General features: G+C 34.4%; 6 protein-coding genes across 15 annotated transcripts; 5 read left to right on the forward strand and 1 right to left on the reverse strand.

The window, feature by feature from the left end:
* Positions 1 to 775: 775 nt before the first annotated feature.
* LOC105769840 (sterol 3-beta-glucosyltransferase UGT80B1) lies at positions 776 to 9,048 on the forward strand. 3 transcript variants are annotated; one of them, XM_012590753.2, is made up of 16 exons: positions 776 to 935; positions 1,453 to 1,998; positions 2,514 to 2,659; positions 2,929 to 2,952; positions 3,055 to 3,300; positions 3,663 to 3,774; positions 4,659 to 4,829; positions 4,972 to 5,035; positions 5,242 to 5,299; positions 5,403 to 5,580; positions 6,023 to 6,153; positions 6,706 to 6,808; positions 7,256 to 7,332; positions 7,575 to 7,622; positions 7,841 to 7,990; positions 8,505 to 9,048. In XM_012590753.2, the coding sequence occupies exons 2-16, from the start codon at positions 1,734 to 1,736 to the stop codon at positions 8,712 to 8,714; spliced, it is 1,983 nt and encodes a 660-aa protein (XP_012446207.1). In that variant the 5' UTR covers positions 776 to 935; positions 1,453 to 1,733; the 3' UTR covers positions 8,715 to 9,048. The 3 variants fall into 3 exon arrangements, with proteins under 3 accessions (XP_012446207.1, XP_012446202.1, XP_012446208.1); XM_012590748.2 differs by lacking the exon at positions 776 to 935 and having other exon boundaries at positions 963 to 1,998; XM_012590754.2 differs by lacking the exons at positions 776 to 935; positions 2,929 to 2,952 and having other exon boundaries at positions 963 to 1,998.
* A 3,117-nt stretch (positions 9,049 to 12,165) lies between these two features.
* On the forward strand, positions 12,166 to 14,056 carry LOC105769841 (thioredoxin Y1, chloroplastic). 3 transcript variants are annotated; one of them, XM_012590756.2, is made up of 5 exons: positions 12,166 to 12,488; positions 12,766 to 12,854; positions 13,017 to 13,194; positions 13,677 to 13,768; positions 13,867 to 14,056. In XM_012590756.2, the coding sequence occupies exons 1-4, from the start codon at positions 12,318 to 12,320 to the stop codon at positions 13,740 to 13,742; spliced, it is 504 nt and encodes a 167-aa protein (XP_012446210.1). In that variant the 5' UTR covers positions 12,166 to 12,317; the 3' UTR covers positions 13,743 to 13,768; positions 13,867 to 14,056. The 3 variants fall into 3 exon arrangements, with proteins under 3 accessions (XP_012446210.1, XP_012446211.1, XP_012446209.1); XM_012590757.2 differs by having other exon boundaries at positions 13,677 to 13,747; XM_012590755.2 differs by having other exon boundaries at positions 12,167 to 12,488; positions 13,677 to 14,056.
* A 2,055-nt stretch (positions 14,057 to 16,111) lies between these two features.
* On the forward strand, positions 16,112 to 16,414 carry LOC105766864 (blue copper protein). The gene has a single exon (XM_012586414.1). The coding sequence runs from the start codon at positions 16,112 to 16,114 to the stop codon at positions 16,412 to 16,414; it is 303 nt and encodes a 100-aa protein (XP_012441868.1).
* A 14,703-nt stretch (positions 16,415 to 31,117) lies between these two features.
* Positions 31,118 to 37,360, forward strand: LOC105769839 (cellulose synthase A catalytic subunit 5 [UDP-forming]). Its single transcript, XM_012590747.2, has 14 exons — positions 31,118 to 31,393; positions 31,829 to 32,024; positions 32,130 to 32,365; positions 32,449 to 32,551; positions 32,698 to 32,866; positions 33,415 to 33,681; positions 33,839 to 34,184; positions 34,328 to 34,465; positions 34,577 to 34,702; positions 34,838 to 35,050; positions 35,152 to 35,419; positions 35,576 to 35,772; positions 35,885 to 36,235; positions 36,344 to 37,360. The coding sequence occupies exons 1-14, from the start codon at positions 31,313 to 31,315 to the stop codon at positions 36,923 to 36,925; spliced, it is 3,273 nt and encodes a 1,090-aa protein (XP_012446201.1). The 5' UTR covers positions 31,118 to 31,312; the 3' UTR covers positions 36,926 to 37,360.
* Positions 37,361 to 37,499: 139 nt separating this feature from the next.
* On the reverse strand, positions 37,500 to 48,754 carry LOC105769837 (uncharacterized). 6 transcript variants are annotated; one of them, XM_012590739.2, is made up of 17 exons: positions 48,501 to 48,754; positions 45,256 to 47,941; positions 44,878 to 45,176; positions 44,748 to 44,808; positions 44,294 to 44,641; positions 43,743 to 44,204; positions 43,359 to 43,637; positions 42,894 to 43,283; positions 42,470 to 42,775; positions 41,175 to 42,146; positions 40,914 to 40,988; positions 40,442 to 40,828; positions 39,996 to 40,334; positions 39,371 to 39,709; positions 38,746 to 39,033; positions 38,155 to 38,478; positions 37,500 to 37,981 (listed from the first exon to the last, which is right to left on the reverse strand). In XM_012590739.2, exons 1-17 carry the CDS (start codon positions 48,612 to 48,614, stop codon positions 37,707 to 37,709), a joined length of 7,944 nt encoding a protein of 2,647 aa, XP_012446193.1. In that variant the 5' UTR covers positions 48,615 to 48,754; the 3' UTR covers positions 37,500 to 37,706. The 6 variants fall into 6 exon arrangements, with proteins under 6 accessions (XP_012446193.1, XP_052487233.1, XP_052487234.1 ...); XM_052631273.1 differs by having other exon boundaries at positions 44,748 to 44,811; XM_052631274.1 differs by having other exon boundaries at positions 44,748 to 45,176; positions 45,256 to 46,435; positions 46,637 to 47,941; positions 48,501 to 48,753.
* A 13,398-nt stretch (positions 48,755 to 62,152) lies between these two features.
* On the forward strand, positions 62,153 to 64,476 carry LOC105769843 (60S ribosomal protein L3). Its single transcript, XM_012590758.2, has 6 exons — positions 62,153 to 62,224; positions 62,491 to 62,585; positions 62,748 to 62,858; positions 63,054 to 63,358; positions 63,494 to 63,903; positions 64,025 to 64,476. The coding sequence occupies exons 2-6, from the start codon at positions 62,501 to 62,503 to the stop codon at positions 64,281 to 64,283; spliced, it is 1,170 nt and encodes a 389-aa protein (XP_012446212.1). The 5' UTR covers positions 62,153 to 62,224; positions 62,491 to 62,500; the 3' UTR covers positions 64,284 to 64,476.
* The last annotated feature ends 5,814 nt before the right edge of the window (positions 64,477 to 70,290 follow it).

Consider the following 70,290-nt stretch of genomic DNA (forward strand, 5'->3'; position numbering starts at 1 on the left):
ATATTTGCCAAAAGATTTTTGGCTGTCAAATTTTATCATTTTAGTTATTTATTTAATTTATTTCTATTTTTGTCAAATTATTTTAAAATAGATGAAAAAGTTAAGGTTTGTTAATTTTATTGATATGACATGAATTGTCACGTAGATGATGTGTTAGCATTTAATTAATATTTTTAAAATTTTAAAAATTAATTAAATGATGATATGTCATCCACGTGTATGCCACATCAATAAAGTTAACAAATGTTAATTTTTTGAAACAAACAAATGTTAATTTTATTTATTTATTTTGAGGTGATTTGATAAAAAATACAAATAAGGATTAAAAGAGAAGAAAAATTAAATGAATGATTAAGATAATATTTTTATAACGATAAAGGGTCAAATAAGTTATTATGTTTCGATGTTTAAAGTAATTTACATAAATTTGAGGAAGGAATTCTAAATTAGTCATTTTATTAGAATGATAAATTGTAAAATTGAAAGTATAAATTCGTTTTAATAAAATTCAAACAATAATACATAAGCAATAATTATTTTCAAAACTAATTTTATCCTCATATTTTGTAAAAAAAGCAAAAAATATTTAATGTTTAAAATATAGTTAGTAAATAAAAATATAAGTGATTAGTGTGTTTTTGTTGAAATATACAAATTTTCTTCAAATATTAAAAATTGGATAAGTAAGGAAAAAAGCGAAAAGGCAGTGGTTAATTAGTCAGATTCGATTATTTTAAACCTTAATCCAAGTCAATTTAGCAGATTAGGGACCAGACAGTGAAGTTTCTTCTTCTTACACGACACAGTCTCTGCCTTCAATATGATCATCACTTTAAACCCCGAAGCCCCCACAACTTCGAATTCTGTCATTTTCTAAGATTAATTATCAAATATATATTTGATTTTGAGAATATGAACAGATATTTCCATTGGAGGTGAGTACTGATTACCCAGTAGTGCTTCGCTTGTTCTTCATTTAATGCAAAGATTCCTACCTTCCTCATATAACTAGTATCATTCGTTTTTATTTTCCCATTGAATTATTTCACACGGTGCTAGGAAACGTGAAATTCTCCTTAATTTTTGTTGTTAAAAAATACATTGGTTTGCTGGAAAGCGGTCTTTGATTCTTTTTCACCTAACGTTCTATGGTTTTGTTAATTTGACTGGTTGATGCTTTGTTCTTTCCTCTCTTTTTTCTCATTTCGGTGGTCGATTGAATTTGTTAAGTATATATCAGCCAAGACCCAAGACCCTGATTTCTTTTATATATTCTCTCTGGATTTTGACGTCTACTACTAGTACTAGTTATTCTTTTCTTATATGAACTGGTCATTTTGGTCTATACAAGGTTCTGGATCTAATGAGATGTTTCGAGAGGATTTTGTAGTTCAGGATTTTTTCCCTTTTTGTGATTTTTCTGAGTTTTTTTTTCTTTCTTTCTTTTTACAGCATGAAGGTTTGGAAATTTTGAGGACTTTTATATTTGGGAACTGTTGTTCGCAGATTTTTACTGTTTTTGGGTCAACTTGGATTTCCTTAGTGATTAAGGTTTTAGTCATTCAGCTAAATTTGAATCTTTGAAGTTGTAGGCATAGTGGGGTTTTAGTTTTGAATTTGGTTCTTTCACATTTGAGGCATTTGTTTTCTGAATTATTGTATTTGGACATTGAGAACTAAATTTTAGAGGGTTTTGTTTGGGGTTTAAGACTTGAAGCTTTTTATTGGATACAATGGGGAGTAATGGCATTGAATGTTCAAGGAAAGATTTACAAGAGGAAAGTGTTAGCAATAACAGAAGTAAGGGAGTACTTAAGGACAGTGAACAGACAGATGAAGTAGACGAATCAGCAATGGAATATAGGTCTTCTGATGATCAATCCTTTTCAAGTTGTTATGAGAAAGAAGAGAATCAGAAGTCAAGTTCAGAGCAGAAGTCATCGGTTATAGAGGTTTCCGAGACGAAACAATCGAGTGTTTCATCTACTCCCAAAAGAGGTTAGTATTTGCCATCTCCTGGTTTCTATTTCTCATTGATCTGAATTGTACCTTGCCAATATGCTAGGAAAATTGTGACTATTATTGATCTTCAACTTCAAGAAAAAACTTCAATGAACCCATGTTCCAAGGTGTCATGATGGTCACGTTATTCTCATGTTCCCATGGGACTTGCATTTTATTATGTCTGATTTGGTGACATAGGTAACAACTAAAGGGTGGATCCTTCCGCCTTCCTTTTATTGTGGAATATCTATATAACAGGTTAAATGTTGATAAAGTAACCTGTTAAAATCACTATGCAGTACTCCTATTTTGGGGAAAATAAACAATAAAATAAACTTTTGTCAAATGTTGCCAAATTTCCCAGAGACAGACATGGATTATAATAAAAGGGTCACTGTGAGTGTGATTTAAATGTAATTCTAGGTTAGTTGATCCGAAAGAGTAATGATTGTTTTATTGTTTCACATTGTAAAGTTTATGGTCTGATGGCAAATTATATTCTCTTGAAGGTCTGGATCATTGTACCAGTGCACCACTTGCTGCCCAAGGAAACCAGTTAATTGATGACAATGAGATTGCATTCTCTAGGTCAATGACGGAGAAGAAAAACTCAAGGCATGATCTAAAAATAGATAGACTCTCAGAGCGTGAAAAGGTAGATAACTGAGTTACATTTTCTTTCTTGCTTATACATGAATTGGCATCATTCAAATGGAAACATACGTATTTGGGATTTCATGTAAATGTTTGTTAGATTCCATACCCTAGTTTACATTTATCTTTCTTTGCTATGTGGTCAGAAGATAGCAGCTAGGTTAATTTTGGCAGGGGATATTTTGTCAAGAAATCTTAAAACCATTAATTATTTTATAAACACATTATGCTTCGCAATTTGGCTTGTTGATGAAGTGATCTTTCTTTCAGGTGATTGAGAGACTTACTCGATGGGTTTGTCTTTTTTGCCTTTCCCTTTATGTTCTTTCAGTGACTTGTGACGCTTTTTCATTTTTTTATTCACAATTCCCTCCCTTTTTGGTGTTCATTTTGCAGAAAAATCTGATTGTTAACCTTATCAAGATCCAAAATGATGGGACAGTAGAAGTTGATCTACCTAAAAATTCACCTGTAGCTTCAGAATTGTTAGAACTTTCCTCTATTGAAGGGCCATCATTTGATCTTGATGATACTTTGTTCTATGAGACTACTAAATCTATCCCAAGGTTGAATATTGCCATCCTTGTGGTTGGAACAAGAGGAGATGTACAACCTTTTCTGGCTATGGCAAAGAGACTTCAGGTATGCTTAACATTATTTATTTATTCACCTTGTTGCACTTATTTGTTATGTAATCCCTTTTAATATGTATTCATAATTTTCAAATTGGCTCTATGTATACAGTTAGAAAGAATTAACTTCCTTCACAGCTAACATACAGAATATGCACGTGAGCCTTAGAGCTTGAACTTAGACCCTGCTTATGAAACCCAATGGTCTTATGGCCTAATAATTCCTACATGCAAAACCTGAACAGTTGATCCATAATTCCGTATCATAATTTCATGCATAGACACCTGATCAGATCACACATTCTTAATTTTAGCTCTACTTAGTCATAGAATTCATTTATTTTATTTTGAAGATTATTTACTCTCTTTCAGGAGTTTGGTCATCGTGTTAGGTTGGCAACTCATGCTAACTTCCGCAACTTTGTAAAGTTGGCTGACATTGATTTTTATCCTCTGGGTGGTGATCCTCGAGTCTTGGCTGGATGTAAGAAGTTCCTGATGTGGAAACTTTTTCACTTTATCATATTGATGTTGGTATTTATGTTGGTAATAGCTTTTAAACATAAATCCCATATTGCTGTTAGTTGTCAAACTAATTTGGAAGATTTGCCTGAAACACTGCATCTTGTTTGCTTGCTTAGTTAATTGATAAGAGACTATGTTCGGTAACTATAGGAGGAAGAGACAGAGAGGAAAACAGGGGGAAGGAGAGGGTTATGCATCCCCTTGTTCATATTGCTAAAAAGAAGTGAAAAGGGAAAGGAAGGGGTATTTTATCTACTTTGCTTGGCTAAGGAGTAGAAATGAAAAGAAATGATAACTTATCATCTTCTTTTGCAAATGTGTCATATATCAAGATGAAATGTCTAAATAAGGGTATTTTTTTTTTCTTTGTTGTAAAATAATAATAATTTCATGTCTCCCTGTATCCCTCCATTCTAGGGGGTTTAAGAAGGTTTGGAGACTTTTGAGGGGTACATGTGCTCCTCCAAATCCTTCCTTTCTAGTAAAGCATTTTTCAACAAGAGAATGTGTAGCACTCCCTCTCCCTTTGCTTCCCTTCCGTCCCTTCCCCCCAATCCAAACAAGCATTCAAGAACTAAGCATAGTTTTCTTATATATTCATTCAAAGCAGGTGCTAGCTTGTTATTTACTTTGGGATCATATAAAAATCTAATATCCTGGAACCGTCATTGTTTTTGTGTACTTGGCATGATCATTACATTTCTGAATGTGTTTCATTTATGAAGTTGATGTGTTCATTATAGTTTCTCTTTCTTTTCTTTTTCTATTCATTTTCAACTTTTGTTTACTATTTCTTAAGTTGTTTGTATAGTATTAATACATTTGAATGATTCTGTATGGTAGATATGGCCAGAAATAAAGGTTTGATTCCGTCTGGACCTGGGGAAATATCGATACAGAGAAAGCAACTGAAGTCCATTATTGAGTCTCTTCTTCCTGCATGCACAGAGCCTGATATAGAAACAGGCATGCCATTCAGAGCACAAGCAATCATTGCAAACCCTCCAGCCTATGGTAAGTCCTTATGGTATTTTCTTTCAATACCTAACAATGTTAATGATTTTATTCAAAATTTGATATCACCTTATTTTGTAAGGTGCAAATTCTCATCTTTAAGGTCTTTTCTGCATAAATATGTATGTACTTCTGGATGCAGGACATTCTCATGTTGCAGAGGCTCTTGGTGTTCCCCTTCACATATTCTTCACCATGCCTTGGACGTAAGTTGGCTTTTCCCTTTTGATTTGTCTTATATATCCTTTCAATATAATATAATATAATATAATATAATATTATATAATTGAATTCTATCATTTTTAAGCGAGGGGGAGGGTACTTTCTTATATACATTGATTATTCAAAATTGTGTAAAAATTAAAGGAAAATATGTTAGGTTATTCTACTCACTTCTATTTTGAATAGGCAGGCCAACATCTGAATTTCCTCATCCATTGGCCCGTGTTCCTCAGAGTGCTGGATACTGGGTTAGTCTTTGGTGTTGGGCTTACTTTTCTTTTCCTTTTCTTGATATGAACTGTTGAACAACTTTCAATGACTAACCTGTCCATTCCACCTTGTTGAGTCCAGCTTTCCTATATAGTTGTGGACTTACTGATATGGTGGGGCATAAGAGGATATATTAATGACTTCAGGAAAAAGAAGTTGAAACTTGCTCCCATCGCATACTTCAGTACATATAATGGATCAATATCTCATTTACCAACTGGCTACATGTGGAGTTCTCATCTTGTGCCAAAGCCAAAAGGTAGTGGTGTTACATATTGTGCTTTTCAAATAACTTTCTTCTTAAATGATGATACTTTCCACAGATAAGCAATCCTTGAATCAAAAGAAGATATTTAGGATTTTCTTCTTTCTCCTTCCTTTTATTAAACTTCAATATTCTATCACACAAAGATACGATGATTTAGCAACCTGTACCTGCAATTATGCAAAGTGTTTTTTATTTTCTTCTGTCTATTCTCTACTCTTTTACTTCTTTCTATTGTTAGTCATTTTAAAGAATTTTAACATATTTTAGACAAGATTTTTTTTACATAATTTGCTTTATTTGATATAGTGGATGTAAATTTGATCTTTCTTATGTTTATTCTATAGCCATATGCTTCTTTCTGTTGTCAGAATGCCAGTCATTCTAATAATATCTAAACACCCTGTAGCTTACTTCATTATGGAATAATCTGCAGATTGGGGTCCCTTGGTTGATGTTGTTGGTTACTGTTTTCTGAACTTGGGGTCAAAGTATCGTCCTCGAGAAGAGTTTGTGCAGTGGATTCAGAAAGGACCACAACCCATATATATTGGTTTTGGAAGCATGGTATTATCTCTCTCCAAATGGACATTTCATGTAATGTCATTTTATGATCTATGTTGTATTTTCCTCTAAAAGAGTTATGAGATCTATGTCATGTTTGCTGAGGTTATTTCTAAATGATTGGAAAAATGAATGAAACTTTACTAGGTTAACCAAGAATTTGATCTCAAAAAATGTGTGGGTGCATGTGCATGCGTCCTGCCTAATAATTTTAAGTGAAAGAAGCCTAGATGAGCTGTATATTCTGTTAGTTGGACTTTGGCTGACTAGTATGTGGATTGAATATAATATCTTAGATGCAAATTCTAAGGATTCTAAGAATTTGTAAACTATGTATCACACTGTAGTATTGATTCAGTTCCTAACTTGCATCTGATTTTAAGTTAAATCCTGACTTTTGTGAGTTCATACAATTGAAAGAGATCGGGCTAAGGTAAAATGGAAGACATAACAATCATTTTCGTGTTGAAGCTAATGAGGATTCTTTTATTGATACACATGCTTTTGTACTTTTTCATCAACTTAAATAATAAAATACTGTTATTTCCTGTGAAGCCTCTTGATGATACCAAGAAAACGACAGATGTTATTTTGGAGGCATTAAAAGATACAGGACAAAGAGGAATAATTGACCGAGGTTGGGGAGATCTGGGGCAGTGTAAGTAACTTTTGCATATTGTTCTGTTATCCTTAATGTCTTGAGAGCTCATTTCTGTTTACAGAAGGTATTCTATTCTATAGTGGTTTCACATATTTTTTTTACTTTGTCAATGTAAGGCCAGTTGAAATTTGTCATTCACTTTTGTTTTTTACTTCTTTGTTTTCCTTTCCATTTTTTTTCTAAGTTTGACTGGGTACTTTGATTCAAGGAATTGGAACTTGATGTTCAAAGTGATCCTAACCGTTCTTTTAATCATTACTGAAATGAACATGTTAATAAATGAATGACATGTTCTTATAATGCCTATCTGTGGAGGTTGTAATTAGTAACTTCATGCTATGGAAGTTTCCCTGTGTTTAGTATATAAAACTCTATACATTATGGGACATACACTAGTATTCTGAATGACAAGCAGAGTTCCTCTTATATTTATTTGTCCTACAGTTACAGAAGCTACTGAGAATGTTTTCCTCATAGAAGACTGCCCTCATGATTGGTTGTTTCCTCAGTGTTCAGCCGTGGTAAGTACTTAATTAGTTAAACTCCATGTTTGCTTATTTGAAGGGATTTTTTGATGTGCTTAGATATTAACAACTGTGATTTGATTTTGTGGGGATTGAAAAAAACTACCAGATATCTACGGTAGGATCACCTGAATGTAGCAAGTGTGTCAAATGATGAAGAGTTCATAATCTTTCCAAAAAATATATGGTTTGTCTGTTAAAAATGCCTAACTGGAAGTAATATTTCCTTAAATATGCAGGTGCATCATGGTGGTGCTGGAACCACAGCCACGGGACTTAAAGCTGGGGTAATTTTCTTTTTACTTTGCTTTTATTGTACACCAAATTTTTTTGCATTTCTTGTTTTGTACATACATTTGCTTTTGTCTGCATTATAAGTTCCTCTAGTTCTTAATATATATGATTGAGTGATATCTTGTTTCAAAGCTATTAAGTTTAACCTTCTAATGGATCCTTATGTATTTGTAATCTTCATTGTGGCTTAATGCCAACTTTTGAATTATAGTGTCCAACAACCATAGTGCCGTTTTTCGGAGATCAGTTCTTTTGGGGTGATAGAGTACATCAGAGAGGGCTTGGGCCTGCACCAATACCAATATCAGAGCTCAGTATTGAGAAGCTTTCAAATGCTATAACATTCATGCTCCAGCCAGAGGTAACTCAAGTAGCTTTTGTTTGCTTAAGTTACTCTCATTCATTATGTTATTAATCACTTATCTAATTCATTACACTTTCCATGGAGAACCATCTCCTTGATATATGTAGTTGATGAATGTTAAGGCATTCATTTTATAATTGCCAAAAAGTTGTAATATTTTTAGGATATATGCAAAATTTCTCATTTAACACGACACAAGGCATGCTGGTTCTTTCCATAGTTGTTTGTTTGGATACATAACTATACTAGTAAAGGAAAAATACTGTCAATGGTTCTGGAAAAGAGGACCCTTTATTTGTACTCTTTCAGCAAGCATCTAAATTCCACCTTGTTACTCTTATAGAAACATAACCGTGTATTTAATGTCAAGAAGATGTCATAGCCTTTGCATAAATACTCCTCCCATAAGAACATTTCAATGCTTTTCTGCTACAAATAGACCCTCATAAATGAAAGTTATTGGTAATTTTTTGATTTGTTCTGATGTGAATGGAGCACGATTTCTGGTTAGGTGAAATCCCTTGCAATGGAGTTAGCAAAATTGATAGAAAACGAAGATGGTGTTGCAGCTGCAGTCAACGCATTTCACCGGCATTTACCTCCGGAGCTACCATTGCCTACTGCAGCTTTGGAGGAAAATGATCGTCCAAACCCATTACAGTGGTTCTTTCTTCAAATTGGAAAATTGTGCTGCCTTCCTTGTGGACTGTGGAATTCATAGTTGATCCTACAGATAAGTTATTAACCTTTTTCATCACTTACATCATTTTTTTTTTCCTTGTTTTAAATTTTTGGGTATTTTTTCATTACATTGATGGGTTTGAGAAAAAGGGAATTGGATAGCAGTTTAGAGTTCATCCATAGTGTGCAACGGCATTAGGCTTTCTTCTGTTACCATTTGTAAAGGTAGTAGTATTGATAGATTAAGCTTTGATTACAGTAATAATAATTACCCATTCATTGGTCGTTTGGTTCTCTTTCCATTAATTGGTCGTTGTATTTTCCTTGGTTGGACATGACATTGAAAGGTAATAAATAATTTGATTTAAATATTATCATTATTCTTATTCTTATTCTTATGATATATGAATATATATTTTAAATATTAAAATTGCATAGAAACATAATCCTACCTTCCAAACTCAAATGTATAATGCTATATATTTATATAAATTTGTTTTTAAACAGTGTTTGCAATCTTAAAGTGAAATATATCTAATCTAAATATATAAAATGAGGGTAACTTAATTCTAACCTTTTTTATTTAAAATGCTTTTGGAGAGCCAAAAGTAATGGGTAAAGAATAAGGAAGGATGAGATAGTTATTCTAAACTTTGTATTTCAATTTCTCATTATCTTGTTTCTCTATATTTCACACTTGTACTCCAAATTCCTATTATTTTGCATTTCATCTCTCATGTATGATTTTGATAATTTAATTATTCTTTTCAGTTCTCATTGTAAATTGTATCTGTTTATGTCTAGATTGAGATTGTTGTTACCAATCAAATGAAAGTAAGTTAAATAAATAAAATGAATAATATTTTTTTGAATAAAAGTAAAACAAATTATATATCAAATGTATTTATAATTGATTGCAATGTTTTGATTGAAAACTATAGTGTTTTAAGTCTTATAATTTGTAAAAGAAATGGAGTAACTGAAAAGTGACATAACACGTAAAAATATATGTAATTTTTTCTGAGTTTTAACTTTTTTTTTATTGGATTGATAAAAATTTAAAATTTTTCAAAGTGCTCTTAATTTGGTGAAAGCCTTTTTTTTTTCTTTTTTCTTTTAAAAACTAAGAAAACTGATGAAGATAGAAATGAAATTGTGGCATTTCGATTCCATATGTTCAAGAGTTGGATTTTTTTAGGGTAAATTACACCAACAGTTACTCAACTTTGGGATAGCTGACAAAACAGTTACCTAAGTTTCATTTCAGTCACTTAACTTTGAAAAAAATAACAAAATAGTCATTTTAACCATTTTCCGTTACAGTAACGGAAAAATGATATGGCATTTAGCAGTGGGGTAGCTGTCATTTTAACAGTCCTTTTTAACCCTAAGCCCATTTAAGAGCCTTGGGCAGTAGAAGAAAAGAGAAAAAGAAGATATAGAGAAGAAGAAGAAGAAAAAGAGGAGGAGGAGAAGAAGAATAAGAGAAAATGGGAGAGGCTGCCAAGAAAAAGTGAGATCCCCATAGAAATGAACTAAGTTTCATGCAGCAATACAATCGAGCCCCTACTTATTTACCTCTATTTATATTGTTTGTCATTGAACTTCAAATGTGTAATGTTGAGTTCATTCTTCTTTTGAATATCCATTTGGATTTTTGTATTATGGACCTACTTTACCTGGTTCTATGGAAATTGAAATCTGAATCAGTACCATGTTATGTCATCTAATGCTTTGAAATTTGTATTTACCAATTATTGGTCCTTTCTTTTTCTTTGAATCCTATAGTTTGTTCATATTTGATTGGAACCACTGGCTTCCATGGTGCTTGAGTGCTTGGTTTTTCAGGGATGCGGGTGGCTTGGGGTTGTTCAGTAACAGTTGTTATAGCTCTTGATTTGTAGCCATTGTTCTATTGTGGGTTTGACCTTTTGGTTTTTGTCGACCAACAACCCATTTGGATTGAAAGAAAGAGACCCAAATTCAGGAGATGGTAAAAAACGAGGTTGAGGGAGAAAGAAGATGAAGAGAAAGGAGAGAAGAACAAGAAAAAATAAAAGAAGCATAAAGAGAGAGGTTGAGGGAGAAGAAGATGAAGAGAAAGATGATAAGAAAAAGAAGAAAGACACAGAGAAGGACCAATCATCTTTTCTTTTCTTCTTTGACCCATCAGTTAACCGGCCACGTCAGCTATCCCATTAAGCCTGTGACGGAAAATGTTAATGAGTGACTGATTTGTCACTTTTCAATAACGTTAGTGACTATTTTGTTATTTTTCTAAAGTTGAGTGACTGAAATGAAACCTAGGTGACTGTTTTATCAGCTATCCCAAAGTTGAGTGACTATTGGTGTAATTTACCCTTTTTTATCCAGATTATTACTTAATAATAATAAAAATCTCTTTTTAAAACTTTTTTCTAAGTTAACATGTAAAATTGGAGAAATTATTTTATAGACCCTTCCCACCATGTTATTCATGGTTCCTTTTCAATTATTTAATGATATTTCAACAATTTTTTTCCATATTATTGACACATAATTTTGATTTTTTTTATCTTGAACCCCAAACCTCGAATCCTGAACCTTAAACCCAAATCTTAAACCTTTCACCTCGAACTTGAATCTTGAATTTTAAATTCGAGGTTTAGGTCTCGAGTTTAGGTTTTAGGATTTAAGGTTCGAGGTTCAAGGTTTTTAGTAAAATTACTAAAATTATGTATCAATGACATGAAAAAATTAATGAAATATCATTAAATAATTAAAAAATATTATAGATAATGTGGTGGGAAGGGTCCATAAAATAGTTTATGCAAAATTGAAATCTATATTCTATAAAAAAGAAAAGAAAAGAAATATATATATAGGTTAAAATATGACATAAGTCTTTTACTTTTTGAAAATAAGGATTTTAGTCCTTATACTTCTTTTCATGGAATTTAGCCTCTCTATTTTTCAAAATTCAAAATTCAGTCCAATGTTAACATTATTATTATTTTTGTTAAATTTGTTGTGACATTTTGAAATAAAAAAAAGTTACTCACCGATATCCATATAATTAGAAAAATGAGTCTGTAACTAACTCGAATTTAACAAAATATAGTAATAGTGTTAACAGTTGGACTTGAATTTTGAAATCTGAAAGTAAAGGAACTAGATTCAATGAGATAAAAGTAAAGGGGATAAATTTCTAATTTTCAAAACATACAGGGACTTGTGGCGCATTTTAACCTATATCTGTTATCTGCTTTTAGAATCCACGTAGCGCCACGTTGCCAAATCAAATACAGAAATTTAGATCCTGTACTACACAGTTCAGTAGGAAGAGATATGAATCCCATTGGGCAACTCAAATCTAGTGGGACATTCCAAGGTCAATCGATCAGAAGAAGCCAAATCGCACCATCGGTCGGCTATACACTCATGATTCCATTCTATATCACCAAAGCATTAACCACACGTGACGAGGATGCCTATAAATTCCCAGTTCCCCCATTTCAAATTATCTCTTTACCAAATAGATATTTTTCGCCCTTTTCCCCTTCCGGATATTAATTTACAATCCAAACATCAGATAAGCTAAGCGAAGCTTAACATCCAACGCTAGATCTAGAATTCAGATTCTTCGAACTCAAGGTAGGGAGAAATGGCGGTCTCTATCTCCGCATCAGCAACTGTTCCTTCGCTGAGTCGACGAAGCTCAACTCAGTTATCCCCTTATTATTGTTCGTCCAAGCTATCTTTCTCATCTTCTCTTCGATTTCAACCCATTCGAATCGTTAATAGATCCGTTTCCTCTCGCTATCGTCCTCTGCAAGTAAACGCTTCTAAACTTCCTCTCTTTTACTATTACTGTTATTATTATTTAATAAGATCAGTTCCTTTTCTTGTCTTCTCAATTTCATTACATAAATTGAATCCAAACATCATTTATTTATTCACTTAATTAGTTTTATCTTATTAAAGTTTAGGTTAAGTCAATTTGGTGAAAACTTTTTATTTGCTTGTTGATTTTAAACATTTTTTTTTTGTATTATTGTTGTTTTCAATGGATATGTTAAGTTGTAGCTTAAAGTAGAAGATGGTTTTTATAGGTTGAAGCAAAGAAGCAAACATTTAACTCCTTTGATGATTTGTTGGCAAATTCCGACAAGCCTGTACTGGTTGACTTTTATGCAACCTGGTAATCTTTTTCTTTAAGAAATTTTACTTGGATGCTAACCCTAGTTCATAAATGTATAAAGTTTCTTAGTTTTTTTTAAATTATGATTTTAATTTTTTATGAAAATTTAGATTTCTTGTTGGGAGGATTGAAATTCTATGAAAGGTGGTTTGAATTTTGTAGGTGTGGACCTTGTCAATTCATGGTTCCGGTCCTCAACGAAGTGAGTGCTACTCTGAAAGATAAGATTCAGGTTGTGAAAATCGACACCGAGAAGTACCCAAGCATTGCTGATAAATACAATATACAAGGATTACCCACTTTCATCATATTTAAAGATGGGAAGCCCCTTGATCGTTTTGTAAGTTGATTCAGTGCTCTTCTGCTCACTTGAGCTTTTCTCTTTTAGAAGTTAAGCCAGTCTTTATGAGGTCAAAGTGCAAAAGGATTCTATGAGGCGTACTGCCATTTAGGCCAAATTATGTAATATGAAAAATGGTCTGGTCGCTTGCAATGGCATGGGCTGTAATGAAATCGAATTAAAACTTGAGCCATCAATTTTATGTGAGTGGTAGTAGTTGGACAGCTTTCAGCCTGAAAACTGAGAAGAACATAGCATTTCCTTTTATGAGACATTTGTAAAATACCTCTGCCATTTCATCTTTCCATGCCTTGGGAATGCTTGCCCTTTGTAGTTATTGTGAATCATTCAGGTCAATGTATGGTTTTGCTTTTGTACAGGCTACTTTGTCTCAACCATTAGAACTGACGTTTATTGCTTGGGATAGGAGGTTTATTTTGTGTAATCTTTGTGGTTAATCCCACTGAGTTCTTGATTATCAGGAGGGTGCCTTGGGTGCTGATCAGCTCATTCAACGCATTGAAACTTCATTGAGTGTCAAGCAATAGCCCTGGTGAGCTGTGGATATCTTACTGTAAGAGATTTCTTCCCCTTCAGTCGGGTATTTGAAGACTGAGAGACCCCCATTTACTTCTGCTGCCCCATGATCTAATATTTATTTCTGCTGCTCAGGGTTTCAATGTGAATAAAATACTAGATTGGGGTACTGAAACTGGCGATGAACTCACAATGTGATCTACATACCTTGTCCTTCCTTTTATTTAATTTTTTTTAAAGACAAATGGCTGTGTATGTGCAATTGACTTTTGCCCCTGTTCATGGGTTCTGATAACATAAGAGAACACATTGCATGCTTCGAGTATTCTTGTGCTAATTGTCCAAGAGGGCAAAAAACTGGACAATTGGACCACTAACTAGAGGTTTGTCTATTCTTGTATTGAGTACAAAAATCGAGGAATCGTAGAAAACTGGATTAGACAAATCGAACCAAGTCATTGATTCTCTGTCAAAAGGCTTCCTTTGATTTGTGGTTTTGGTTGATGTTAAGTTCGGGTTTAAATTTGGATGATCCAATCACTCTTCCTTTATATTAAAAAAAAGTATGTTACATTTATTACTTATTTAGTATTCACAATTAAATTTTTTTTTTTACAAAGAATAGTATTAGACTTATTTTGTTAGTATCTGAAAATATTTTAATCTGAATGAGTTTGAGTTTAGATGGGTTGAATTGGCCCATCTTATGGTGTAAGGAGTCAAATCTTGAACCAAAATTCTTAGCTTCATCAATAGTTGGTTGAGTAGCAATTTGAAGAGCATTCCGTTTAAGAAGTAGAATACTATGATATTCGAGCCTACGTAGTACCAATGTCGAACTTTCACCATCTCATAAGACAATATGGAATAGATAGATTGATTACACAGTGAAAGGCATTTCTTTAGCACTTCATTTTGAACTAATTTACACTTTGACATGTGCAAGAGTTTAGCTTCTTTCCGTACGACCTTCGGTGGCAATGTTAAAATTTTAATTGAAATATATAAGCAACTAATTAGTTGTTGGTTGATGAATCAGTATTATAATTAAATAATTGTTTTATTGTTATTATTAAATATTAATAATTTTATATAAAAAAAGTAGGAAATTTAAGAAAAACATTTTTGTTTATGACGACTTTACAAATATTAGAGATGTACCACCATAGATTATATTAGATTTGTCTAAACATCAAGTTACTCATTTAAATTTGAGGTCACTAACAAAAAAAAAAAACATGGATAAAAACCCTTACAAAGCTTATTAGGACTTGGCATCAATATTCAGGGTCAAGTACGTCCAAATTTTCAAATTTATGATGTATTTTTTAATTTTTATATTATTTAATTTGTATCATTTAAAGATTATATATTATTTTATTATATAAAATTACTAGAGATTGTGAAAATATCTTCATTGGGTCAATGGGAATGTTAAGATCTTCCTCCAGATTATTTTGAACTACAATGAATTTAAAAAAGTATTTTTTCTTTTTACATAATAATGATATATACCCCTACACGAGTTTGGGTATAGATTTACAAATATAAACAAAACTTATGTTAAGACTTACAGACCGAGTATTCTCATTTTCCTACGTATTGGTGTTGTCCTCTTTGGGCATTACACAAGTCCCTCGAAATTTTATTACACGAAAATACGTTTCCTAGGCTCGAGCTTGGACCTTGTAGAGGCTGCATATGGGAGGTCCATTCTACACAACCAATTGGCTGACAAATTCATTACAGCAATCGGACGTGATTGGTTTCAGGAATGGTTAGATAAGTTGAACATTTTCTATACTCCAAGCTTCAATTTGATCAAAGTATTGGAGGATTGGTTGTGTAGTTACATTCGAAATAGCATAATTATAGGATATCTTCATTTGATTTTGTGCTAATTATAATCGCATAAAATTAGAGATACGATTTGGGGCATCAAAAAACAGCTAACGAGAGAAGAAAAAAATTATATTCTCTTCTCGACAATTTAGGATATGATTGGATTTAGTAAGGCTATAAAATCTACGCCATTTCCTTTTTACCTGCAATTTCCATACCAACAGCACACCAAATGTAGAACCAAATTACATGCCTAATATTCCTTCAACATTTGCATATTTTTTCCCTTTACCGTATTCTTAATTTCATCCTAATAAATCTTTCAATTAATTCATAGCTGAGAAACCAATAGAACCAAATTTGGAAAATAAAAGCAAGAGAAAATGCAAGAAGCATTGACCAACGGCTCCCACTCAGTCGTTGCCCAGTATAAAAGCAGCCCCCCCCATTATTGTCCGGTGGAAGCAAGCACCAAATGGCAACCTCCCTACCCAACTTCCTGCCTCTGTTTCTAATTCTATGCTATGTTGGATCGACAATGGCAGCGGTGCACATAGTTGGGGACCAGCTTGGTTGGCGACCACATGTTAACTATTACAGCTGGGTTCGTAGCAGGTCCATTAAGCTAGGCGACACTTTGGTGTTCAACTATGATGCTACTAAAGATTATAGTGTGGCGGAGGTGACGCAGTTCAAGTTCATCGCTTGCAATGCAAGTAATGCTAAATTCTTCGACAACAGCGGGACCAGCTCCGTCACTCTCACAGAGCCTGGCCAACATTACTTTATGGCTCAAAACCATTGTTTGGATGATCAAATGGTTTTTTCAGTGCTTGTTTGAGAGACAAACTGAAACAAACAACCTTTGTTTTGCATTATTAGTTCAATAATATCTTTTTCTCTTTTTTTTTTTTAATGTTTCTTTTCTTTTTCATTTGCAGGAGATATATTTCTTTTTCTTTTTAATTTTACTAGAAATTGAATGTGTGATATAATAATATAAAATAATGTAAAATATGCTAAGTAACAAAGCATGACAAAAATAAGAATATTATTTTGTGCAACTAAGTAAAAGTAAAAAAAATCAAAACGGAATTAGAAATTTTTAAAAATAACAATAAAAATATAATAAAAGGAATGTACAAGTGTCACGGGGCTAGACCTTTCGTCTCGCAATCCGTGCGGCCTTAGGCGATCCGTTTGTCCAAACTCGCCTAAGTCAGCCTTAACTCAAGTGAGGATTCCTTAAGAACTCCTCCAAGGCACCAAATGAAGAGCGGAAGCGATTTATGCCAAAAGAAGCCAAACAAAAGAACAACAGAAAGAGCGCTTGCAAAGTGTTTAAGTAAATGCTCTTAGTTCTCTTATTCATAAAGAATAATGAAACAATTACAAGAGTGAGTACAATTGAGGGGAGGCTCTCTATTTATAGTTGAGCTCCCCCAAAACCGACGGTCAAGATACATTTACATCGACGGACGAGATTAGCCATATCCCTTTATTTTAGGGCTTTACAAGAAATGCCATATCAAATCTAATCTAATCTTTACAAGATATGATTCCCTCTATCTTCTAAGATTAGTTACCATATTAGCCTAAGTTACCATGTCTTTATTATCGGGCCAACCAGGCTTCAATCTGACAGGCTTCTCCAATAGCTCTTTGAATCGGGTCAGTTCTCGTGGGCCAAATGATCCCCATCTGCTCAATAGACCTCCATTGGATGCATTTGGTGTGATGGTCACGAGCTTTGAACTGCGGCCTATGACATTCTCCCCCACCCATTCTCGCAACATCCTCGTTGTGACTTTAGAATGGCACTGACTTGATTCGCCTCGGTCTCGTCTTGACGCCTTAGCCTTTTCCTTTTTTCGGGACTTTTGCCTCGGCTTACGTCGTTTTTTAACTCGAACCGTCTTACTCGTTTGTACATCTCGATGACAAGAAGTTATGTCACTCTCCTGTCCACATTCTAACTTTACTCGAACAGAATCCTCGTGATTCACCACACTTGGCTTCGCTTTGCCCATAGTCTCTCGGCCTCTTTGCTTAAGAACTTCGAAAGGGCCCCTACATTCTTGCCAAGTACACAAGTTAGAATGCAACACACTATCAAAGTGTTCGGAATGTACCTTTGCATTTACTCTGGTCAACTGTCCCTCATGCATCACTTCTTTTTCCTTAAAGTCTGATGCACCATTCACCTCTCCCATAGGTGGAAGCCTTGTCGATGACTCGGCCAATTCTGACGCTTCACTCAACTCGAGCCTCATTGGTCCCAGCTTCATTGTTTTCATCACAATATTTTCCTCTAAGTTCGATGAAAAACTCATCTCTTCCTTGAGTAGAAGCCCCTCTGATGACTCACCAAGCTCAGACGTTGCCCTTCTTTTGACTCCGGCTTGCTTTGGACAGTTCCCCAACTCATGCGGACCACGGCACAAGAAGCACCTTACTCGCTTTTTTTTGCTCCTCTTTGCCCTCTTGGCTTCGGCTTTTCCCTTGCTCGAACCAAGCTTCTTGGGCTCCTTGTCTGTTCCATCGTTCCCCTCGATGATAGACTTCCTCGGACACTTCCGCAACCTATGCGGACCATGACACAAAAAGCACTGCACTGGCTTATTCTCGGTTTCAGCCTCCTTGGCTTTGACACCCATTGCGCTCAAACCAAGTACCAAGGCCTTATCCACCAGCTTCTCCTTAAGCGCGAATTTCTTCTGACATTTCTTCAACATGTGTGGACCGTCACAGAGAAAGCATTTTAGCTTGTCCCTTTTTCTCTTGAGTTTCTTTTTCCCAACTCGTGGTTTCCCATTACCACCATTGTTGCCATTGCCATTGCCATCAACAATATCTTCCTTGTGATTCATTTCACATACGTCCCTTTCCTCGGACTTGGAAAACCCAAGCTTGTCTTTCCCTAAACCAAGCTTGACCACGGACTCAACTACCGTCATGGCTTCCGACAGCTTTTGGACACCTCTTTGTTCCACCTCTTGTCTGACCCACGGCTTCAAACCATCCTGAAAAGCAATCAATACTTCTTCTTCGGTCACATCTGTAACTTAGAACATGAGTTCCTTGAACTCTCGAACATACTCCCCCACTGTGCCCCGTTGCGTTATCCTTTGCAACTTTGCCCGAGCTTTTTCCTCGACAAACTCTGGGTAAAACTGTCCCTTCAACTTGCATTGGAGCTCTTGCCACGTCCCAATCTTATCTTGCCTTTTATCTGTGGTCTTGCCTTGCCACCATAAAAGCGTAATGTCAGTAAGAAACATTGAAGCAGTGTTTACCTTAACCGCATCGTCCACGATGCCTTTGGCACGAAAGTAGTTTTCCATCCTCCACAAGAAATTGTCCACATTGCATGTAGACCTTGTCCCCACAAACTCTTTCGGCTTCGGGACATCCTCATTACTGAGTGCTGCACTTGACACTCATTTCCCCACGATTGCTCGACACAAGGCCAGCTCTCCTTCGAGCTCCTCTATTCTTGTGCTCAAAGCCTTTGTCGTGGCTATTGTTTCCTCCGTCAAAGCCATCATCATGGCCTCGAGAGCATCGTTCGTCTCCGTCAGTTTCTTCCTTTGGGAATCTAGCAACTCTTGCACGCTATCCCAATAGGAAGTGAGACACATGGTCACAAAGTCCCTAGACTGCTCCCTCAAGTCTTTAATGCTTTTCCCAAGCGCATTGTCTGACTCTTTTGCGTCCTCCATAGACTCCTCAACTTTACCCACGCATTCCTCAACAGCCGACAACATCTCCCTCAAAGACTTTCTCGCCCGCCTTTGTTCGAACTCTTTTATCAACATCCCAATGGTGCCTTTCATCTCAAGGGTAGACCTTTCGTCTCGGATACCACTTGTCGTGAAGCTAGACCTTTCGCGAGGCTATCATTTGGTTCGAACCAACAGCTCAGATACCACTTGTCGCGAGGCTAGACCTTTCGTCTCGTAATCCATGTTGCCTTAGGCGATCCGTTCGTCTAAACTCACCTAAGTCAGCCTTAACTCAAGTGAGGATTCCTTAAGAACTCCTCCAAGGCACCAAATGAAGAGCGGAAGTGATTTATGCCAAAAGAAGCCAAACAAAAAAACAACAGAAAGAGCGCTCGCAAAGTGTTTGAGTAAATGCTCTTAGTTCTCTTATTCACTAAGAATAATGAAACAATAACAGGAGTGAGTACAACTGAGGGGGAGGCTCTCTATTTATAGTTGAACTCCCCCAAAATCGACGGTCAAGATACATTTACATCGACGGACGAGATTAGCCATATCCCTTTATTTTAGGGCTTTACAAGATATGCCATATCAAATCTAATCTAATCTTTATAAGATATGATTCCCTCTATCTTCTAAGATTAGTTACCATATTGGCCTAAGTTGCCATGTCTTTATTATCGGGCCAACCAGGTTTCAATTTGACAGGCTTCTCCAATAGCTCTTTGAATCGGGCCAGTTCTCGTGGGCCAAATGATCCCCATCTGAGCAATAAACCTCCATTGGATACATTTGGTGCGATGGTCACGGGCTTTGAACTGCGGCCCGTGACACTAGGAGGTTGTATTGTATTTTGCCCTTCTGCTCAAAGAATTGGCAAATTAGTCTTTATCAAAGAGTAAATTAGTTCTTATGTTAAAAATTCTATCTATTTCTATTGTTAAAAATTATCCTTGTATGTTATGGCACGCTACATGTATCTATTTCGTTATTTTTTCAACCATGCCATTTTTTAACCGTAAAAATGGATGAAATTTTTAGTAAAAAAAAGATCAATTTGCTCTAATGTATAATGATCAATTTATTCTTTTTAAGTAAAAGATATAACATATAATCTGACTTCTATTATAGAAATCTCCATAATACTTTTATCATCTTGGCTTTTTAATAATGTACAACAATATAAATAACTTTCATAATAAATAGGTTTTGAATGGGCTCGTATTGTTAAAAAACTCTTGAAAGTTGTGGGCTATATGCCTTCACCCCTACCCTTATAGACTTGGGTGATGCCTAATCTCACACTAAATGTACAACAATATTAAAATCCAAAAAGATGATACGCCAATCTTCAACATCAATGTCAAGTTTCTCTCCACTATTAACGATGGGTTTCTTTTCATTTGTTGCCCTTCTAATTCTCGGACAAGTACCAACTATGCAAATCCACATTATCTATACTTGTGCCCTTGCTTCTGTTTTTGGTACCGATGATTATTACTTTAAGCTCTTTGTTCTTTTTCATAGTCTTATCAACCTTCAACTTTGTTCAGAATATATGTGATGTTATTTAAAAATATATTTCATTAAATTTAGTTTCACTACAATTTTGTTTATTTTTTAAGATAAATTTATTAATTTAATCATACAATTTAAGGAGAAAAATAATAAATATTTGTCATAGATAGTGAATGACAAACTCTATTAACACAACAAAGGTTTTAACCTTAACATCAATAGAACATTATGACACGTTGACAATTGGTTTTGTCACTGCTCAAGCACTACATATCTGGAGTGATTGCAAACACTTAATACGATAAAAAAATTAACCCCGGATAGTCCAAAGCGACAAGTAAAAATAGATAAAAGAATCGAGCATTCACCAAACTAGAAAGGACGACAACAAAACCATCCCTAAAATCACTTGTAAAACTAAGGTTACATGCATAAGCAAGACTAAACAACATGCTACAAGAGCAGACGAAAACTTCTAAAACTGAAAACTTATTAATAATGGAAAAACAAACAAAAAAAAACATATAAAACTTAAAGACAATACGAGTCCAAATCGATTCGTGAAATTATTTATTATTCTGAAATACTCTCAAAACATAAATATATTAAGAAGCTGGCGGAAAGCCACTCACTTTCCAATAAAACTTACAGGTGGCCGGTGAAGTTTTAGTGAACGACAATCGCCATCATCTTTCCATCACAACTTGTGAAAACAACAAAGATACCCACAAAATAGATTTGCAAATTGAGAAGAGAGAAGACATGTGAAGTGAATGAGAAGAAAAAAGAAAGAAAAGATTGGTGGGAGGGGGAAAAAAGCAGGTGATAGCTAGCTCGGAGGCTAACACCGCTGTTGGACAAAACAAAAGATAAGAAACAAACAGTTTGGAAAATAAAAAGAGAAAAGTTTTTAGGTATATTACTATCAAGTATATTTTTTAAAATTTAAAATATCACACCAATAAATTTAAAAATTTATTATATTAACAATTAGATTTGAAATCTAAAAAAGTAAAATAAATAAGTTTTTGAAGATAAAAGTATAGAGATTAAATTCAAAATTGATAAAAGACAAATTATTTTTAAAAAAAATTAATTTACTCAATTTTTTACCATGATTACACTTAAAAATAGTGAGGGAAGAAAATAGTAGCACATTACTACCAAGTTTAAAGCATGATTAGCATCTTAAGAATGGATGATTCAGCCATCAGCTGAGTTGAGTTGAGTTAAAGTACGAGGTTAATGATAATAGGGCCATTGGGGTGTGCATCATTACGTCTTAAAAATTCATATTTCTTATTTCAAAATTCAACTGTAATAAACTGAACACAAATTCTCACATTTACTGATACCATTCTTTATTCAATTTTAAAGAAAGGCTTGATTTGGGGTTTTAAGTTTTAAGCCGCTTCCGCCGACGACCACATGATACAAATTTTAAAAATTTAAAAAGTTTGAATTATTTGACATCAGCTTGGATTGCCAGCCTGACACTTGCTTTTGGGAGACAGCTTGTTTGTGAAAGCGACAGATAAATGACAAATCACCGGTCACAAGCGGTTCCCTAAAATCATGCCCCCACACTCACGACACGTGTTCCCCTTATGTACCACCAGGTCTTTTCATGATCTTATCTTGAGGTTCCTAATTGGTTGCCCCATCGTCTTTCTATCTTACTTTTGGTTAAAATCAATATTTTAATCTTCATCAAAATATAATATTTTATTAATAATTTCCGCCACCGACAGTTATTCAGTCGATGAGTCATAATGAAGATGGGACCCCCTCTCTGCGTGCCGTAATTTCATTACAAGAGGGATTTCTTGTGTACCATGTTTTGTACCCAATGTTTGCCGTCCGCCACGAACAAACACAGCAACGTGGAATAGCTTTATTCCAAAGTGCTTTGACGTGGAATTTTTTATTTTTAAAACTTATAACATGGTCATACTTGTTATTATCAGATCATGTTTAAGTAATATTTTTTTCCCTAAAAAGCATGTGAGGAATTACAATTTCAAGACTCAAAACACAAAGATATAATTGAAAAAGTACAACCATATACCCAAATATTTCACTTGGAAGTTCTCTTTTAATTTATAAATTTACCAACTTTTTCCGCTTCCATCATTAAACCATTTCCAATCTTTGAAATAATGAGTAAAAGTTCCCAAAAGTTTTCATAAATTGAGTAAACAAATATTTAAGTTTTTTATGTGAACTCCAAGAAATTACACGTACAAGTAGCTTGAGGTATGGTTAACGATGATTACCTGGCAACAATGAAAATGTTCCACGTGTATGAATTTAATTACGTATTTTTTTTAATGAAGGGAAGCAAAGCATGGCAATCATGAATAATCATTTTTCTAACAGGCCAATGAAAACAGCCGACAAAAGAATTAAGCATCCAAAGCCTAAAGCTAAAGTGGCACATGATTCTTAATATTGGCAGTCAATGTGGTGTTTACTTTTTTGGTACCACCAAAATATTGTATTTTTCCATTGCTAAAAGAAATAATGTATATATTACCATCAAATACCAATGTTGTTTTACCTACATTTGCAGAAATAATATCTATTTCTTTTCCATTTTCTAGCATAAGTTTATTAAAGTTGATCATATGTTTTGCTTATCTGTTTGAAATTAGAGCAATGTGGTTGGTATGAATAAAAATGTAATTATATAGATGAACAATATTATTTAAATGGAAATTGCGCGTATACAAAAGGTGTGTATTAAAAGAATATTGGAGGATCCTTAGATGTAACTGCCTAATTTTTAGTGGTAATGAAAATGGTGATTCGAGGTCACCAATTTCGATGAGTAAGCTCGTAAATTTTATTATCTAGTATTTACAAGTCAAATGTGATTTTAGGAAGGTTTTTGAATCAGTAATTTGTGTTTTATAATGATTTATTAGGTTAAATGGTTTAGAAAACGAGGTATCGAGACCTTGATTCTATAAACCGAGCCGTAAATATTTTTATAAACATTTACGGAGTGTCATTAAGGTAGTATTAAAGTTTCGTTAGAAAAATTTAATGTTTTGATAGCTAATTAATTAAAAAGGACTAAATTAAAAAAGCACAAAACTTACTAATTAAAGAAATAGTGATTAAATATCTTAAATGGTAAATAAGGGAGGACTTAAAGTGTAAATTAGCCTAAAGGAAGTGGCTGAGGCGGCATAAGGAAGAAAATAATAATAAAATAATACCATTAATGGCAAAATTGTAAATAACTTGAAATTAAACACGTAAATTAGAAATTAAAAGAGTTTCTAGGCAATTCTTCTCCAATTTTCAGCCAAAAACAGCCATAGAAGAGATTTAAAGCTGGTTTTAGCTATTTTTGCTTCATGCGAGTTTAGTTCTTGCCTTTCACTTGTAATTTTTGTGTTTTTAAGACTTTTACAATTAGGTCCAACTAGCTATTTCATTAGTTTTTGATTTTATTGGAAATTTTAAAAGTTACCATTGATTAATACTGGATGTTTTTTATGAAATAACATGGATTTAGAGCTTAATTTTGTTGTATGATGATTTTAATAAGTGATTTTGTTAGATATTGATTTTAGGACTAAATTATGAAGAATTAAAGAATTAGGGTTTGGTATTAAATTTCTATGTATCAAGGGCTGTAAGATAGCCTAGAATATTTAGATAAATTATCAATTGAGAAAAACTAGTTCATTTGACAGACTAATTAGTAAGGGGGCTAAATTGAAAAATTGAAAAATTGGGGTAATTATGTAATTTCAAAAATTGAGGGTATTAATTGTGAAGTGAATTGGAACTGAAATATATGCTAATGAATGAGTAATTTTATATTTTAGATCAAGAGCCCGTAGATACTCGTGAAAAGGGAAATTAGCATAATAGTCCCTGAACTTCTACAAATTTTACAATTTAATCTAGGTAAGTTCATATGGTTAAATTTTATTAATTATATTGAATTGGTGAATGATATTATGTATTTTAGTATATTGTTGAAAAATAGAATATTGTTAAATTATAAGTCTGAAGTGAATATCCGGTTTAAATGGAACGCGAGATTGAGTATAATCGTTGTGTGGCGAAAAACAACAAAGGAAGAATTGACAGCAAATTACCCAAGTAAACCGAGGTTCAGCATTTGTTACAAACTTTCGTGTTTACTTTCTGTTTAACTCTCACGAGCTTCTGTTTAACTTATATGAGTTTCTGTTCAACCCTGATGGGTTTCCGTTCAGCTCCATTGAGCTTCGTTTAACCTTTATGGGTTTCTGTTCAGCTCTTATGAGCTTCTGTTCAACCCTTATGGGTTTCTGTTTAGCACTTATGTACTTCTGTTCAGCCTTCGGGCTTCTGAAAACGATGTACTCATATCCATAAGTCGTTCTCCGATTTGGTAAGTGACTTATGTAATTGAAATTGGGAGACTTATTGTTATTATTGGTATTGATTTGAAATAAGCATATTCATCGATTGAAGTTGTGGTTGACAGGGGATTTACATTGAATGAATTTATTTAATTGATGTGTTATAGTAGGTTCGGTAAGATTTATGTTTAACCTATCGAACTTACTAAGCTTTATTAAGCTTACTTGTGTTGTTTAATGTCCTTGTAGATTAACATGAGTTCGGGAGATTAGATCAAAACATCAAGCCACACTATCCAATTTGTTTCGGTAGTTTTTGCAACGTATATTATGGTTTATATGACATGTATAGGGTTGGATTGATTTGTGTAAAAGCTATGAATTATATTTAGTTTATATTTCCACTAAACTTATTTATGTATGAGTATTTTTTTTATCATGCTAGATATATGTTTAAGTGTGGTTAATGGTGGATCATTTACAAGCATATTGGTGAATGAGTTGGTATAGTAGGTTAGATATAAGTAATTTTATAAGTGAACTGATTAGTGTGGAAAATTAGAATGTTAGGATATATGTGATAATAGGACATTATTAGAGCTTGAAATGGCGATATTGAGGGTCTTGTTATGGCTTATGAGCATGAAATTTAAAGTGTTTAAGTTGGAATCAAATAAAGGTGAGAAATGTGGCCTTAAAATGACCTATTTTTGTCCACACGGGCGTGTGTCTCAGTCGTGTGTGACACATGGTCATGTGGTCTGGCCGTGTTACCCTTGCATCATTAACATTGAGAAACAGAATGCCTAGGTATTTTCACACGGCCTAGCACACGGGCATGTGGCTTGGCCGTGTGACCCCTGCACCTTAATTTCATAATACACAACCTAGCACACGGGGGTGTGCCTCACATCGAATGCCCACACGGCCTAAGACACAGGCATGTGCCTGGCTACATGAGTGTGTATCCCCTGCACCTAAGAAAAATTTTGAAATTTTGGGAAAAATTCTCTGAGTTTCTAGTTTAGTCCCGATTTATTTCTGATGCGTATTTTGGGCCTCGAGGGCTCATACAAGGGACAATATGAGTGATTGATGATTGGTTTCTGATATGTATATTAAATGTTATGAAATGTTTGTATTCGAATATGAAAAATCCGGTAATGCTTCGTAACCCTGTTCCTGCGACGGATAAATGTTAGGGGTGTTACAGTAGATTTGTGGCTAACTAACATATTCAAAAGTTGTGAGTAGATGCTTTATAATTATGGGTGTTGATTGAGATCAAATGAATCCCTTTGCCCAAAATTGGATGACTTACAAGAGATGGTGTAATTAAATCCCAGAAACAATCTATTTTCGTCGCCTCATTTAGATTGGGTTGGATCGAAATAGTAAAAATATATTTATAAAATTAAGTAATAATAATCAAATGCTTTTTTATCAAGCTTGATAGTATTCCCTTGAAGTAGAAAGTAGGCATAATAGAGAGAGTGGGGCAATGGTAATGGAAGTAGGTTGAGTTGCAGTAAAGAAATTAAAGAGGCAATCCATGGCCTCCAATCATTGCATTTTCCCCCCATATATATGTTGTCTTTTTCTACCAAGAAATGCAAATACGTACACAATTCGTAGATGACACTCATGTTTGTTTCCAGTATGTATTTATTTGGTTAGTAAATAGTATGCATGTGTCGAAAGTAAATGGTCACCGACACTTGGAACTTCCTCTAACTGTCCCGACCCCAAGTTGTCGCTATAAACCATTTTGTTTCAGAATTTAATAGAAGTTTGAGGGATGACTAATCACCAAACTTTAGACTTCTCCATTCGTATGATGTTCTATATACTCATCTTAATTTATTATTACTTATCCTTCACTCAAATTAGCTAGTTGTAGTTGTTGGGCAATGGCACTGCTTAACGACTTTGATACTGCCCTAATTCATCAATCTAGATTTTAATTTATACGTAAGAAAGGAAATTATGGGGTGTTGTGGTAACGACAAGGACTAGGACTGAAGCTTTCGAGAATGTACCTCCATGTTGGCCAGGGTAATAGAAAGATGTTTTTCCTAACACATGATTTTCAGACTTAAATTGAGACCAGAAATCGTCGGTGGTGCATATCTGACATACAATTATAGAGCTACGTACAGTTTTAATTTAATTAATCATGTAAAAGGACATTTATGTCAATATCGTATAGTATAGGGATGTTTTCATTACTCTGACATGTATGTAATTATTATGAAAAATACATAAATAAATCATACTTTAATAGTATTATACAGCGAGAAAAGTAATGACTTAAAATGGGAAAATTACAAAGTTGCAGATAATGCAAATTTATTTTAATCGAATGTGGTGTTGTTGGTATCTTTCAAGGTTGATGCCATTTGGAGGAAAAAGTAGAAAAGTACGGGATTGGAATATCAAATATCATTGGTGTTGTTTTCAACCTGGAAATTTCAATCGTATAGGCTATCTTGATGCTGAAACTGCTTTTGGCACTAAGCTATAATTGTTTATGGTGGGATATTAAAATTTCACAAAGTGTTGATTTTCTTTTTAAATTATTTTCTTCTCTTTTAGTGTTTCACCTATTCATGTAAATATCGATTTTTGTGATGATTGATTTTAATAGTAGTTTTTCAAATGTATTTATGATATTTGTGATTGTAGTCGTAAGAAAATTTTCAACATCTACCTAAAATTGAAGAAAAAATTGGCTTTTTAACCCAAGAAAATTCTATCAACTTCACTTGACTACAGTCATCTTCTTCTCTCCAACGTGTCGTACTTATGAAGTCGGTAACCCAAATATTGATGAATTTAGGTGTAATGATTTTCTTACCCAACAAACTTGAAATAAATAAAAGAAAAAAAAATCACCAGGAAAAAGAAAAGCTGAGTAACCTAATGTTACACTTTTTCTAAGTTACAAATAGTACTGAAACAAAATTTCCAAAATTCATCAAATTTGACCTCAAATAAAGTAACAAAGAAAATTCTGCAATTTTTGCATATAAATAACAGCACATATAATCCCACTCCTCAATGTAAATGTTGGTCCACTTTGCCTAATTTTACTTTTCATCATCATTTTTCACCATGAGGGCAGCTGTCACTTTATATTTAATTTTTGAAATAGCAAAAACTAAGCAGACATGATTGATTTTGGAGTATCTTCCAAAATTCTCCTCCATTCCCCATTGCCTTTGGATTTTATAATTGAGACATGGAAATATTCTAAAGTTGATTCAATGTGTAGGGTAGCCTTGTCTCTTTTCTTTTGCACTTATTTTTGGGGGAAAAATGGGTTTTAAATAATTAATATATAATAAAAAGGAAAAAAAATGTTCCACTTTCAAACCAAAAATCAATTGCTATTTGGTTAGCTAATTAAGCATCAGATGGTCCATCACCGTCACTGAAAAACAAATCATAATTAACTACAATTTATATACATGTACCGCATTATTTATTTATTTAAATTGTTGGAATATTAACATTATATGATGAAGAATAATATGATTTTGATAATAATCGACCAACCATAGATTATTTAATTAATACAAATCATTTCCCCTTATTGTTAGAGGAAATGCAAGACAGGGTGGGGGAAAAAACAAATTGAAAGAAGATAATTACTACCTAACCTAACCCTAACCAAATAAATAATGAAGTAAAATACTAAAATGTTAGTAACTCAAATGATCTGGCAATGACTCACTCTTTTAGCTAATTTCCCTAACTAATAAGATTTTAGAATAATAAAATTACCCAAATCATTTCTCTTAAAAAACTCAACCAACCGTTACAATGATTAATACTTTTTCTCAACACCCTTCTTGAGTAAGCAATTGGTAGATCTATGTATCAATAAACAAATGAGTGAAAGTGAGAGGGGAAATGTTCCATTCAATTGTTACCTGAATTATTTTAATTGCGTTGAGAAATAGAATTAATCTTCTTTTTTTTTCTGTTTCGAATTTCCTTTGTGCGTGATGAAAATATGAGTCAATGCAGCTCTGCCGACACTAACAGAATCAGGAAAAGGAATATGCTTTTGGCGTTATTGTATTAAAATTAGGGTATTATTGACTTTATAATAGGGTGCTTGTTGATTAAAATAGGTAAAATATGATGTATTTTTTTTTAATCAGCTAAATTTCACTTTCAAAGTTGTTTTAGGGTTCTTGTCATAAAATTGTCATTTTCTTTCCTACTAAACCATTAATAGGACAAATTTGCCCCCATTACTGCAATCGGAGTGATGAAGTAATATAAAATCCTATTCTGATTTTTATATTTTTAAATTTAAAATTTAATCTCGTCCAAATAATAATTTTAAATCATACTATTTACGAGTTTTGAATATTATATAATTTACTATTTTCATATAATACTAATGAAGAGATCACTTTATTTTGGTTAATTAATTTGAAAAAGTATAAAGATAAAAATAATCAAAATAGAAAATATGGGCTAAATCCACAATTTATGCACCATATAAAACTAATTGTAAAATTTTGACCATCAAATTTGATTAATACTGTTGGAGACTGAAAATTCAAAATTTTAAAAAGAAAATCGATGTCTTGATTTGTACAAAGTAGCGGTTAAAGTTATTGTCAAATACTCATTTGACATAAGTCCAAATCGTGTAACCTCTATCCTATTACTCAAATTAGAGCATAGTAATTAAATAAACAAATTACACAATTTTGTTACTAATGACAAAATTTGACAACTTACATTAAAAGGACAATATTTGAATTCGTATAATTAAAATATAAGAGAAAAAATTTAATCAAATTAAAGTGGGTTGACGGTGGTTTAACCCATGCATCACATCACATGAAACTTACCATCATGTAATGTCGAATTTTAGTGGATTTTACATCAATTTCACATTTGTTTTCTACTAATAAGCTGAGACTAGAAAGGTAAAATAAAAATAAATTAAAGTTGATGTAATTAAATGTCATCAAAGTTGAAAGTTAAAAATATAAAATTTCTGAGGGTTTGGATATAATGGCACATTATTAGTAAAACTAAACACGACGTAGATATAGTTTCATAATCTTAAATTAGGGTTTAATACAGACGTTCACTCTTCTGCTTGCTTCTTTGGTATGTTACTGGTTTTTGGGAACGTTGGTCAATAGTGTATAAATCCTAATGCCCAATTCGGTAAAATCCCACAAGCATTCGTTCCCCAATTTATCGCGACAATTTTCTCTTTTGTATCAATCTGATTGACTGACACTTCCCGTTAACGGATCATTTAAGTTGATCGTTTCGACATATTATTCCAAAAAAACTGTTTATCGAAAAACCAAAAAATATATTAAATTACAAAGATACCCTTGATCACCGACAAGCACCATCGTCACCGGTGGGGCAAAACCCGTTGGCCCCACCAGCCCTCCCCAAAAGAAAAAATATATATGGATCCCACTCAAAACCCCACAATGATAAGTACTGTCGTAAGAGAAATTTTTTTACAGTGGAGCTAATACTTTACATTGGGAAGTACCAAAGCCTTCTGCATACAAAAAGAAATGAGATTATAAATCCTATATGAAATGTGTGTTTTAGAGTTGAATTTTGATTAAGAGGCATTTGGATCAGAATTGTGTCTCCAAAGCTTTTCACTTTTTACATTAAAAATTCATTTATAACAGAGTGGCAAAATTGTGTCTTTCTTTTTTCCTCTCTCTCTCTATCAAGGAAAGAATCAATCTGTAAACGAACAAGACTCAAAAACAAAAGACTAGTATTTCTTTTTTTTTAATTAATAACTTTAATAGTATAATAATATCTTGTTTCTTATATTTTATAATAGTTGACATCATATTTTATTTCTAGCTGTATTTCTATATTTGGTCCTCTACCTTTCTCTAAATCTCTCTCTCTCAAGCTGTATATTTGTGCATTGTTGGAGTGTGGGTTTCTTCCTCTTTGTAAGGGGTGCTTGAGAGAAAGAGGGGGGGGGGGTAAAACTTGGGGTTTTATGAGTTTTTTGAGTGATGAAGGGGAGAAAGACATAGCTTCATTTAAGTGGGTTTCTCTTGCTAAAAGCTTTTAAGCGCTGTTTTGTTGTTGGGGGTTGGGAGCTAAATGGACACTAAAGGAAGACTCGTTGCTGGTTCTCACAACCGGAATGAGTTTGTTCTCATCAATGCTGATGAGGTTGCAAGAGTAAGTACCTTCAAAGTTTGCTGCTGTTTTTTTCTTTTCAACACCTGTAGTTAGCGGAGGAACTTGGAGGAGTAAGAGTTGGTAAATGTGTTGTTTGAAGGGCTTCTTTTAGTGTATGAGGCCGTTTTGGTTTGTGTTCTTCAGCTTGGTAGAGTATCACATTTCAGGAGCTTTCTTCTCTTGGTGTGTTCTTTTTTTTGGTATAATGTTTATATACAGTTCCCAATTGAGTGAATTCTTTTATAGTTTGTAGATCTCAGCGGGTAGATGCATCCAATTCAACCAATTAGCAACCCTGAATTTGCATAATTTTTGTTAGTTAATCTATTAGAAGAGCACATTGGTTGGGGTTTTAGTAGCTTAAAGTGTTTCGAAAAGCTCTTTTTCATGATCTGCTGGGGTTGACATTGTTAATTGTGTGACTATGACTTGCAGGTGACATCTGTTAAAGAATTAAGTGGGCAGATTTGCCAGATCTGTGGGGATGAGATAGAGATATCTGTTGATGGGGAGCCATTTGTTGCTTGCAATGAGTGTGCATTCCCAGTATGCAGGGCTTGCTATGAATATGAAAGGAGAGAGGGCAATCAAGCATGCCCTCAATGTAAAACCAGATACAAGCGAATTAAAGGTGAGCCTTGTTTAGTTGGATCTTTCAGTAAAAACCCATTAGAGAGCAACTTGATTTGTACATTTTTTTCGTTAAGAAATTAAGCTAACACTGTCTCTATTCCAGGTTGTCCTCGTGTTGAAGGGGATGAGGAAGAGGACGGTGCTGATGATTTGGAGAATGAGTTTGATATCGCAAGCCATGATAGGAGAGATCCTCACCATATTGCTGCCGCCATGCTCTCTGGTCGATACAATATCAATCATGGTTCCCAACCACATGTTTCCGGGATAAGCACCCCAGCGGAGTTGGATGCTGCGTCTGTTGCTGCAGACATCCCTCTCTTGACATACGGCCAAGAGGTGAATTGGTTTTACCGTCAAAATTCTTTTGTTTGAGTTTGCTATTACATTTGTGGCTGACATCTGATTGATTTTTAATGAAGGATGTTGGGATTTCCCCTGATAAGCATGCTCTTATTGTTCCTCCCTTTATGAGTCGTGGAAAACGTGTCCATCCAATGCCAATGCCTGATCCTTCCATGACTTGTGAGTTATTTCATATGATTGGTAGAAATGTGTGAGGACTTCTAATTTAATTTCAAATGATCAATTGAAATACTTCTGACCTTATTTTTAAAGAAACTCAGTCTATTTTTTAGCGCTTAACATTGTTTGTGGTGTTGATATCACAGTGCCACCTAGACCAATGGATCCTAAGAAAGATTTGGCAGTGTATGGGTACGGAACTGTTGCATGGAAGGAAAGAATGGAGGATTGGAAGAAAAAACAGAATGAGAAACTCCAGGTGGTTAAGCATGAAGGAAATAATGGAGACGAGTTTGAGGATTCTGATTTGCCAATGTAGGTTCATTTACTCTCTTAAATTCTTCTTGGTTGTCTTAGCAGCATGTTTAAGTCTAGAAGCTTATTCCTGCTACTGTTTATTTATTCAGTAGATTCCTCTTTCGTTTTTGGATTAAAAGAATATAGAAATTGTCAATTGATTTAGAAGAACACCTAGCTGTTTCAGCTAAAGCTTGAGTTGCTAATCTTAAAGGGTATTTATGGTTAATTATATAAGCGTAATTGTTGTTTTTCCTCGCTTTCTTTTCTCATGAGAAATAAATCTATTATATGATTGTATTATTTTATTTTTGTTGGCTCCAGAGTTTGTTTCCTTTTTGCATATATGTTACTTCCATGTTCTGAGAAAATGAATGCACCATTTTTCGATGTTCAAAAAGTTTTTCTCATACTGTATCTCAGGGCTTTGCATCAAACATGGTAGTAACTAGTATCAACTTCATTTCCCAAACGCACTATACACTACTTTTTAGAGAAGTAGCTGTATTCCTTAACACCTTTTTCACATTCAGTACTAAAAAATGTAAATTTATGTGTTATTTCAGGATGGATGAAGGCAGGCAGCCACTTTCAAGAAAACTACCAATACCCTCTAGCAAGATAAATCCATACAGATTAATTATCCTACTCCGGCTTGCGGTCTTGGGGTTATTTTTTCACTATAGAATTCTGCATCCTGTGAACGATGCTTATGTGCTGTGGCTTATTTCAGTCATCTGTGAAATATGGTTTGCTGTATCATGGATATTGGATCAGTTCCCGAAATGGTACCCAATTGAACGGGAAACATACCTCGATCGTTTATCATTGAGGTGATTTCATCTTCCTTCCTCCACATCCCTTGCCCATTCTCTCTCTCGCTCGTTGCATTGTTTTTCCTCTCTCCTCTCTTCTGTACTCGCACTAAATTGTGTGCATGTCAGAGGGAGAATTCAGTTTTGCTTATTATTACACCTCCCTTTTTTTTAGGTATGAGAAAGAAGGGAAGCCATCTGAGCTAGCTTCTGTAGACGTATTTGTGAGTACAGTTGATCCAATGAAGGAGCCACCGCTTATCACTGCAAATACAGTTCTGTCTATCCTTTCAGTTGATTATCCGGTTGACAAAGTAGCCTGCTATGTCTCTGATGATGGTGCTGCCATGCTCACGTTTGAGGCTCTATCCGAGACATCTGAATTTGCAAGAAAATGGGTACCATTTTGTAAGAAGTTCAGCATTGAACCTCGAGCTCCAGAATGGTATTTTGCTCAGAAAGTTGACTATTTGAGAGATAAAGTAGATCCAACATTTGTTAGGGAACGCCGTGCCATGAAGGTTTGTAACTTCTCTCGTAATTTGAATACGTTTGCTGCCGTTTAGTGTCTGCCATTTGACTAGCCTACCTACATGTTGAAAGAATAGTGTTCCCCATTGGTTTCAAGAAATGATGTGTCATATCTGGTTATTTGTTGATACAGAGGGAATATGAAGAATTCAAAGTTCGAATAAATAGCTTGGTTGCCATGGCGCAAAAGGTTCCAGAAGAAGGTTGGACAATGCAGGATGGAACTCCATGGCCTGGAAACAATGTCAGAGACCATCCTGGAATGATCCAGGTGAGGTGTTTTCTTTGAATGTGGTTTGCAATTAAGTTCAGATGCTATCCAGCCCCCATGCAATTTCCAGTATGCATTAACATCGTAAACATTTGGTATTCTTTGCTGTAGGTTTTTCTTGGTCATGATGGTGTTCGAGATATTGAAGGGAATGAATTACCTCGTCTAATTTATGTTTCTCGTGAAAAGAGACCAGGGTTTGATCACCACAAGAAAGCTGGGGCCATGAATTCTTTGGTATATCCCTCTCTCTCTATTTCAAGCATGCAGCTGTGGACATACACCACGCACAGTCTCAGCTTGGCATGTCCTCTGATCCATCTGTTGTCTGGTTTGTAGCTAATTATAATATTTTTTGGTTGATTAATGAAGGTGCGTGTTTCTGCCGTCATCTCCAATGCTCCTTTCCTACTGAATGTTGATTGTGATCACTATATAAACAACAGCAAGGCTCTTCGTGAAGCTATGTGCTTCATGATGGACCCTATTTCAGGAAAGAAAATCTGCTATGTCCAATTTCCTCAAAGATTCGATGGCATTGATCGACATGATAGATACTCAAATCGAAATGTTGTCTTTTTTGATGTACGTATGATTTGTTGAACTTTAATACTGCAGATACATGTTTCTTCCTAAAAGTAGAGATGATGATATGTTGTTTCTTTTTTTTCTTCCCCTGAAAACAGATCAACATGAAAGGACTGGATGGGATTCAAGGACCTATTTATGTCGGAACTGGATGCGTCTTCAGGAGGCAGGCTCTCTACGGGTATGATGCCCCTGTCAAGAAGAAGCCTCCAAGAAGAACATGCAATTGCTTGCCAAAATGGTGCTGCTGCTGCTGCTGTTGCCGATCTAAAAGGAAGAACAAGAAATCAAAGTCCATTGATAAGAAGAAAAAGGAGGTTCCTAAGCATAAACATGCTCTAGAGAATATTGAAGAGGGAATTGAAGGTAATGATTATTCTTCTATCGGCTTCTAAGTTTGGTCTCTGATATTTCCAAATATATTCATCAATGACCTAGAATCAATCCACTATATTTTGCTGTCAGTTAAAGTAGATTATGTTAGAGCATTATCAATTATAGTGCCATCATTTCGTATTGCAGGTATAGACAATGAAAAGTCGGCCCTTATGCCACAAATCAAGTTTGAGAAGAAATTTGGTCAATCACCTGTTTTCATTGCTTCAACACTTATGGAGGACGGGGGTATTCCAAAGGGAGCAACCACTGCATCACTCTTGAAAGAAGCCATCCATGTCATCAGCTGCGGTTATGAAGATAAAACAGATTGGGGGAAAGAAGTGCGTCATAACTGTTCCGAACTTCATAAATTAATATCTTTTGAAACTTTTTTTGTTCTTTTGGATTATTGGGTTTTGATAGTGATACTCATCGATTCCAATCATCATTCAGGTTGGGTGGATATATGGCTCAGTTACTGAGGATATATTAACAGGCTTCAAGATGCACTGTCATGGTTGGCGGTCAGTGTACTGCATTCCAAAAAGGCCTGCATTTAAAGGTTCAGCTCCAATTAACCTCTCAGATCGTCTGCACCAAGTTCTACGTTGGGCTCTGGGATCCGTTGAAATTTTCTTGAGCAGGCATTGCCCAATATGGTACGGTTATGGTTGTGGATTGAAATCCTTGGAGCGCTTTTCTTATATTGCTTCAGTTGTGTACCCTTTGACATCAGTTCCACTGCTCGTTTATTGTACGCTGCCAGCTATATGTCTCCTTACTGGAAAGTTTATTGTCCCTGAGGTAATTCTGAATTTCTGACATGCCTACTTTAGTAATAAGAAGGGGAAAAAAATCTGCTAGGACAAGGTAATTCTGAATTTCATCTAATACTGAATTTTCCATTTGCAGATAAGTAATTATGCTAGTCTCCTTTTCATGTCTCTCTTCATAGTCATAGCTGTGACTAGTATCCTAGAAATGCAGTGGGGAGGTGTTGGAATACATGACTGGTGGAGAAATGAGCAGTTCTGGGTGATCGGTGGTGTCTCGTCTCACCTGTTTGCACTCTTCCAGGGCTTGCTCAAGGTTTTAGCTGGTGTAAACACAAACTTCACCGTTACCTCAAAAGGAGGAGATGATGGAGAATTTTCCGAACTGTACCTATTCAAGTGGACATCTTTATTGATTCCCCCCATGACATTGTTGATCATCAACATAATCGGAGTCATAGTCGGGATTTCAGATGCCATCTCTAATGGATATGACTCATGGGGCCCTCTATTCGGTAGACTGTTCTTTGCATTCTGGGTCATTGTTCATCTTTACCCCTTCCTCAAGGGGCTGATGGGGAAACAAGACAGGCTTCCCACCATTATTGTGGTTTGGTCAATACTTTTAGCATCAATTTTCTCTCTTTTGTGGGCTCGAGTCAACCCCTTTATATCGAAAGGAGGCATTGTTTTAGAGGTGTGCGGGTTGAACTGTGACTAAAAATAAATTGTAGAAGAAAAAACAAAGGAGTAGAATTAGATGTTCAGTGTTAAAAGGAAGCAAGGCTGTCTGAAAATTGCATAAATCGACTACGATTTTGGTCAAAGATGAAGACATCTCCTGATTCAACATGGTTGCCCTCAAGGTGAGGAAAAGAGGAGAACGTGTTGGAAGGTGTTTGTAGATACATATATATATATATACAAAACTGTGATCCAATATTTGTCAGTGTTGAGTTTTCCTCCGTTTTGATTCTTTCTATACTTTTGTGGGTTTTGTGGGTTAGAAGGTATTGATTTCATAAAGTCTTTTGTATAATCTCTTAAGAGAAGAGACTTGAAAAAAGGTGTAGTTTTTCATCCATGGATAATGTATATTTCCTTTGTTAATAAGGGGCACCTCATAAGTGCCAAGAACTGTCTGCTTCCAACTTCATACTTGGGGACTGTAACTTTTAATGCTTTTTAATTTTATGTTTATTTTCCTCATTAGCATTTCCCAAGCTGCTGTTGTTCCTGTTTTTTTTCGAATTACAAAATGAAATCATCCTACTGATTTTGACAGTAAGGACACATAATACAACAGAAATTTAATTTAGGGGGTATCAATGTATCATTGCAAGTTTCATCGAATGATGAACAAATACAACCAAATCAAATGTGCACAAACATAGACTTTTACAAATCAAATAATGCATGAGATATGCTCATATTTTAATAGCGAAGTGCGTGACTATGTGCCTATTGTTACTCTTCCAACAAAACAATCCTAAAGAATCAGTTCAGTCTAAGATACGCTCAAGCGGCCTCCTCAGCTTGGATGATATTTTGGGTGTAGTCAAGTTGCCGATTCGCGCCCTTTTGGTGCTGCCCTCGTTCTCCTTCATGTCATGGAATATTGGTCGCTTTGGTGTTCTTTGAGTTAAAACAGGCTTGCTCTTGCTTTTCATTATGGACGAAATCAATTGCTTAACAGACACGCTGTTGCTCTCCTTTTTGGCACTCGCGTTTAGCAATTTTAGTTCGGTTCTGAAGGCTGCTTCTTCACCGTCCACAGCTGCAACACATTAGCAGTATTCTTTTTATGTCAGAGAACAATGAAATATGCACTAACAAACAGATGCTTTCTGCATGTCACTGCTTCTAATTGTTCGAAGTGTTGTGATCCTTTTTTCTTTTTTTTTACCGTCGGATATCATTTATTTCATGTCCAAAATTTATAGGTCTAACCTCTTCTGATTTCTGAAGTCTTTGGAAGGGGAGATTTATCTGCCACTGCTGCACCTTCCACCAAGATGTCTTTCCTCAACTCAATTGTTGCTTCATTATCTTCAGGACCATCCTTAATAACTGAGGAATTTGCGTCCTCAACATGATTACCCTCTTTAAAGTCGCTTGCATTGCATTCTGAGATGGCTTTGTCCAAAGTAACATCGTTACTCTCACCAGCCTTCACATCTGAATTTTTAACTTCATCTTCAACCCCCCAAAACAAACTCATCTCCGTGTTGGTAAAGATGTTTGATTCATCGGGATTCGCTAGGTCCTTACGTTCTGTACCATTTTAACAATCATCAGTGGATACAAATTTTGTTGTACTAATAAAAAGAAAAAAAGTAATTTCCTTTACGAATCAGCAATTGTGAAGAGACTGAGTTATTCACCAAAAAATAGATGTTCTCTGCCTGTCACTACTAAACATAAATGTTAAGACATTCATTTATTTGTTATTTTCTCATGTCGGGTAGCATTTATTCCATGTCTATAATTAATAGATCTAACCTCTGCTAATTCCTGAATTCTTTGAAAGGGGAGATTTACCTGCAATGGCTGCATCTTGCCCATAGAAGTCGTTCCTCAACTCCATTGTTTCTTCAGGACCATCCTCTTTCACTGCAAAAGTTGTGTCAACATCTGTTCTCGTAGCATGATCACCCTCTTCAAAGTCACTTGAATTGCATTCTGGGATGGCCTTGTCCAAAGTAACATCATTACTTTCACCAGCCTTTGCATCCGAATTTTTAACTTCATCTTCAACCCCAAGAAACAAACTCATTTCCATGTTGGTAAAGATATTTGATTCATCAGGATCCGCTAGGTCTTCACATTCTGTTCCATTCGAACAATCATTAGTGGACACAAATTTTGCTGTACTAATTAAAAAAAAAGGTGATTTCTTTTACGAATAAGTAATGCAATGAAAGGAATGAGTACTTATGCGTAAATCAGCTGTATTCTTTTGTACCAGCCCTAAATGCAAACAATGAAATTATGCACGATAGACATGTTTTCCGCCTGTCATTACTAAACATAATGTGTTTAAGGACTTACGAAAATTAGAACGCATTAATAATTCATTTTACATAAATGTTTAAGACATTCATTTATTTGTTATTTTCTCACGTCATATTGCGTTTATTTCATGTCTAAAATTAATAGATCTAACCTCTGCTAATTTCTGAATGCTTTGAAAGGGAAGATTTATCTGCCATTGCTGCATCCTGCCCCGAGAAGTCTTTGCTCAACTCCACTGTTCCTTCAGTATCTTCAGGACTATCATTTTTTACTGAGAAATTTGTGTCCTCAACATCTGTTCTCGCAACAAAATCACCCTCTTTAGTGTCACTTGAATTGCATTCCGTGATGGCCTTGTCTAAAGCAACATCATTACCGTCACCGGCATTTGCATCTGATCTTTTAACTTCATATTCAACCCCAAGAAACAAACTCATCTCCACGTTGGTAAAGATATTCGGTTCATCAGGATTCGCTAGGTATTTACTTTCTGTTCCATTTTAACAGTCATCAGTGGATACAAATTTTGCTGTACTAATTTTTTTAAAAAAAAAGAAGTGATTTCCTTTTCAAATCGTAATTGCAATGAAGAGACTGAGTACTTATGCATAAATCAGCTGTACTCTTTGTATCAGCCTAAATGCAAACAATGACATTATGCACAAAAAATGTTCTCCGCCTGTCACTACTAAACAGGGATGTTATGACATTCATTTATTTGTTATTTTTTCATGTCGAAGAACGTTTATTTCATGTCTAAAATTAATAGATCTAACCTCTGCTAATTTCCGAATTCTTTGAAAGGGGAGATTTAACTGCAATTATTGCATCCTGCCCATAGAAGTCGTTCCTCAACTCCATCGTTTCCTCAGTATCTTCAGGACCATCCTTTTCCACTGAGAAATTTGTGTCATCAACATCTCTTCTCGTATCATAATCACCCTCTTCAAAGTCACTTGAATTGCATTCTGGGATGGCCTTGTCCAAATTATCATATTTACTGTCACCGGCCATTGCGACTGGTGTTTTAACTCCATCCTCAACCCCAAGAAACAAACTCATCTCCATGCAGGTAAAGATGTTCGATTCATCGGAATTCTCAAGGTGTTTCCGTTCTGTTCCATTTTAACATCATCAGTGGATACAAAATTTTCTGTGTTAATCTAAAAAGAGTGATTTCCTTTTCGAATCCGTAATTACAATTAAGGGAATGAGTACTTACCATCAGAAACAACACATACTGAGGAAACGGAAGAGCAATCTACAACCATCTCAGGTTTCACTAAAGTCATAATGTCCAGTTTACTGCAGCTTTTAGTTTCAACTTCCATGGAGTCACCAGCTATGTTTCCAGGAAAATGCAAGCCATGCGGTTCTTCAGTCTCTAGGTCACAACTCTTCCTTTCGTCCAAACATGGAGACTGATTCACATCTAAACCATCAATGCTATCCAGGGCTGCGTCTGTTTTCATGGAACTTTCACAATCATCCGACTTTACTTCAGCAATTTCTTCAAGATCTATCTTGCTCCCTTCTACAAAGGAACCATCAGTTACATCATTAAAACCTGCGGCGTTTATATGGCACCAATCTCTTTCCTCCCTTGTAACTGTATCATGATCATGAAAAGCTAACCCGTTAATCACAGTCACCTCATAAAAGATAAAAAGGCTCAATCTAATTAACAACTATACCTTTGCATTCAGTAGAGATTTCAGTTCCCCCAACATTATTGATGTCATCCATAGCTTGTGAATGTTCTTTTTCTGCTTTGCCACAGGAACAAGGAAAAAAAAAGTCATATAATTTGACATAAATGCTAAAAAAAGAAAAGAAATAGCTAGTTACAAGGTGTACCAGCAAATTTTGCTGTCATTAAGTTAAAATTTATAAGCATTTGAAGAAACTAAAAATGAGTTTTCCTGGAATACTCGAGCGTGATAGAGTTTAACTACCAGTTCTAATTTCAAGCTTGCTACAAGGTGTATCAGCAAATGATGAGACATCTTCCTGTTCACCACCATGTAAAGATCCCAGATGAGAAACATATGCTTTTTCACCATCGCCGACCCCTGCTTCTTCAATGGTGACGGTAGCATCTAATTGTTTTGCCGCACTTATGTTAGGATCATCAACTTCTATTGCAGATTGAAGATCGTTACTCTTTAAAGTGCTCTCCAATGTGCCAAGCACTGAAATGTTATCCACAATTATGCCAGCAGTTGACGTAAAACCATCTACTCCAGAGGAAAAGCTACAATCACGCTCAAGTCCAACCTTATCACTTGGATCATCAAGATCACGAGAGTTATCAGAACCCATAGCAGAAGGCGCATTTGACATCTCTTCCAGGAATTCGGTACTTGCAACCCCAAAAGTATCAGTTTCCTGAATTATTGTTTCTGTGTCACTCATATTTGTGTCATACAACTCTGCATCCACATTACCACCACTGCAGTCAGTAAGCTCAACTTTCAGTGCGGATGTTGCCATCTCCTCCACGATATTATTTTCCTGTACAGCATCTGTTTCTCCTCTCGCACTGATTCCATTGCCATCCATGATAGCAGCAAAGTCTTTAACGAAAGGAAGATCCATAACTCTTTCACCATTAGCAATCCTCTCTCCATCCACCAGCGAATGATCAAGAGGAGTCATTGAAAAAGATTCTGAAGTAATAGGTGCAGTCAATTCCTGTGGTGGCAAAGCTTGACTGCCATTACTAAACGCTATAGCATTGACTTCACTTTCGGCACCTTGCTTCGCAGCCTCACTTTCTTCCATGGTAGCAGCCGGTTGTTGAAAAATATTTGCTGGAATTTCATCCCTCATTTTCTTATTATCCATGCAAGCTGCCTCAGAATTTTCTTGCATGTCATCGGTGACAGGCAGACAGCTGTTGAAGGGCGATTTCTTTTCAGAAATACCTGTAGACAATCAAAACAAGAGAAGCCCTTAATAAAAAAACAGAGCTAAAAAGCATGATATAACTAAATATAATTTCTTTAAACATTTTGATACTTGAGGACTTTGAGTGGGTTTTTCATCTTTTCTCATAGAACCATTTTGTTATTCGATGCAGCAAATGATAAATTCAATCTCTTTAGCAAATAAAATTCTTCCCTAGAACATCCTAGCCTCCAAAAATTCGGCTTTTGACAAAATAATCATGATTAGCAAGAAAATGTAGATGTATTCTAACAAAAAAAAATGGAAAATCCTAATGCATTAACATTGTGATAAAAATCACCTTTAGAAGCACTATTCAATATATCGTTGCGCTTTTCTTCTGATGAAACAGGACCAGTTCTTTCCCCATAGAAAGCTTCACATAAATGTTTCTCATGTGTTTCACTGTCTATACTTTCTGAAATTGGATCATAAACACCATTTGCCCTAAATTCTCCTTCAGAACTCTGGTCAATAATCTTTTTTGCACTGACAAACTGAAACTCCGTTTCAGTATTTATTGCCTCTTCGTTTTCAACTATTTTCACACCTTCATGGTTTAGCTGACCACGAATCGCGTGTCCTGCATTGCTCACATCAGGTTTACCTGACAGTATTTGGTGGAAAATTCATTTAAACAATCGCTTTGATCTAATATAAAACAAGCTCAAGAAAGTTCAATAATCTCAACTAGTTAAAAGATAGAAAGTGAAATGTAAAGATACCTTTGACGTCTTGGCTGCCTTCTTGAGGTCTTGGAGGACTTATCAAATCTTTATCAAGATTGCTTAAGCTCCATTGCCTTTCTGTTATTGCTTTTTGACTAACGGCTTCACTCATTTCATTAATCTCAACTGAATTTTCAGTTTGTATCATTCCTATTCCGGAAGAATCAGTACCTGTTTCTTCTTCATTCTTCAAGGAAACTACCTGCTGAACTGGTTCAGCAGTAGTTATGTCAGTATCCTCTAAGTGCATTGAACCCTGATCCTCTTGTGAAAGACTAGTGTCCTCTTTAACTTCAAATTTGTCAGTTGTGTAGTTAACAGTTTCAATCCTCGATGGTTCTTCTAAATCCAATAATTTCTCCGGTTTCAACTCATTTGAAGTTTCACCTGCACATATCACGAAGTGGTAAATTTAGAAAATCAACATGACATTGTTCAATATGAAATCTAAAACAAACTCACCTGCAAAATTTGTTTGATTGGCTGAAGAGTAAACATCAGCAATATAGGTCATCCCAGAAGAAACCATTTTGTTAGCATTGCTTGCAACTTCAACACAGGCATCATCAAGAGAACCTGTTTTATTCAAGGACATAAAAAGTTGATTTTTTATTTCACCCTCAATGGTATCATCCTGGAGCAGTTTCTCCTTATCATCCTCCATCAAACCACTCTCCACATCATGATTGAATATATCACTTCCTACAATGCTGACAGTATTCCCAGCACTGCATAATTTATCTTGACATGGAATGAAGAAAAAGAGTGTCAGAAATGTCCTCACAGAATTATATGTCCTAAAATGCTTATAACTAATGAAAGAAGAAAAAAATGAATCTCACATACCTTGGCTTTGTGGTGCAAGTCCAACTGGAGTTCCGTGAGTAGCATTGTCACTACTTGATCTACACTTCATTTCTGTAGTACTTGGTGTCCCGGTTATTGAAGCAACAACATCAATATGAGCTCTATGTTCTTGCTTTTCTGTCTTCACAGAACTCTCAATGAGTATAATTCCTTGACCATTAGAAAACTTAGTAGCACTCAGTTGTTCAGACATCTCCAAAGGAATTTCTGATTCACTCTTCAAACCAATACTTTGACCAAGTTCATTCAGGAGATCACTGAAAATTACCTCCTCAACCGAGTCAGCAATAATCGTATTGGCATTTTCTAATTTCCCTTTTATCTGATCCTCCGCAACTGGAGTTCTGATTCCTTCAGCATCCATATTATAATTTATATTCATGTTTTCAGAAAGTTCTTGTGTCTCCAATACATTCTCCAGTTCAATACGAGAGGGTTTGCCTGCAAATTGTCAGGCACTAAATGAGTAACTAAGAGATTTAAGTGTGTACGGTTCATTTATAACATCAAAAGTACATAAACTCACTCACCAGCATGATCTTCTTGGCCACCAGAAGAAAAAATATCAGCTAGAGAAGTTATCTCAGGACAAACCATTTTGCTACCACTGCTTTCAAAATCAACCATTCTAGATTCAACCAAGTTAGAGTTATCAACAGCACCAGTTCTATTCAAGGACGGAGAAGAATTGCTTTCAAAGGAACCATCATGTATCCTTATCTCTTCATCATTTTTCACCAATTCATTATTCTCCTCATACATTAATACAGATTCATGAACACAGGGTTCATTTCCTGCATCTGGATCTTCACTCCTTTCTTGGTAAGACATCTCTTTTCCTGCAGTGTCAGCAGCTTCAGCCTGGCACTTATCTTCAACTTCATTGAAGAAAAAAACACCAAAAAAAGTAAACCCGTGAATAATTATATGATCTAAAAAGCTTATACATGTAGAAGGAAAGGAAAGGAAAGCATTTTCACATACATTGGTTTCCTGGTGCAGGTCCGCTTGGAGTTCCTGGGGCAACAATGTTGCTATATCTACTCTGCTGGATATCAAATATCTTATGAGCATCAGTTTCTGCTGTAGCAAAATGAGATTGTGCACTACTCACTTGATTTTCAGCTGCCTCAACCGAGCTCTCTATGTATGGAATCCCTTCTGCATTTGAAACATCAGTAGCAATCATTTCTTCAGCTTTTGTTACACAATCTTCTTGTTCACTCTTCCAACCACTACTTTCACCAAATTTATTCAGATTAATAACATCCGCCTTCAATTTGTCTATGATTTGAGCCTCTTCTAATGGAATTCTGCTATCATCAGCAGACACATCACTCTCAATATTAGTGTTTTCACCACCTGGTAGCACTGTCAATTCTTTCTCCGAGTGAAGGAAGGTGGAGGTTGCACCTATGCACGGTGAACAAATAAAAAAATTTAACATATGCAGTTTCTTATGATATCAAAATTAAATACACTCGCCACTTACCTATAAGATCCCTTTTCACTCCAAATGGAAGACCAGCTATAGGAGATGCGTCAGATGAGTCCATGTTGATAACATTGCTTTCAAATTCAACCGGTAAAGATTTAACCCAATTAGAGCATGCGTCACCATTCTTGACAACCTGTTTGCTAACGTCCAAATCCAGATTATTTCTGTTTCCTGAATCTTCCGACAATTCTCCAGCAGATGGAAGACTCTCAACAATTGCAGCTTCCTCTTCTACAATCACCATTCCAGACTTGCTTGGCAACTTCTTCTCGATGCCTTCGGCTGTTTGATTAGGAGGTGTAACAGAGGCACTTGCTGAAGTAATAAGACTGGAGCTTCTTTGGGGTTTCTGTGTTACGGCATGATGCTTAAGAACAGAAGTCTTTTCTTCTTCCAGATTACGCTCTTGCGTCTGTTGCTTAACTCCCTGGTCATCATTTTCTGCAACAGCAAATTGGTCTTCTTTTGAAGTTCCAGGTATACTATGTCGAGAAGAATTTCGACTGGACTTTCGTGGTATTTCTTCAGTCGAGACTTTCTCTAGATGCGGTGATCTTAACTGCTCCATTCTACTAATATCTTCCCTAATTGGCAACTCGGCAGCTGGAGCAGTGAGAATTACAGTCTTGCGTCTATTCTTCCTCAAGGGGGATTGGTGTTGTGAAGTAATGGCAGACTTGGCCCTCTCAACCTCACTCCTATCTTGTACAATTGCATCCACTTCTTCAGTTGTGCCTTTTCCTTGAAGCGGTGCCTTCAACTGCTCCGTACTACCAATATCTTCCTTATTTGCTAAATCTGCAGCTGGAGCAGTAAGAATCACAGTCTTGCGTCTGTTCCTCCTCGAGGGGGCTTCTTGTTGTGCCTTGGCCCTCTCAACCTCACTACTATCTTCCACAATCGCATCCAGTTCTTCAGTCGTGCCTTTTCCTACAAGCGGTGCCTCTAACTGCTCCGTTCTACCAATATCTTCCTTATTGGCCAAATCGGCAGCTGGAGCAGTAAGAACCACAGTTTTGCGTCTGCCCCTCCTCGAGGGGGCTTCTTGTTGTGAAGTAGCTGCATACTTGGTCCTCTCGACCTCACTACTATCTTCAACAATTGCATCCAATTCTTCAGTCGTGCCTTTCCCTACAACCGGTGCCTCTAACTGCTCCGTTCTACCAATATCTTCCTTATTGGCCAAATCGGCAGCTGGAGCAGTTAGAACCACAGTTTTGCGTCTGCCCTTCCTCGAGGGGGCTTCTTGTTGTGAAGTAGCTGCATACTTGGCCCTCTCGACCTCACTACTATCTTCAACAATTGCATCCAGTTCTTCAGTCGTGCCTTTCCCTACAACCGGTGCCTCTAACTGCTCCGTTCTACCAATATCTACCTTATTGGCCAAATCGGCAGCTGGAGCAGTAAGAACCACAGTCTTGCGTCTGCTCCTCCTCGAGGGGGCTTCTTGTTGTGAAGTAGCTGCATACTTGGCCCTCTCAACCTCACTACTGTCTTCAACAATTGCATCCAATTCTTCAGTCGAGCCCTTTCCTCCAACCGATGCCAAATCGGAAGCTAGAGCGGTAAGAGCCACAGTCTTGCGTCTGCTCCTCCTCGAGGGGGCTTCTTGTTGTGAAGTAACGACACACTTGACCTTCTCAACCTCACTACTCTCTTCAACAATTGCCTCCAATTCAGCACTCCTGCTTCGTTTTCTGGTCTCTTCTTTCAAGAATTCTTCCTTATTTCCCCCCTTACCACTCTGAGATACAACAGCTTTTCGCCTGGAAGAATATCTCCTTGAACATTCTGGAGGTTCCACGAGTGCATTATCCTTTTCAGAGTGCTCCCGAACCTCTGTCACCTGTGTATCACTTTTCACTGATGTAGCAAAGTCTTTCTCCGAATTACGTTTTGATCGTCTTACAGGTTTCTCTGCTTCATAGCCTTCCTTTACCCCAACTATTTTAACCTCCTTTTCAACCATAGAAGCTACATCTTTGGATTGTGCGCTTGACTGCCGTGTCACCCTAGAAACAACTTCAACCTTTTCCACTTCACTGCCGAATGCCACAGACTGATCTCCTTTTCTAGAAGTCCTGGTTGATTGCTGCTTTGGACCATTTTTGGCTTCAGAATTGTCATCCAACAAATGTACCTCGTCACCTCCTTTGCCGTCCCTTATCTTCTTTGAATCTTCCTGACTCACGTTCTTCCTACTTCGTAACTGCCTCCCTCTTAACCCACCAGTAACTTTATCATGACCATTCTTGACATCTTCTTTCTGACCCAATTCTAAACCCTCAGAATCACTGACCACCTCTTCAGCATCTTTACCCTTCTTGCCTACTCTACCTCTCTTTCTCCCAACAGGAGGCGAAGGTGCCAAATGTACAACTTCTTCAACCGCATTTTGCACTCTAGACCTTGTGACTCTAACTTGGCAGCCCTCAGAGTTTCTGGAATCTTCACTATCTGGAACATTTTCAAGCACCTGGGCAGGATTCTTGGACAACGTTTGCCTCCTAGACCTTCCTCTACGCTGCTGATAGACAGAAACCTCGTACTCAATGGTTTCATTGTCAGAACTAAACCTGACTTTCTTTAACTGCTTTTTGACAATCTTAGCTTCATTTTCACTACATATTTCTTCTGGAATACTGCTGGACTCTTCTAACGAAACAGGATCTTCATTTTCCTGTTTAAAACATAAAAACATTAAAAGAACTGAGTTGGTTATATGTAATAACGGAAGTGAACCAATGTACCACAGATATTTACTGTGATACTTGCTTTTTTTTAATCTTCAAAAGGAAAATCAATTAAGGTGAAAAAATAGCGTACTTGTTCAAAGTTAACGAAATAGAACATCAATCTAGTCAAGCCGTTCAAAAATATTATTTGCTTTTCTATTCGATTTTACTTACGCTTCATTGAATGCAAACAGTAAAAATAACGAAAGGAGTGTTTAATCTTCTAATTTCGAATGCTTAAAGACGCAATAAAGCAGAGAAAAACAAATTTCACCACCAAAATTTAGCGTTTAATGCTTCTCGTTTAAATTCATTTTCAGATCTACAAAAAAAAAAAAACATTGGAGAAGGGATGAATAAATGAAAGAGAAGGGACCTTACAGAGAACTGTTCACATTCTCGAAATTTAGCCTTAATTTATAAATTTCATTCCCAAATGAAAGTCAAAGAAATTTATTAGAATAAAAAAGAAAGAAGAAGATGAATAAATGAAAGAGAAGGCACCTTAAAAATGGAAGTCAAACGATCCACCATTTCACGGTTAGTGAGATTTGCAGGGACGCCATGCTTTTTACACAACGCCTGCAGTTCTTTTCTCTTCATGCCATGAAAATCCATCTCTTTACAATAATTAAGGAAAGAAAACAAAAGGGAAATCTAACTGAAATTCAAACTTTTAACAGAAAAGAAAACACTAATTTGTTTTCCATGAAGAAAAGCTGCTGAAGAACTATAACGAGAGAGATTTTCAGCGTATATAATAAATGACTAAATGTTGTCCGTTCGTTCGTTTTCCGGTAAAAAAAAAGTAAGAATTAAGGATCGGCATCGGCAGTTTGAATTCAAATTTTCAAACGGCCAGTTTTGGCGCTCTTTTGAAAAGCCGGGACCTTAAGAAAGTAGATGTACTCGCTGTAATAGTTGAATTACAATTTACTCGCCAGTACAGCTCGACAGATGGCATGTTAAAGGGGTAAAGTCAGTCGAACAGTGGCGATTGGTTAGTGGTCCAGTTATTCCTGATTTGGGAGTGGGCTTTGGATGTTGAAGACTTACCTTTCTTTGTTGAATAAGGGCATGTCTATTTTACCGAAATAATCTAAAAAATTTTATATTTACAAAAATAACTTAGTTTTAAAAATATTCATCAAAATAACTCGAAATAAACAGTAAAATAGGGTTGTGGCCTATCAGTAATCGGCACCACCTGGTATTTTGGACCCATGATTACCTGATAATTGTGTCAGACTTAAAAAAAATGAATTTTTTGGTTTAGGCCAGAACCAGTGTATTTTTTTTAAATCGTATATTACTAGTATAAAGAAAACCGGAAAAAAAGGGAAAAAAAAAATTTGGGTGTTGGCCTATCAATGGCCGGCACCCCCTTTATATGAAAAAAAAATTTCGAGTGTTGGTCTGTTAATAGCCGGCACCAGAATACGAAAAAAGTAAAAAAAAATTTGGTGACCTGGCAATGGCCGGCACCCCCTTTCTACAATAATTTTTTTTTTTACTTTTGGTGTGTCAATAGCCGACACCAGTATCCGAAAAAAGTAAAAAAAAAATTATTTATTTTATCATCTCAATCAATTCTTTTGTGCAATTGTGAATATTATATTTAATATTTGAATAATTTAGTTAAAAAATTAAATTTAAATATTATATTTAAAAAATTTTAACCTAAGAACATCCCCTCTATTTGCTCTTATTTTCTTCTATCTCCCTAGATCACCTCAAGTTCTATGTAAAACCATGTAAAACCACGTAGATTCAAGGGTTGAAAGAAACACATAGCTATTTGCCTGTATTTTTACCCAAAATGCTTATAACTTAAAAATTGGTACAAATTTCAGCCTAGAATTGTAGGTCAAACTTGAAAATTATAAAGAAATAAAATCCCCAATACAAGAAAAGCAGAGTTTTTACATTCAACTAACATTTTTACTAAGAATTGTAATCTTCCCCAATAGCTGGAAAATATTGTTAATCTCCTGCACAAACAAAATAACTCATAGCTTCATTTTTTTTTTTAAATTTCATTCTTATCATATTGTGGATGTTAAAAAGAAAATATTTTCTTCAGAGATGAGTAAAAATAAAGCAAATTTAAAAGATGGGAGAAATTTACATTGAGAAGATGAATTTCAAATTTTTGTTAAGAGCAAATCCACAAATTTATTTTAACCAAAATGAAGATAATGTTCCAACTTCCATATCATTATCCCATGTCCATATCAAAACACACTAACTAAAGACTAAATCCAAGTCCCAACAAAAAGTACATGATTTGTGGTTGCAGGAATCCTCAATGAAGTACATCTTTTATTCCATCCGACATCCCAATGTAGATAAATAATATCACAATCACATTTTCTCCATTGTTATATTTTTTTTAACAAAAACGTTTGAACATATCTTAAATATAAAATGAAATTACATAAGTCTTAAATGATCAAAAACACAATCACACATGTACAGTGAAATAAGTCTTGAGACTCAAATAGCAAGTCTCAAGACTTAGATACTCTACTGAAGCTTGTTAGCTACTGACTTGCCAGTTTCAATACCTAAAGGACCTAGTCTCAGAACTTAATGCCAGAAACCTAAAAATAGTTTTTAAAAGAACACTTCAAACCATTCTCAAACATCATCAAAACATACCATTAAATTTCAATTCACTTCAAAACAATATAAACATCATTTGAACAGAGATCATTTTAAAAATATGATTAGATCAAATCAATACCACAACTTATATTGAAAGCATTAAAATCATTAGACACGTCATGAAAACTTTACAAACTCAATATAAAATACATTTAATTTATATACATGTCATTTCAAACTTTTCTAATACGCATAATACAAAACTAAATTTCTTAAATCCTTCAATCCTCGCATAGTAATGTGATCTTTCATTGACATAATCTCTAGCATCTTAGAAAAGTCTTCCACCTACATGTTGAAACCACTAATACATTAAGCTTGAAGAGCTTAATACATTGTGATTTTCTATCTTATCTTTTCCATATTAATATTGAGTCTTTCACGGATGTAAAGTCTAAATTCAATTATCCTACTTAATGATTCTACATTAAAACTCAACCATTCTAATATAGTTCACTTTATTACTCATTTATCTTATTTATGTTCGCGTATTAATCATACTTGATATCCACTTATTAACACATATTTACTCATTTATGTCATTAGAATCTTTAGTTTTATTATTGAATCATACACATTCATTTCACTAGTTAACAACACAATTTCTCTTATTAAACAGTGATTGTAAATTTTATTATACAAATTCTCTTTTCTTGTTTTGCACGTAATAGTTAGAGCTAAGTTCAATTTCAATTAATCATTTTAGATCAAGTTATAGTTGCTTATTCAATATCTCTACATATTGGCATCTAGTGTTCTTAATGTAATGATTTCGTTTATGTGAGTTTAATTTTTCAAACAATTTGGTTTAATAAAATATCCATCAATATCATTAATAACTTTTATCGTCTCAACAATTTTTGCACACAAAGCAAAATGAAAAGCAAATTGACTCACAAGTTATTTAACGTTTAACTAATATTAAGCAAGATTACGTGATAGAAGTGTAATGTGGAAAGACAACTTATATTAGTAGATAATCTAAATGTGTCCTTAGTCTAATCAGAATTGAACAAGATTAATATGCTATTTATCAAGTCCAATTGAGGAGATACCTTGTCTTGGGTATCGAAGCAAATGACTCTCAAAAGATAAAGACATTGATGTAATTGACTAAACTGCAAGTATATTGGACAAGACCCAAGTAGAATAGATCTTAGATCCATTTATGGATTTATTCATTACTATGTTCTAGTGTAGCATACATTAATCTTAAATGGATGATGGATTAGGTATGGGTGACCTGTATACTTTGATGTAAATGAAAGTCTAAGTTCAAATAGATAAGGAAATAAAAGCTAGTGCATTGGATATACGACTTCTGCATAATGTAGCATCATTCCAAAATAGTGAAATGTTGGAAAAAAATCTGGTTTAAAAATAATTTTCTTGTATAACGAAAAATTAAAATTTTGAAAATCGACCCGGTTTGTGATATTTAAAGTAATAAACCTTAACCGAATTCGTACTTGTGTTTTTGGATAATCGAATCATTGATTTTTTCGGCTTTCGCCAAATGATCTTCTCCGTTATTCTCATACCACAAACTGCTTCGAGTGTAGGCTCGAACCTATTGAATCAAAACACAAAACTAGAAAAGTTTTCTTTTTGGGGTAAAAATAAAAATTCTCTCTTCTTTAATAGAAATCGGTAAAATTGTTATTCTAAAAAATATATTTATAAGTTGAGAATAAATTCTCTCTATTTTTCAGCAAAATAATAATCTATCAAAAGTTGTGTTAATAGCTCTACCAGTACCATCTATTTATAGGAAGAGAAGGTAGAATCCTTATAGAGTTGTAGATGTTTATTTTAAATAGAAAAACAACATCCCTGAAACTAGAAATTATTAGGGCTTGCTCATTGAAACCAGAAATGAATTGCGTGTTTGAATAAAAATGGACGGAATTAATAGGAAAAGAGAAATGAGAAGCATTCATGAAAGATTATGGTTTTCTCTGAAATGGAGAAATGAAATCATTTGAAAATGAATGTAGATTTCTAAAAATGGAAATAAAAATGGAAATGATCCATTTGTAATCCTATATAGATTGCTTAAAAAATGATTGGAAGAATGAGTTTATGTTTTTAGACTGTTTTGAAGCCTAAAAATGAAAATAAGTCATTCGGTCATAATGAACATGTCGTGTTGCGAAATATTGAACATATTTTCTCAAAAATTTACCAGAGGCAAAATCGTCAAAATTTTACCATGGGTAAAATCGTCAAATTTTTGGGGGTAAAATAGGGATGAGAAATTTTTTTATATAAATATTTAAATTTATTTTAGAAAATAGAAAAACTAAATCGAGTTGGATCACATTACAGAGTTTTGGGTCAAAAAGGCCCAAGAAGTATTGGTAATTGGACCTGATATGAGAGAGGCCCAAAAACCCTTCATGGACATGAAGGGGCCAACAGCCCTGGTAGGAATACTAAGGTATGCCGTCCACCCTAGTCCTATTCTAAGAAGGATGTTGTTTTTCTATTTAAAATAAATCGCTACAACTCAATAAGGGTTCTACCTTCTCTTTCTATAAATAGATGGCACCGATAAAGTTACTAACATAACTTTGAGAGGTTGTTATTCTGTCAAAAAATAGAGAGAATTTATTGTCAACTGTTACATATATTTTTTTGGAATAATAATTCTACCGGTTTCTATTAAGAAGAGAGAATTTTTGTTTTCACTCTAAAAGGAGAGAGAACTTTTTCTAGTTCTGTGTTTTGATTCAATAAGTTTGAGCCTATACTTGAAGCAATTCGTGATATGAGAATAACAGAGAAGATCATTTGGTTGAAAGTCGGGAACAACGAATGTCCGCTAAACTAAAAACATAGGTACGAATTTGGTTAAGGTTTATTGCTAAAAATATCACAAATTAGGTAGATTTTCAAATTTTTAATTTTTCGCTCTGCAAGAAAATAACTTTTCAAATAGGGATTTTTCCAATAGGGGGACCAAATTGTAATAAATTGGACTAATTTGAATGAACCTAAAAACTTAGGATTGACGACCCTAAGAGAATATTTACGCAAGTGAGACCGAGAAAAGATCTTGTTGGGAACTAATTTATTAGTCCTAGGTTAATCGGTTAAATCGAGACATAATCTAGATTAATTTGTCTAACTTGGTAAAATTGAGATTGATAGGTAATATGAAGTCATTTTAGGAGTTTAAGCAATTTAGAGCCCTAATTTGAGAATCAGTGAACCACATCGAGATTAACCAACCACTGTTTATTATTTAATTTTTAATTACTTAACTTAGCATGTTTTACAATTTAGTTTTTGTTAGCTAGGTAGTAGATTAGTTTAAATTCTCGTGACTTTATGATTTGTCATAATATAATTTTTTTGCGATTAGTTGGTTAGACTCTTTATTTCATACGCACTTTATTTAGAAAATGTTCAATCCACGATTCTCTTAGGTTCGATATTTGGAATACTCAAGTGTTCTATTGTAATACTACAAATATTACAACTGACTTGTCATATTTGTAGTAAGTTAAGATAGTTTATTCTAGTTCTAGCGTGTTGATTTCTCTCTTCGTTTGATAGGAGGGAAAGAGGCGGTCGATAGGATTAAGTGTAAATATATGTATAAAGGAGTTCAAAATGATGAATTTATACTTGTGAATTGAATGGTGTGTTTAGATACTCATGTGATGAATTGAGTTGCAAAAATGAATATGCACAAGGTAAGTAGATTTGATAGTTTGCCATGAATAGGTAAATGAATTGGCATGTAAGATTGGTATAAGCATGACTATATGAAATTGAAAGTGTTTGACATAAAATGGTATGATATTGGGTTAGGAATTGAATATGTGCATTTTGCATAATCTTATTATATTATGTTGAATCATAGATTTACCATTGAGTGTATTTGCTCAACGTAAGGTTTGTTTTTCTTCGTGCGTAGGAAAAGTAAATTCCAGTAGTTCGAGCATTTAATCCAACATCCAACAATCGACCACTAACTTAGCAAAGTTCACACAAATTCTATTTTGTTCTAAGTTTGGCATGTACCTAGGTCGAGTCATTTTTGTTATAACCATGTTACATGCTTTTTGGTTTAGAAAGTTGATGTATGGATTTGCTTAGTTGCCTATGGCTTGTAAAAAGTTTTAAGTTTAGTTTGAAATGGTATCAAGTGCTAAAATATTAATGGCCCTGGTGAAATAGGTATGAATGTATATAAATTGAATATATTTCAGTAGGTATTAAGCTTATATGTGATAAAGCATTTGCATTTTGTTGAGTAAGGCGTTAAAGTACATGAATTGAAGCTAAATATTAATTGATTGTGTTTAGAGATCGATTGGAAGAAAATTGCAGGTTAACGTGTATTAAAATTGCAAAAGCAGTATATGACATCATGACATCGTTCAAACGCCATCGCAACGAGATCTTAATACCATGGTATGGTGCGACACTGGACTTTGGTTATTGCGACGAGGTTAGACAGTATGTTGCGTTGCAACAAGGAATCCCCTGACATCGCGGCATCAACTCGATGTTTTGAAATTGTTACAAATTGGTCTTTTTCGGTATCAGGTTAACTTTAGAGCTTCCGTAAGCTCGTATAAGACCTAAAAGTTGTCGTATATCATATTGTATGCTTAATTGAGTTAAAAATTGAACATTTGGCAGTATAATTGGCTATGATTGTTCGTAGTTGCTCTGGCAACGAATGTGACATCTTATAACTTAGACTCGACGATCGGGTCGGGTATCGAGGTGTTACAATCACCACTTAAAACTTGTTTTAAAGTTTTCATTATACCATGGCACTTAAATTTTCATAACACTTTACTAACTTATTACTATTAGAATTTCTCACCAATTATGATATTATATTAAGCCTTGCTTCTTTTTTTTTTCTTTTTTTTTTCATATTTTAGCAAACATAACTACTTCAACTATTTATTTCACTAATTATTCAATCTCATAATTATGTTAATTAGGAAAGGTTAGAAAATCTTAAGGATAGTTCTTAAATGCACTATAGCCCAAAATCAAACTTTTGTACTCTTCTCAACACTTGAATCCATTTATTCCAAATCTTCTTATCCACCCAATAACATTTCTCATCACATAATATAAACAAAATAATTAATACATATTTTTAACAACTTTATTGTACAAATTACCTCAAGTAAAAAAGGTAAAATGGAGAAAACATGATTCCTTATATTGATTTGGAGCTTTCTCTCACTACCCAAGTTTTCTCTTGTTAGAAAAATTCAGTTTAGAAATCGATTTTATTGCACAAAGAAATATTTTTTTTCTAAAACAGAAAAATTGTGTTATTTATAGCAATAAACCATTTTTATCAAATTTGTACAAGTGTTTAGGAATAGGCAGTAAAAAATGTTCTCGACTTTCAATCGACACGATTTTCTCTAATACTCTTGAACCTTGACTTGCTTAAAGTGTGGGCTCTAATTACGAACAAATGAAAACTTATGAAAACTTTATTGAACTTCAGTGGGAATATCAAAATCTCTTAAAAGCTAGAAATTGAAAGGCGAATTCTATCAAAATTTAGAATTTATTTAAGGAAATAAACCTCACTATATTTTGACAAATTATCCATGCTTAATGTGGTATGTGTTTGACCTAGTCAATGATTTTTATTTATAGAAAAAACCAAAAGAGTCTTAGTTGAACAAGTATAATCAAAATAATAATATTTTAATAGAAAAAATATAAATATTCTCGGTTGAAAATACATAGGGGTAGTGACACCTAATCTCTAGGACTAGGATTGTTGCCCACTACATGTATAACGGGCCATTGGGCCTGCCTTATGTATTTGGGTACACTTATATCATCCTCCTTAGAAACTTGACATCTTTTAAAGAAAATATTTTGGAGTCGACGGCTCCCCTAGGTTCCCCCATCTGGGATCCCTAGGGAAGAGGATCAAGTTGGCCCTTGCGAACAGCTTGATGCACTATCTCTCTTCAACCCTTTGAGCGAAATGCGGCAAAAGGAAGGAAAATCCATGGACCAACCCCATCGTCTCCACCCCATAAAAACTACGAGATCACCCAAGGACGCATTCGGTATCCAGGGGTCACAGACTGAAGTAAAAACTTAATATTTGTTAGGGATCAATTAATAGTTTCTATAAAGAAAATAGTGAGGAAGTTAAGCAAAAAAAGTAAAATCTAAAAACAAAACAAATTAAAATCACCCATTGTTGAAACTTGTGTTGTTCTTCAATATCACCCTTCTTAAAAACCCGACATCTCTTGAAAGTAAAGGTTGGCACCATCCACTTCTTCTTCTTTCCACTTTGACATTCTTACATCTTTGAATCCCTTTTCAATCTTATCTTTGGCCTTAAATCCTCTTTTCTATATTAAACTAAAATGGTTTTCGACCCACACTTCACATTTGGTTAATTATTTTGGATTAAATAGTTAAAATTTAAAGGTTACAATATACTTTAAGTTTCGTACTCTTTACATATTTGAAATTTAATCTCTAATTTTTATTTTAAAGAATTTAGTCTATTTATTTTTCAAATTTAAAAATTTATGTCCAGTTCTTAATACCGTTAAAATTTTTCTATTAAATTTATTGGCGTAACATTCTAAATTTAAAAAAAATAAGTATTCACTCGATAATCATGTCACAAAAAATGGCATTCTAATGGGCTTGAATTTAGCAATGTTAACAATTTTTAAATTTACGTAACCATTTTAATTAGAATAAGATATTTAGACAAACTAATGGCATTCTCAATGTTGAGGTACCAAATTATATAAAAAATTCAATTATAAAGATCAAATCTAAATTTTAACATAGTATAGGGATCAAAATTGAAATTTGACTATTTATATAGTTAAAAAGTAGAGGGACCAAATTTGAAAATTGACCATTATTTCTAAGAATGTTTAAAAAAAACTAGGTGTCAGAAAAGGAAGGCTAGGATCTTCCTTTTATATATAGTAGTATAGATTTGACATTGTCATTCTTTTTTTTTGGGTCAATAATGGAACTTCATGGATAAATCTTAAACAACAGTACAGATATTATACGTCCATTACAATCTTCCAACAACAGATAAACAAGAGAAGCAGAGGGGAGTAACAAATACAAAATAACTCCATAGAGTTCCCTTTTTTAGGAAATTCTGAATCCAGGAAATTTGATCCAAGCTTGGCTAGTGCATCTGCACACCGATTGGCTTATCTAAAGATATGCCTAATATCCGAAACGCGCCCCATAGAAGTCAGAAGCATCCTGCAATCATTTATCAAGGTCGATAGAAACATATTCAAGCGATTAACATTAGACATGAAGCTAATAATAGTTGTGGCATCAACTTCTATTTCTAAGTTGCTAATGTTAAGTCTCCTAGCTAATTCAAATCCATCTCTTAGAGCCCATAATTTGACTTCCACACTAGTGGCTTTAGGGATGTGCCTATACGACCCCACCACCCATTCGTTATCGTGATTCCGAATGATTGCTTTCGCTCTAGCTTTGCCCAGGTTTCCAATGGATGATCTGTCGGTGTTCAGTTTGCACCAACCTTGCCGTGGTTTCTTCCATGATACTCCTACAAAGAAAGGCAGTGGGATGATGCACAGGGAATGGGAAAAAACAAAGAACTCAGTTGCATTGGCCATGGCTGTGCATTTAGCTAAATTTAACTCCGGTGTTTTCCCATGAATTGTGGCATTCCTGAACAACCATATACTCCAAAGGTTGGAGGTGAAAACCATTACCTAAGGTATTTTTGGTTGGTTAAACCAGCTTTTAGATGACAGATTCTTCATCAACCGCTCCTCCCAATTGGCTTTGTTGGAATGGTAATTAACTGTGTTGCAATTGATGTCCTCCCACCACTCTTTTGCTACATCGCATTCCATGAGAAGATGTCCTATCATTTCAACGTGGTTGTGACATTGAGGATAGTCACTAGGACCTTTCATTCCTCTATCCATAAGAAAATTCCTGTTGGGGAGGGCTTTTAGTCCATATTTCCAAATAAAGAATTTTATCTTAAACAGAAGGTTGGCTTTCCAAATGTCTTTCCTTTAGTTGTCTTATTGGCCCTCATCCAGTAGCAATTTCGTATACCGATTGAAGTGAGAAGAATCTTGATTTGGAAGGGCTCCAGCACAAGGTGTCCAGATCACTTCCAGTTAATGAAATTGGAGGCTCGCTAGTGACTTGATCACAATATTGGGCATCTCGAAAGATAAGCATTCCCTTCCCTGATTTATTCATCCTTTTCTTGGTAAAACGACCGACAATTTTCATTGTAGTTCAAAGGGCCCACTACTAGTTTCCTTATAGGCTCGAGCCTCGACCAGTTGTCTAACCGAAAGTTAAATCATTTTTCCATCCTTCACTACCCACCTTAATCCTTTCTCGATGATGTGACTAACTTTTCTTAGGCCATTCCAAGTGATGGAAACTTGTCGCTTCTCCATGTTTCTTCCAAGCATGTATTTTGCAAATAGCGTTTTTTTCCCAAATGGTCTACTTTTCTTATATGATTCTCTATCCGAGTTTGGCCATTTGGGCCTCGTTCCTATATCTCCTCATTCTCAGGCCTAAGCCTCATTCCTTTTTCGGTCTTGCCACCGTCTCCCAACACACCAAGTGCATCTTTTTTATTGTTCATTTCTTGCCCAAAGGAAGTTTAGTTTAATGCGATCAAGTTGCTTCTAGGTGCTTGCCGGGAGCATTCGACATTGCATGAAATACATTGGTATGGCTGTAGTTATTGATTGAGTAAGGGTCAGTCTTCCCGCCGGTGAGAGAAGATTTGTTTTCCAAGCGTTGAGTTTATTTCGGACTTTACCAACAATGAATTCATAATCTCTTTTGGTAATCTATTTGGAGTGGAACGGGAAGCCTAAATAGAGACTGAGGTTTGATGTTTCTTGGATTCTTAAAGCATTACTGATCCAATGTTTCTATGAATCTGAGATGCTGGGAGAGAAAAGAATCCTTGACATTTGAAGATTGATGTTTTAGCTTGATTCAATGTTTCCTTCATGGCACGACTCAAGGTTTTCTCAGCCTTAGCAAAGAGTATCACATTGTCCGAAAAAAAAAAGTGTGATACGGGTGGTTCGCCCCTTGAAGCATGGATTGGTTGCCAACTCCTATTTTCCACTCTTTGGAGAATATGAATATTAAGAAATTCCATACATAGAGTGAAGATGTATGGTAAGAGTGGATCTCCTTATCTATTAATTCCTCTAGAGGGTTGGACCTTCTTCAATTTCGAGCCATTCAATTGCATTGAGGTAGATGCGGATGTTATGCAGTGCATGATAAGGTCAATCGAACGTCGTGGGAAGTTAAAGTAATGAAGTACTCTTCTGATGAAGTTCCATTCAAGTTTGTCATAAGCTTCCTTCAAGTCTAGCTTAATGATCATGACCCTTTTTTCCTCTTCATGTGTCTGAAGGAGTGCATGACTTCTTGAACAATTATTGCGTTATCACAGGTATGCCTTCCAAGAAGGAAGCTTCCTTGATATAGGGAAATTATCCTTTGGAGGATCGATCTCATTCTCGCGACCATGATTTTGGTGATCATCTTATAAGTTGTATTGCAGAGGCTAATCGGTCTAAATTGATTGATTGAGGTTGCCGATTTTAACTTTAGTATTAGGGCGATGATTGTGTCATTGAGGCTCTTAGGAATTTTTGCCTCAATACAGGCCTTTTTATCATTGTCTTTATCTTGCTTTTTATACTCCACCAACATATTTGGTAGAAGAAATAGTGTACCATCATTCCTAGGGGCTTTGAAAGGACACAGCTTTAGAGATTTCGGTCTTTGAAATTGGCGTGAGGAGGTAGTTCTGTTCTTCGGTTGACAGGCTTGGCCAAGGTAAATCAGGGTTAGCTGGGATCAATGTTGAAGTTGATTAGTTTGTGCAAAACAGTTCCATGAAGTAGTTTTGAACTATGTTTTCGAACCCCTTTCTATCAGTAATCCAATTACCAAGATTATCATTGAGGCCCATGATTTTATTATGGCTGCATCTCACCCTTGTCGTGACATGGAAGAATTCTGTGTTGCACTTGCCTTTTACAATCCAATTGACTCTTGACTTCGGTGCCCATAGCATCTCCTCATGCTTCAGTATCTCTTGGGATTCAACCACCAAAGACTTGAAGGTTAATGAGGAAGTTGTTAGGGCTTGCTACTAATGTTCTTTCAATTTTTGTAATTCTTGCCAGAATACTTTCTTCTTTTTAAGCACATCTTGTAACGTCTCCCTATTCCACCACTTTAGGTAATTCATGAATTGCTCTATAGATTCTGTTAGGGAGGGATTGGTGTTATTCCACCACTTTGTCAGTCTTTCTTCAATTTATATTACATATTCTTTCCTTCTCCTTTCCTCACTTTTTTAAACCTCTATAACCATTTTAACTATGAACTTAGTTTTGTTATTTTGCAATAATAAGTGCCAGTGGAAGGACGTTGATCAATAGAAGTACAACGGAATGTGTTGTCGAAAATCAAGTTCTCAGCACTGAAGAACGCCTTTGCTCATGTGGGTATTCAACTCTAAAAGCTATGGCCTTCGCTCATGGCATTGCTTTCTATTGTCTTTCTTCACCATTTTCCTTAAATACACTCAACTCTCCTTTGATGTTACCTCCATATGTTAATTCAAACTAGTCGCCAAAGTTCGAACTAAAAACAGTTTGGTCAGATGTTTGATTAAAAGTCAATGGTCAGATGATAAATTTTTAGAATTAAAACTAAATTGAAAATTTTTGTAAATATTGAGGGCTAAATTTATTATTATTTTTTTTAGAATTTAAATTAAAGAATTAAATTTTGTAAAGATTGAGGGCTACATTTATTATTATTTTTATATTTAGAATTAAATTAATAGAATATGTAAATATTAGAGGGTTAAACTTGTTATTAAATTTCCATCACCCATTTAATAGCAACTAATGAGAAAATGACTAAAGTATTTTGATAGTTTACCCTTTGATATATTATGGTTATAAGTGTAATCATGCTTTATAATGATTAGTTCGATTATAGTTATTTGAATGTATGGACCACTATAATTGCATGTGAGTGTACTTGTAACTTAAAAAAATAGTAATTGAAAAATATATTATGCTTCACATAAATAATTTCAATTTAATTTAACAATAATCAAATTATTTTTATAATTATTTAGATATTTATTATCTTAAAATTAAAATTATTAAATGTAGAGATCAAAGATAATAAAATAAGTAGAATAATAAATAAAGGGTAGAATTATCATCTTATTTAAAAAATTTTAATAAATAAATCTCATATGTTAGTGTATTTTTTTTTATAAATCTTGAGGTAAGTGGGTATTTTTCGAATTTAAGGGAGATAAGTAAAAAAAAAAAAATCAATTTCCCAATATTATATAAGATAACCAAAAAGTAAAAAATCTTTACCCCCCAAAAAAAATCCTAGTCATCTTATAAGAAACAACAGGTAGGGTTTTTGTGAGTCTCTATTTGGGAGTACGAGCAGCCGCAGCCAGCAAGCAACAGTAGCAACAGCAGGTGACTCCCAACTCTTTCATTCTCTCTTTTTGTTACTTTTCCTTTGAAAATGGTGGAAACTGAAAGTAAATTAACTATCTTCTCAGTTTATATTCTTTTAATTTGTATCACTCTGTAAATCTTTATAATTTCTTTTATTGAGTTGTAGGTAATGAACTTTCTGTTTTGGTTCTTTCATTCATTGTTATTTCCATAGATCGATAAGAAGAACATTGCTTTTGTTATAGACATTTATTTAATTATTTTGTTTATATTTTGTGGTGAAGGAGCGGAAGAATGTCTCACAGGAAATTTGAGCACCCAAGGCATGGTTCCCTTGGATTTCTTCCAAGGAAGCGAGCCTCTCGTCACAGAGGAAAAGGTATTCTCTTTCATTTTCCTTTTGTTTATTCGACAATAATAGTATGGTGATGCTGATAATGCGCTTCTTAGTAATATATAGCTTTGGAAGTTCTAGCATTGCGATTGAAAAGTGTGGTTATTGTGTTTTATTTTTGTCTCATGATATTTTTTGTTGATGCAGTGAAGGCATTCCCAAAGGATGACCCTACCAAACCTTGCAAGCTCACTGCCTTTCTGGGGTACAAGGCTGGTATGACACACATTGTCAGAGAGGTCGAAAAACCCGGATCTAGTAAGTTTTTCATCAAGTAACTCCCTAATTAATTTTAACCGTTTTGCTTGAGATGCAGTTATCTTTTCTTTGAGATTCATTTACCCGAATACGTGTTAAGCTCCTTTGATGGAATTACATTTATCAAATGGTTTAAGGTTCTTTAAGTTTTATTGGAATTTTAATGGAAATTTGTGTTCTTTTTTTGTCATATAGAGCTTCACAAGAAGGAGACATGTGAAGCTGTTACAATCATTGAAACCCCTCCTATGGTGATTGTTGGGGTTGTTGGATATGTGAAGACACCACGTGGCCTTCGCTCCTTGAACACCGTCTGGGCTCAGCATCTGAGTGAGGAAGTCAAGCGCCGGTTCTACAAGCACTGGTGCAAGTCCAAGAAGAAGGCTTTTGTCAAGTACTCAAAGCAGTATGAAAGTGAAGAAGGGAAGAAGAGTATCCAAGCACAGTTGGAAAAGATGAAGAAATATGCAACTGTTATTAGGGTCTTGGCTCACACTCAGGTATAACATTATTACCTTGTTTTCTTGTTTTTGCACTTCATAAGTGTTCATGTCAAGTGCATGATTTTCAGATTGTAATTCTTTATTAAACATGTTTCAAGGTGGACAAAAATTTCTGACTTAAGTGCATTACAGATTAGGAAAATGAAGGGATTGAAGCAGAAGAAGGCACACCTGATGGAGATCCAAGTCAATGGTGGAACAATTGCTGACAAGGTTGATTTTGCTTACAAGTTCTTTGAGAAGCAAGTCCCCATTGATGCTGTTTTCCAGAAGGATGAAATGATCGATATTATTGGTGTCACAAAGGGTAAAGGTTATGAAGGTGTTGTCACTCGTTGGGGTGTCACACGTCTGCCCCGTAAGACCCATAGAGGTCTGCGTAAGGTTGCTTGTATTGGTGCCTGGCATCCTGCCAGAGTCTCCTTTACAGTTGCCAGGGCAGGTCAGAATGGATACCACCACCGTACTGAGATGAACAAGAAGGTCTACAGGGTTGGCAAGGTTGGTGATGAGACCCACTCTGCCATAACTGATTATGACAGGTTAGTGTATTTGTCCATTTAACTCCATATATTATACCTAAATATATACTTCCTAAGAGATCAGCAGTTGTTTGAAGATCTTGTATGGAAATTTTCAATGATTTCTGTTTGCCTTATTCAGGACTGAGAAAGATATTACCCCAATTGGTGGGTTCCCTCACTATGGTGTTGTGAAAAGTGATTACCTGATGATCAAAGGAGGGTGTGTTGGACCTAAGAAGAGGGTGGTTACACTTCGTCAGTCTCTTATTAACCAGACATCTCGTGTGGCTCTGGAGGAAATCAAACTCAAGTTCATCGACACCTCCTCAAAGTTTGGGCATGGACGTTTCCAGACAACACAGGAAAAACAGAAGTTCTATGGTCGACTCAAGGCATAAGTTTGGGAAGTGGTCAGGAATTTTGGGCTATTGTATGTTTAGGTTTTGCTTTACTTCATGCTTAGTATGTCTTATTCTCTATTCCTTTTTGAAATGGAACAGTTGGGTTTCTTTTGTTTTGTCAGTCTGGATTGGATGTTTGAACTTCTGAGGATTTTCAACAGTTTTTGCATTATATATTGGTCTTAAACCACACACCCTCAACAGATGAATTTACTTGTTTTTCTCTTATTTTCCTTTTTCTATTTTTGCTTGTGATTGCAGTTCGACTATAATCCCTTGCGTACCAGAGTATAAGCACTGAATATGGTAAGGATCTTGGGGATGAGATATACATTGTTAGAATTAAATAAAAATCATGATATTTACCTTCATAACCAAACTCATCACTCATCACTCATGCTAGAATATTGTTCTCCATCTTCATATATCATGATTTGTGCGATGCATAGCATGTACAATGTTGGGCTCTTGTTGAGACCAGCCTAATTAAAGTTAATACATCTGAGTCGATTTGAGTTTGGTTTATGTCAATGCTAGGCGAGCTCAAAGAACTATTTTTAATATATATATTTGCTTACTGTTGATAGTTTATCGAGTAAATTGTATGTACTTTTCTTAGCAGTAAAATATACTAAAGAATATGTTCATGTATTATTATGTATATCATCTAGTCAGAAGTTCATTGCTTATTTTGATATATATCTCATTGGCTTCTGTCATGATGATAAACAGTCATATTTGATTTATTAACAATGGATCCAAATAATATAATTTCATTAAAATCAATAAAATAACTTGTTATTTTAAGTCTTTGATAATTATTAAATTTGGCACATTCACTGGAAAATATATCAATTTATAAAATATACAAAAATTAAATATGATTTTGGAAATTAGTAAAATTAAAATATTATTCTTTCTTTTGTAAAAGGAATGTGCTTTTGATAATTTTCCAACTTAGTTAAGTTGAAAGTAATTTCAAACAATTATTCTATGGTTTTCCAAACATGTACGTACATTATATAAGTTTTAAAAATTATTTTTATACAATAATAATAGTATTTTAAATTTAAGATATTTATTTTTAAAATATATTTATATGTTATTTTACTAATCTTGTTAGTTTTAGGATATTTATGTTTTTAAAATAATATGAAAATTTTTATTTACAAGAGATAGTTTTTATATATTGACTTACTAAATAATTAACTAAATTGCATATTATTTATTATTAATTTTTATAAATGGTTAAATACCAATCATTTATGACAAGGAGTACAAATATGAAATGCTAGAATAATAAAATAAAATTGCATAAGATGTTTAAATTTCTTGTTAATTTTATTAATAATGGTATTATCAAATATTTTCTTGGACTAAAATATCATGTACAATGATTTGATTTTTAAGTTTTGTTACTTGTACAAAGAATTATTTTTAAGTATTATTGATAATTTTATAATAATTAATATATATTTTAAAATTTTAAAATTATTATTTTGTATAATTACAATTTATACTACCAACCATAACACACTAAATCATGATGTACTTACATTTTGTGAACCAAACACATACAGGAACTAGAATTCCTTGCAATTATAAGAGGGTGTCCTAATAATTACATTTTATCCAAATACTTTGATATTTCCAAACACACCCTTAATATATAATATAGATAACATTTGATTCTTGAAAGAGTAAACACATATAATGTCAACACATCAAATAGAAATATTGTTTGGTTGAGATGAAAAGTGGGATGATAAAAGAGAAAATAAGAAGATTATTTTCCATAATAATTCCAAATCAAAATGATAACGGGAGAAAATGAGATAGATATAATTTTCAAAATTATGCATTGTTTTATTTTCTTTCATCTAAATTTTCAACTTTACCAAGTAATGAAAAAATATTATTTTTATTTTTTAAAATCACATGCAAAATAACATGTTATTCGGGTGAAGCCTCAAAATTTTTAGGAGGCAGAATCTATAATTTTTTGTGAAGAAAAGTGTAATTTTATCTTGTAATAATTTATGATTTCATCATTTTGAAGGACTGAATACAAATCTTTTATTTGAGAAGCTAAAGTGAAATTTTGGCACATATTAACTTCTAATTTTATTATTTATAAAGGGTTTAAAAGAATTTTTTCCATTTGAAGGACCAAGTTCCTACCTATCTCTTTGGATTTGTTTCAGATGTCAGCCAAACGTATTTGAATGTATAATTAAAAAAAAGACATGTATATGATAAAGTTTGAACTTAAAACTCAAAATTTTTTTCTTAACTTTATCAATTCAATCAAAAACAACATTGAGTTTCATATAAAATTCTTATAGATTTATTACATAATTTTTTCATACAATTAGCTAGTGTAAATAACACACTTTTAAGGGACTACTAGGCTTAGGGTAGAACAGCCATTCCTAATTACTTAATAGAAAATATCTCATCTTAGGGATACTATCTTTTGCTTGCATGAATTGAATATTTAGTTGCAATTATCTATGTACATAAAAGCTATTATAAAGTTGAATCTCATGTGATAGCCTGATGGTTAAGGGTGTTTATTGTCCTAAATGTGATTTAGGTTCAAATCACACTAATTACGTTTGTTATTTGAGTTTTACCCTGCTATTGTAATTCAAAAAAAAAAATTATAAAGCCGCAAAACCTGGAGGAAGGTGCAACAGATATGAGCCCTGATCAAATCCCCTCAGCAAGAGCTTAGTGTGTGTGTACGTGTTCACGATCTTATTTGCCTTTTAACTTTATACTTTCAAACCACAATTCACCCCTTCAGTGTTTTTTCTTTTCTTTTCTTTTGTAGCATTGATTCATGAAATTTAATCTCAAGGTTTCAGATTAAATTTTGTAGTTTCACATTCTCACTTGTGTTTTAATTTAATATTTACTTACTTTTTCATGCATTAATTCTCTTCAATAAAAATGATAGGATAGGTTTGAAGATGTTATTTAATTAATTGTTTGTTGTAATTTGAATGGACAATATATTTCGTTTCTTACTTATTTTGATGAATACATTAAAGGGTTTAGACATTAATTAAAAAAATACCCGACAACCTAATAAAATAAATATTTCAAGGAGTGTGTTTATTACACCTACACATGCTAATGTGCTAGGTCAGTTTGGACCGAGGTATCTAGATTAATTTTTTAAGCTTGGGTTTAGTCCAATTAAAAAATGAGCTTTTTTTTTTTAATCTAAACTCAATCCAATTTAGGAATGGTAAACTCAGGTCCGACCCATTCCACCCATATTTATTTATTTTAGATTAATTTTATTTAAAAATAAAATTTAAAAAAATATTATACACTAAATGTACTATAAAATGCTACAATAAAATTTTCTAACACATTAAAATTATTTATATTAAAAAACACTACCATAAATATAAAAATATTTTATTATATTAAAAACACCAAATAACTATAATAAATATCTTATTGTATTAAATATAATTTTAAAATTTTATATTTTGGGTTGGGTTATTTAGTTGGGTAAGTTTGTTTTAGGTTTTGGGTAATGGATTTAATTGTTATTGGATTAGTGATTTAATATAAATATAAATATATAATTAATATAATATTTTTTTATAACATAATATATTCGAGTCGGGTTGAGCTCGGAGCAAAAAATTTCTTGCCCAAGGCCTGACCTATATAGAAAACATACCTTAAATTTTAGCCAAGCCCATTTTTTGGCTTCATATTTAGTTCAAACCCTCCCATTTTTCGGGTAGACCTTTGAGCCTGGATAGGTAACCCAACCCATGAATAAGTCTAATCACACAATTAAATTATCGATTGTATGTGAATGAGGCTGTTAGCAGGTTTTGAGATTTAGACCATGAATTGCATTTAAATTTATTTGAGTTTAAATGTTATCATATGAGATGTTTTAGAGTTATTTTGATTTGATTTCAAATAAATTTCAGCTATTAATTTGATTTTGCTTTTAATACTTAATTTTGATCATAATTGATTCAAATATGTATTATTTATAATTGTAAGAATATTTTTACACTTGGGGCTATTTTATCATTGTGGTTGAAAAGTGTTATGATTTTTTTTCAATAAGTGCTTTTAAAAATTTGATTGTGTTTATTGTAGTCGTTAAAAATGATTTTGAAAAATAAAACGACAATTTTAAACATAGTATTATAAAATAAAATATTTAATGAAGGATAAAAATATAATTTCATTAAAAGTATTTTAAAAAACCAAAAGCTAAAAACTTTAACTTAGATTAAAATTTCAGTATAAAATCAAAATTTAGGTTTCAACCTCATTGCCTTAAAAAATTTATCTGTCTTAAAACATCCAAATTGCTAGACAAATAACTCAATTATTTTATTTTTGGTTTAATTTGTTCACAATTTAATGATGAAAAATGGCCAAGGGTCAACGCACAAACTTACACATACACATTAAGTTGCTCTTCGCATGATTTCTATCGACATTTATGACATTATTGAAAGAGAGAAATTAAGGTATTTTCTGATTCCCTAATACTGCCATTTGCTTCGTTGAAATTTATTGTTAGAATTGTGTGACCTGAATCTTTATAACAAATTAGGATCTTGAAGAGAATTTAAAGGAAGAAGAAGAGAGAATTTTTTATGAGCTAATGAGAGAAGAGAGTAACAATTTCCTTCTATTTTCATAATTGATTCTGGCTCACCCTCACTCATGATAAAAGAGGGAAGCAACAATCGATTACAGCCTGGTAGCGGTTAATTCCCCTATCCAAAACGAAGCATTTTGTGCTAATGAACCCAAAGCCAAACACATTGTTTTAGTAAATGATTCTAAACCCCCTCCTAAACGCCATGTTTCATTATTACAATTAAAACATAAATTAAAAGTTAACTAACATAACAACCATTTAAAAATGATTAACGGTAAGGAAATTAACTCATAACAAGTACCCTCCCCTCGAACCAGATCCTTGTCTTCAAGGATCAAACCGTGGATAACGTTGGTGAAGGTCACTCAATTCTCCCAGGTCGAGTCTTCTGGAAAAGTGTCAGCCCACTCCACCAAAACTTTAGTGATAATTGTGTTCCCTTTCTTACAATCCATCTATCCAAAACCCAAACCGGTTCCTTGATCATGGGGTCATCTGCATGAGTAACTGGCAACACAGATGAAACAATAATTGTTCCTGTATGTTTCTTGAGTTGTGACACGTGGAAAGTAGAGTGGATCTTAGCAGTGACAGGTAAGGTTAATTTATAAGCAACCTTATCAACTCGAGATTCCACAAGGAAAGGTCCAAAATATCATGGAGCAAGTTTCTGATTCTTGAACTTCTTCAATGAATGTTGTCGATTTGGCTGCAACTTCACATACACCAAGTCTCTTACTTCAAATTCCTTGTTAGATCTTTTGTTATCAGTTATCTGATTTATTCTGTCATGAGTCCTTTTTATATGAAATCGCAATAAATCCCTTACACCTTCCTTATGCTGAAGGCACCTGTCCACTGCAGCTACTCAAGACACCCCAGCCAGATAAGGTAAGTGAATTGGTGGTTCCTGCCCATATAGGGTTTCATAAGGCATCATATGAATGGTTGACTAATAGGTGGTGTTGTACCACCATTCAACTAAAGGAAGCCATGTTGCCCAATTAGAGGGTTTCTCCTTTGACATACACCTTAAATAACCTTCCAAATATTTGTTCAAAGCTTCAGTCTGACCATCCATTTGAGGATGATAGGCTGTGGAGAGGTGTTGTTGAATGCCAAGATGTTTGAACAATCTTGCCAAAAATGGCTCAAGAATACTTTATCCCTATTAGAAACAATTGACTTGGAGACTTCATGAAGCTTATAAATCTGCTACAAATACTCATAAGCCACTGAAGCAACAGTGAAGGGATGGCTCAGGGCTATGAAATTACCATATTTTGTCAGTCTATCCACTATCACCAAAATGGTACTCTTCCTTCTTGAAATTGGCAAACCTTCCAC

This window comes from Gossypium raimondii, chromosome 5, assembly GCF_025698545.1.
Source record: "Gossypium raimondii isolate GPD5lz chromosome 5, ASM2569854v1, whole genome shotgun sequence".
Lineage (NCBI taxonomy): Eukaryota > Viridiplantae > Streptophyta > Magnoliopsida > Malvales > Malvaceae > Gossypium > Gossypium raimondii.

Bases quoted from the DNA above. Each gene is read 5' to 3' on its own strand.
- LOC105769840 (XM_012590753.2), top strand. From the start codon at position 1,734: ATGGGGAGTAATGGCATTGAATGTTCAAGGAAAGATTTACAAGAGGAA. The intron at 2,660-2,928 runs GTAGATAACTGA...TCTTTCTTTCAG, and splicing joins GACTCTCAGAGCGTGAAAAG to GTGATTGAGAGACTTACTCG. The intron at 4,830-4,971 runs GTAAGTCCTTAT...TTCTGGATGCAG, and splicing joins TGCAAACCCTCCAGCCTATG to GACATTCTCATGTTGCAGAG.
- LOC105769841 (XM_012590756.2), top strand. From the start codon at position 12,318: ATGGCGGTCTCTATCTCCGCATCAGCAACTGTTCCTTCGCTGAGTCGA. The intron at 12,489-12,765 runs GTAAACGCTTCT...TGGTTTTTATAG, and splicing joins CTCGCTATCGTCCTCTGCAA to GTTGAAGCAAAGAAGCAAAC. The intron at 13,195-13,676 runs GTAAGTTGATTC...CTTGATTATCAG, and splicing joins GGAAGCCCCTTGATCGTTTT to GAGGGTGCCTTGGGTGCTGA.
- LOC105766864 (XM_012586414.1), top strand. From the start codon at position 16,112: ATGGCAGCGGTGCACATAGTTGGGGACCAGCTTGGTTGGCGACCACAT.
- LOC105769839 (XM_012590747.2), top strand. From the start codon at position 31,313: ATGGACACTAAAGGAAGACTCGTTGCTGGTTCTCACAACCGGAATGAG. The intron at 32,867-33,414 runs GTAGGTTCATTT...GTGTTATTTCAG, and splicing joins GAGGATTCTGATTTGCCAAT to GATGGATGAAGGCAGGCAGC. The intron at 35,773-35,884 runs GTGCGTCATAAC...ATCATCATTCAG, and splicing joins AAACAGATTGGGGGAAAGAA to GTTGGGTGGATATATGGCTC.
- LOC105769837 (XM_012590735.2), bottom strand. From the start codon at position 48,614: ATGGATTTTCATGGCATGAAGAGAAAAGAACTGCAGGCGTTGTGTAAA. The intron at 43,638-43,742 runs GTATGTGAGATT...TTCCATGTCAAG, and splicing joins ACTTGCACCACAAAGCCAAG to ATAAATTATGCAGTGCTGGG. The intron at 42,147-42,469 runs GTGATTTTTATC...GATTGTCTACAG, and splicing joins ATTGAATAGTGCTTCTAAAG to GTATTTCTGAAAAGAAATCG.
- LOC105769843 (XM_012590758.2), top strand. From the start codon at position 62,501: ATGTCTCACAGGAAATTTGAGCACCCAAGGCATGGTTCCCTTGGATTT. The intron at 63,359-63,493 runs GTATAACATTAT...AGTGCATTACAG, and splicing joins GGGTCTTGGCTCACACTCAG to ATTAGGAAAATGAAGGGATT. The intron at 63,904-64,024 runs GTTAGTGTATTT...TGCCTTATTCAG, and splicing joins GCCATAACTGATTATGACAG to GACTGAGAAAGATATTACCC.